This window comes from Ranitomeya imitator, chromosome 1 (assembly GCF_032444005.1).
Source record: "Ranitomeya imitator isolate aRanImi1 chromosome 1, aRanImi1.pri, whole genome shotgun sequence".
NCBI lineage: Eukaryota > Metazoa > Chordata > Amphibia > Anura > Dendrobatidae > Ranitomeya > Ranitomeya imitator.
Window position 1 is genome coordinate 790204031 of NC_091282.1, and position 72089 is coordinate 790276119.

Here is a 72089-nt window from a genome sequence, read left to right on the forward strand (position 1 = left end):
ATGATTTTTTCAGGGAGAATTTATAAAACAAATAAAACCAAAAATAGGCGTTCTATGGCCCACTGACTGAGAGATGACGCACCCAGGAGTCAAGACTGGCACACAAGCAGAAAGGCCAATATTAATCTCCCACTGTTTTTTTTTTTTTTTTTCAGGGAGACTTTAGAAAAAAAAATAATAAAAAAAATATGATTTTATCAGGAAGAATTTAGAAACCAAATAAAATAAAATAATTTTTTCAGGGAGAATTTAGAAAACAAATAAAACCAAAAATAGGCGTTCTATGGCCCACTGACTGAGAGATGACGCACACAGGAGTCAGGAGTGGCACACAAACCCAGAGGCCAATATTTTTCTACCAATGATTGATGTAGTTATTTTCTCTGGTAGATTTTAGAACCCAAATCAAGGAAAAAAAATATAGGCTTTCTATGGACCACAATTGGAGAGAGAGAGAGAGAGAGAGAGAGAGAGAGAGAGAGAGAGAGAGATGGCACACCCAGGAGTCAAGACTGGCACACAAGCAGAAAGGCCAATATTAATCTCCCACTGTTTTTTTGGTTGTTTTTTTTTTTTTTTTTTTTCAGGGAGACTTTAGAAATAAAAATAATAAAAAAAATATGATTTTATCAGGAAGAATTTAGAAACCAAATAAAATAAAATGATTTTTTCAGGGAGAATTTAGAAAACAAATAAAACCAAAAATATGCGTTCTATGGCCCACTGACTGAGAGAGAGAGAGAGATGGAACGCTTAGTACTGGCACACAAGCCCAAAGGGCAATATTAATCTCCCTTTTTTTTTCCAGGGAGAATTTCTGAAACCCAAAAAAAAAATAAAATAGGCTTTCTATGGCCCACTATTTGTGAGAGAGATGGGACGCTCAGGACTGGCACAGATGGCACGCTCAGGACTGGCACAGAAGCCCAGAGGCCAATATTAATCTCCCTTTTTTTCTGGGAGAATTTATAAAACCAAAAAAATATTTAAATAGGCTTTCTATGGCCCACTATTTGTGAGAGAGATGGCACGCTCAGGACTGGCACAGATGGCACGCTCACAACTGGCACAGAAGCCCAGAGGCCAATATTAATCTCCCTTTTTTTCTGGGAGAATTTATAAAACCAAAAAAATATTTAAATAGGCTTTCTATGGCCCACTATTTGTGAGAGAGATGGCACGCTCAGGACTGGCACAGATGGCACGCTCACAACTGGCACACAAGCCCAGAGGCCAATATTAATCTCCCTTTTTTCAGGGAAAATTTATAAAACCAAAAAAAAAATTAAATAGGCTTTCTATGGCCCACTATTTGTGAGAGAGATGGCACGCTCAGGACTGGCACAGATGGCACGCTCACAACTGGCACACAAGCCCAGAGGCCAATATTAATCTCCCTTTTTTCAGGGAAAATTTATAAAACCAAAAAAAAAATTAAATAGGCTTTCTATGGCCCACTATTTGTGAGAGAGATGGGACGCTCAGGACTGGCACAGATGGCACGCTCAGGACTGGCACAGAAGCCCAGAGGCCAATATTAATCTCCCTTTTTTTCAGGGAGAATTTATAAAACCCAAAAAAAAATAAAATAGGCTTTCTATGGCCCACTATTTGTGAGAGAGATGGCACACTCAGGACTGGCACACAAGCCCAAAGGCCAATATTAATCTCCCACTGTATTTTTATCAGGGAGAATTTATACACCCCACAAAAAAAAATACAGAAAAATGAAAAGGCTTTCTATGGCCCACTATGTGAGAGAGATGGCACACACAGGGATGGCACTCTAGCAGAAATGCCAAATTGCCAATCTTAATCTCCCACCAAAAAAAAAAAAAAAAAAAAAACAGGGAATGTCCTACAATTACTATCTCCCTGCCTGCAGTAATCTCAGCCAGGTATGGCAGGCAGCTACTATCTCCCTGCCTGCAGTAATCTCAGCCAGGTATGGCAGGCAGCAATAAGGAGTGGACTGATGCACAAATGAAATAAAAAGTGTGGACAAACAAAAAAGATAGCTGTGCAGAAAGGAAGGAACAAGAGGATTTGTGCTTTGAAAAAAGCAGTTGGTTTGCACAGCGGCGTACACACAGCAATGCAGCTATCAGGGAGCCTTCTAGGGCAGCCCAATGAGCTACAGCGCTGAGGGGAAAAAAAAAAAAAAAAAAAATTCCACTGTCCCTGCACACCGAGGGTGGTGTTGGACAGTGCAAATCGCTGCAGCACAAGCGGTTTTGTGGTTAATGGACCCTGCCTAACGCTATCCCTGCTTCTGACAAAGCGGCAGCAACCTCTCCCTAAGCTCAGATCAGCAGCAGTAAGATGGCGGTCGGCGGGAACGCCTCTTTATAGCCCCTGTGACGTCGCAGACAGCAAGCCAATCACTGCAATGCCCTTCTCTAAGATGGTGGGGACCAGGACCTATGTCATCACGCTGCCCACACTCTGCGTTTACCTTCATTGGCTGAGAAATGGCGCTTTTCGCGTCATTGAAACGCGACTTTGGCGCGAAAGTCGCGTACCGCATGGCCGACCCCGCACAGGGGTCGGATCGGGTTTCATGAAACCCCGACTTAGCCAAAAGTCGGCGACTTTTGAAAATGTTCGACCCGTTTCGCTCAACCCTACTCTGCACCATTGATTGTGGCCCCATAGATGCTCCTTATAAAGCTGTGCCCCACATATATGCTCTGCACCGTTGATTATGGCCCCATAGATGCTCCTTATCAAGCTGTGCCATATATAATGCTGCTGCTGCTGCAATAAAAACAAATCACATACTCACCTCTCTTCTCAGGACGCCGGCGCTTTCAATATTTACCTGCTCCTCGTGCGGCTCTGTCTCCAGCACTGACGCTCAGCAGAGGGCGCGCACTGACTACGTCACCGCGCCCTCTGACCTGAGCGTCACTGCCAGAGGACGCTAGAGACGGAGCAGCACCGGAGCGAGGAGCAGGTAAATATCGCGCAGTGCTGCGCTCCCCGTATACTTACCTGCTCCCGGCGCGTTCCCTGCAGTCCCTGCTTCTGCCGGCGCTGCATCTTCTTGCTGTATTGAGCGGTCACAGTTACCGCTCATTTTCAGTCATGAATATGCGGCTCCACCTCTATGGGAGGTGGAGCCGCACATTCATTTCTGTAATGAGCAGTACCATGTGACCGCTCAATACAGGAAAAAGATGCAGCGCTGGAAGAAGCAGGGACTGCAGGGACCGCACCGGAGCAGGTAAGTATAACTAGACAGCCCTCCCTCCCCCTGCCAACCCCCGGGTATGACTCGAGTATAAGCTGAGAGGGGGACTTTCAGCCCCAAAAAATGGGCTGAAAATCTCGGCTTATACTCGAGTATATACGGTAATTGGTGTTACCAAGCAATGTTATATCATGTCCAATATAAAAAGATATGATGGTAAATAACTAACAAAAATAATTTTCTTATTACCCACACTCCATCGAGCGTTTCATTAATTTGCTTCCTCAGGGGGATATTATATGATATCATATCTCCCTGAGGAAGCCATTGAGCGAAACACTCATTTTGAATATAAGATTTCTTTTATGTGTACAATTAAAACACCCTGATTTTATGATACTCCCTTTTTTCTGTGCTCACTATTTCCCTATAACCAATATTTTAAGGTACTTTGAAATGCTATGTTATTATGTAATTTAATATAATAAATATTTTAGTTCTTTAAATAGTGTGAAATTATTTTGTAGGGTATATATTTAATTCCTTTTGCACTTACTTAATATTGGCTTTTGCGTAAGTCGTTATTTTTTTTTTTTCAAAGTAAGACAAAAACAAAGAGCATTTAAAATTTTTAGCATAAAAATTTTTCATAAACCATGTGCACCATGTTGAAGAATCATGGGTGAATGGATTCCAGCCCAGTCATTGAATGTTGCCTCTGCGTAGTAGTGTTATACCCAATGTGCTGGTAAAAAGGCTCCTTCTACGCATTTCTCATATGTCTTTAATAAAATGACACTTAACAAAGCGTAAAATGACTAGATTTCATCAGAAAGTGGTTACAATGAATTTTAGGACTCACCAAATCCACTCTGAGATTAGCATCTGTTTGGAGGAGCTGGGACAGATTGAACTCGGGAGCGGAGCTTCTTTTGGCAGCTGCTGTGCATTTAAAAACGACTTATTTATGTTCATGAAGATCAGTAAAATGGATCAATGAATACGATGAGTTTTGATAAATTACTGTTGCCAAAAAGTGTTAGAATTTAATTAATATATTTTGAGCAAAGTCTCCACAATCACATCAGGATTCACAATGGGAATGACATTTCATTGCCATTTTCTGTGTGCGAATAAGTCAAGGCTTATCCGATATATCGTCTTCTTCTAGAAAATACATTAAAAAATGGACAAAAAAAATCCCAGCAATCCTCTCTTAAGGGGTAGTCTAAGGACTGACATTGATATCTCTAAAAAGAAATGTTTCAGGTATGGAAGTGATACCATATTCATGTGATAGGGGGATGTCTTGCTGAACACTAAGAGTCCGACTACTAAGACCCCATCAATCCTAATAACTAAGTCTTTGAAGAGCCCCATGTGAATGGATAGGTGGTCCATCTTGCAGACTGCTGCTTTATATAACGGGACTATCAGAAATATCCAAGCGCTACCCTTGGCTGGTCTTCAGCATTCCTATAAGAATGAATGCATTGGCGTTGCACACTAATGACCTTGCTCCATTCACGAGGCTGTTTGGGATTTGTGGGGGTTCCAGTGGTTGGACCCTCAGCGATTAGAAAGTTATCCCCTATCCAATAGATGAAAGGTAACTTCCCAATTTGAGAATACGCCTCATATATTCGGTGTAGCGGTCAGCGGATAATATCTTCTATGTCTACATACAATTTTCCATATTTTGCAGAACTTCTATGTATTTTCAGTGTGGAGAGATGAGAAAGCTGCTGCCATTAAAATCTAACATTGACTTCTGCTCTGTGAATAAAAGGATCTGGTGTCAGGATTCAAAGTGCTTGATGCTCACTTATTCCGGATGCAACAATTATTCCGGAGAGCATCGGGAAAACCCTATATACATTGAATGATCATCTAGTCCTGCTTTAGTCTCATGGGACTTGGAGCCTAAAAGGGTTTTCAGGGCTTCCTCTATTGATGATGTATTCAGGATAAGTCATCAATTACAGATTGACATCTAGCTGATCAGCCGATTTCAACCCAGGACCCAGGAAGCTGTCAGATGTAGACCGTGAATAGAGTCAAACACCACAGCTCCTTGCACATGTCGTGGCCATTCTTAGGTATTGCAGCTTAATCTTATTAAAGTGAATGTGAACTGGGCTCAGGACCTGGAAAATGCCACCACGCGGTGAACAGAGCTGTGCTGTTACGCTCCAATCACTGTTTACATATGTTTACCTGAGCTGAAAACAGCTGAGTGGTAGGGATCCCGGTTGTTGAACCATGACCAATCTAATATTGATGACCTAGCCTATGGATGGCGTGTCAATACTGAAAGCCTGGAAAACTGCCGGTAAGATATGTCCTAGAGGTTGATGCTGATTTCTTGAAAGAAAAGGCAGTATCACAGGAAATTGTTCATACTGCCATCACTCTTTGTTCTATTGAGTTTTCATTATAAAAAAAATTCTTCAGTGTAATTTCTGCTATTAAAAAAAATAGATTCCCAATGGAAAAATTGTGGATGGTATCCATTAAGATTCTTTGGAGAAAACCAAAAAAATGAGCTGGAGGATGAGCTGGTATGTGTGCAATGTGTAAGTGCACATTCACACTGTGGCCATTTGACAGGCAAAAGCCAAGAAAGGAAACAAAATGAGGATATACCCTATAATAATTAAATGAGTAATAGTTCATATAAATAACTTAGGGGATTTAGTTATTTTAATCAAAAAAGCATAAAAGCCATCCCACCACGACAAGGTGTGCCCAATTGGGATGGTCCTATCCTGTCTCTAGTACTAAAGCCTCAGCTTGTGTCACATGACCTCAGTACAGATAAGGGCAGAGCAGGCCATGGGACCTACTGTTCAGGCACCCATCTATGGGGAACTATATAGAGGAAACACCTACCTCAAAAAGGAGGCCATGTCCCTGTATGTACAAAGTACAAGAAATTACTGGAAAACCAAAGAAATCAGCTGGAAGATAAGCTGGTATATGTGCAATGTGTAAGAGCACATTCACGCTGTGGCCATTTCACAAACAAAACTCAAGAAAAAAACAAACTGAGGATATACCCCATAGTAAGTAAATAAATATTAGTAGTACATGTAAATAACATAGGGTACTTAGCTAACACCATTTTAATTTAAAAAAAGAGTTAAAGGCATCCCACCACGACAAGGGGTACCTATTGGGATAGTCATATCTTGTCTCTATTATTACTACTTTACCTTTTATTCTTTTGTGATCAAAATAGAGTTAACCAAGTCCACCATGTTATTTACATGTACTATTAGTATTTGCTCATTTAATTACTACACCGTATATGCTTGTTTTTTTTTTCTTGGGTTCTTTAGGATTTTACCTGTTGTAGCTTTTTAAAAAATGGACTTTAGTGACTACTCTAATACTACCAGAATGTTTGCAAGATATACGGCAGCTGCTAAAATCTTGACACTGTCATGGTTATGGTTACCTTATGTTTACTTATATCCTTCATTTTTAGGCTTACCGTTCATTTAAAGATCCGAACGCGTACATTTGGAGCCCCACCAACTCAGTGCAGGTATGCGCCCCTCTTGTAACGCTATCTCCGGGAGTCTGGTATCATATTTAATCAAATAATAAGCCAAGGTTAAGTGAAGCGTGCGTGTTAAGTGCTTAACAAATATTCCATGCAAGAGTACTTTACAATTACAGCTGTCAAACATTTCCATTCAGTAGCAGAGAGAGCAGCTGTCGCCACCTTTTATTCATACATTAGAGCTGTCCATCGCTGGGTGCTGAAGTCACAGTTGGCTGCTTCTCTGCAGAGGAATATTTTGTCCTGGATTATGCATAGAGTCAGGAAGAAATATCACAAGTTCAAGATCCAAATCAATTAAATACAACTACAGAAATAAATATATAAATCCCAAAGGTAAAGATCCCCCCAGTCCCAAATAAAGCGCCCCGAGAATATAGATGAATTATCAATTAGTTTTCGTAAAATTAAATCTTTTCATTTAGAGAAATTATTGAATCTATTCAAATTCGAATTTCTCAGGTTCAACATAAATTTAAAATAAATTGATTCACTGTAAATTAATTTGTCTCAAATTGAGTGTTTAATACTCTGAGGCTTCCTAGAACTGCATCCAACCTTTTTGAAGCTTTTTATTTCAAACAACACATTGGTATTGTCAAAGTGACCTCCTCATAGAAAAGGCTGGAAACTGGTCTTAACCAAAATAACATTTAGTAACACCACACATTGTCAGACTTTTGCTTATTTTTTCAGATGAAAAATAGGTCCAAAAATTATCCCTCTTCATTATTTGTGATGAGGTAAACCATTCTGTGCAGAGCACTGACAGTGTTACTGTCAGACGTAACATTTTGCTGTTACTGAGACTAGTGATGTGCCATATATTTCAAAACACTCTGTTTCCTGCCTACTAACATGCTTTCCTGAGCAAATTAGGGAAATTGTGGCCTGTGTTGCTAATACTACTGCCTGAGTGGCTGGTGCTAGTGGAAGTGTGCCTGCTGCTATCGACGTCCACATTCTTAGCTGTGGTATGCTTTTTTCCTTTGATACTATCCCATCCCTTGCCACTTTTTCTTTTATTACACATTTTGTTTAACACAATAATTGACTTTTGACAATCTTTTCAACCCCAACTATTCCATCCTTGCCAAAAGGGAAGTAGCAAGAAAAGCTACACAGGTACACGTACATAAAGCAAAAAGTGCCAGCGAGTGTAGATGTGGAGTGCACACTTAGCAAATTGGACAAGTAAAACGTGTACAAAAACAGCCGTGCAAAGGTATATAGAACAGATATAGTTCCTCACAAACAAATTAGTATTGATTCCTTCGTATTAACGTAAAAATACACCAAAAGAGAAAGAGGGAGCAAACAATCAAAGAGAAAAATAAAATAAATATACATTTTATTACATAACTCATACTAAAACTATATCAAATAAACTGTAAAAGGGACTATAATTGCTTGGGACAAGAAACACATGACTAAAAAGCAGACAATAATCCCCAGGGGACAAATCCACCTATTATCTATACTAAATAGTGTCAGGTAAAAATATCTGTAATCAAAAGATATGCCTAGGAGCAATCCCCAATGAAAGTATGACAATGAAATAAATGGCTGTATCACAGTAATACAGAATGCGGTTTAAATGCATATATAGTAATGCACAGTACTGTGGTCCTAGAATAGAGTCTAAGTGACAGAATAAGATATTCAATATTAGGTCATAGTGACAAAAGTATAATACTTGTTTATTTAAGAGCTTAAGTCAAACCCTCAACAAATGAAGCAGCAAAAGGTCAGGAGGAAACTGCAAGTGGCGGTGAAACATGCGTCGAGGCGTGTCTCAGCAGACCCTATACCCCATTCCTTATGGATACAGGTACCGGTAATTTTAACTTGTGACTAGGGTTGAGCGAAACGGGTCGTTCATTTTCAAAAGGCGCCGACTTTTGGCAAAGTCGGGTTTCATGAAACCCGATCCGACCCCTATGCGGGGTCGGCCATGCGGTACGCGACTTTCGCGCCAAAGTCGCGTTTCAATGACGCGAAAAGCGCCATTTCTCAGCCAATGAAGGTAAACGCAGAGTGTGGGCAGCGTGATGACATAGGTCCTGGTCCCCACCATCTTAGAGAAGGGCATTGCAGTGATTGGCTTGCTGTCTGCGGCGTCACAGGGGCTATAAAGGGGCGTTCCCGCCGACCGCCATGTTACTGCTGCTGATCTGAGCTTAGGGAGAGGTTGCTGCCGCTTCGTCAGAAGCAGGGATAGCGTTAGGCAGGGTCCATTAACCACCAAACCGCTTGTGCTGTAGCGATTTCCACTGCCCAACACCACCTTCGGTGTGCAGGGACAGTGGAAGCTACATTTTTTTTTTTCCCTCAGCACTGTAGCTCATTGGGCTGCCCTAGAAGGCTCCCTGATAGCTGCATTGCTGTGTGTACGCCGCTGTGCAAAGCAACTGCTTTTTTCAAAGCACAAATCCTCTTGTTCCTTCCTTTCTGCACAGCTATCTTTTTTGTTTGTCCACACTTTTTATTTAATTTGTGCATCAGTCCACTCCTTATTGCTGCCTGCCATACCTGGCTGAGATTACTGCAGGGAGATAGTAATTGTTGGACACTCCCTGTTTTTTTTTTTTTTTTTTGTGGGAGATTAAGATTGACATTTCTGCTAGAGTGCCATCCCTGTGTGTGCCATCTCTCACTCAGTGGGCCATAGAAAGCCTATTTATTTTTTTGCTTGATTTGGGTTCTAAAATCTACCTGAAAAAATCACTACATCAATCAGTGGGAGAAAAATATTGGCCTCAGGGCTTGTGTGCCACTCCTGACTCCTGTGTGCATCATCACTCACTCAGTGGGCCATAGAAAGCCTATTTTTTTTTTTTTTTGCTTTATTTGGGTTCTAAATTCTACCTGAAAAAATCAATAAATCAATCAGTGGGAGATTAATATTGGCCTTTGGGCTTGTGTGCCAGTCCTAAGCGTGCCATCTCTCTCTCTCAGATAGTGGGCCATAGAAAGCCTATTTATTATTTTTTTTATTGGGTTTATAAATTTTCCCTGGAACAAAAAAAAAAAAGTGGGAGATTAATATTGGCCTCTGGGCTTGTGTGCCAGTCCTGAGCGTGCCATCTCTCTCACAAATAGTGGGCCATAGAAAGCCTATTTATTTTTTTTTTTTTGGTTTTATAAATTCTCCCTGAAAAAAAAAAGGGAGATTAATATTGGCCTTTGGGCTTGTGTGCCAGTCCTAAGCGTGCCATCTCTCTCTCTCAGATAGTGGGCCATAGAAAGCCTATTTATTATTTTTTTTATTGGGTTTATAAATTTTCCCTGGAACAAAAAATAAAAAGTGGGAGATTAATATTGGCCTCTGGGCTTGTGTGCCAGTCCTGAGCGTGCCATCTTTCTCACAAATAGTGGGCCATAGAAAGCCTATTTATTTTATTTTTTTTGGTTTTATAAATTCTCCCTGAAAAAAAAAGGGAGATTAATATTGGCCTTTGGGCTTGTGTGCCAGTCCTAAGCGTGCCATCTCTCTCTCTCAGATAGTGGGCCATAGAAAGCCTATTTATTATTTTTTTTATTGGGTTTATAAATTTTCCCTGAAAAAAAATAAAAAGTGGGAGATTAATATTGGCCTCTGGGCTTGTGTGCCAGTCCTGAGCGTGCCATCTCTCTCACAAATAGTGGGCCATAGAAAGCCTATTTATGTTTTTGGTTGATTTGGGTTCTAAATTCTACCTGAAAAAATCACTACATCAATTATTGGGAGAACAATATTGGCCTCTGGGCTTGTGTGCCACTCCTGACTCCTGTGTGCGTCATCTCTCACTCCGTGGGCCATAGAAAGCCTATTTTTTCTTTTATTTGTTTTCTAAATTCTCCCTGAAAAAATCATTTTATTTTATTTGGTTTCTAAATTCTTCCTGAAAAAATCATTTTATTCTATTATTTTTTTTTCCTAAAGTCTCCCTGAAAAAAAAAAAAAATCAAATCAGTGGGAGATTAATATTGCCCTTTCTGCTTGTGTGCCAGTCTTGACTCCTGGGTGTGCCATCTCTCTCTCTCTCTCCAATTGTGGGCCATAGAAAGCCTATTATTTTTTTAGCTTGATTTGGGTTCCAAAATCTACCTGAAAAAATCACTACATCAATCATTGGGAGAACAATATTGGCCTCTGGGCTTGTGTGCCACTCCTGACTCCTGTGTGCGTCATCTCTCACTCCGTGGGTCATAGAAAGCCTATTTTTTCTTTTATTTGTTTTCTAAATTCTCCCTGAAAAAATCATTTTATTTTATTTGGTTTCTAAATTCTTCCTGAAAAAATCATTTTATTCTATTATTTTTTTTTCCTAAAGTCTCCCTGAAAAAAAAAAAAAAATCAAATCAGTGGGAGATTAATATTGCCCTTTCTGCTTGTGTGCCAGTCTTGACTCCTGGGTGTGCCATCTCTCTCTCTCTCTCCAATTGTGGGCCATAGAAAGCCTATTATTTTTTTAGCTTGATTTGGGTTCCAAAATCTACCTGAAAAAATCACTACATCAATCAGTGGGAGATAAATATTGGCCTCTGGGCTTGTGTGCCACTCCTGACTCCTGTGTGCATCATCTCTCACTCAGTGGGCCATAGAAAGCCTTTTTTTGTTTTATTTGTTTTCTAAATTCTCCCAGAAAAAAATCATTTTATTTTATTTGGTTTCTAAATTCTTCCTGAAAAAATCATTTTATTCTATTATTTTTTTTTCCTAAAGTCTCCCTGAAAAAAAAAAAAAAATCAAATCAGTGGGAGATTAATATTGCCCTTTCTGCTTGTGTGCCAGTCTTGACTCCTGGGTGTGCCATCTCTCTCTCTCTCTCCAATTGTGGGCCATAGAAAGCCTATTATTTTTTTAGCTTGATTTGGGTTCCAAAATCTACCTGAAAAAATCACTACATCAATCAGTGGGAGATAAATATTGGCCTCTGGGCTTGTGTGCCACTCCTGACTCCTGTGTGCGTCATCTCTCACTCAGTGGGCCATAGAAAGCCTTTTTTTGTTTTATTTGTTTTCTAAATTCTCCCAGAAAAAAATCATTTTATTTTATTTGGTTTCTAAATTCTTCCTGAAAAAATCATTTTATTCTATTATTTTTTTTTCCTAAAGTCTCCCTGAAAAAAAAAAAAAAATCAAATCAGTGGGAGATTAATATTGCCCTTTCTGCTTGTGTGCCAGTCTTGACTCCTGGGTGTGCCATCTCTCTCTCTCTCTCTCCAATTGTGGGCCATAGAAAGCCTATTATTTTTTTAGCTTGATTTGGGTTCCAAAATCTACCTGAAAAAATCACTACATCAATCAGTGGGAGATAAATATTGGCCTCTGGGCTTGTGTGCCACTCCTGACTCCTGTGTGCGTCATCTCTCACTCAGTGGGCCATAGAAAGCCTTTTTTTGTTTTATTTGTTTTCTAAATTCTCCCTGAAAAAAACATTTTATTTTATTTGGTTTCTAAATTCTTCCTGAAAAAATAATTTTATTCTATTATTTTTTTTTCCTAAAGTCTCCCTGAAAAAAAAAAAAATCAAATCAGTGGGAGATTAATATTGCCCTTTCTGCTTGTGTGCCAGTCTTGACTCCTGGGTGTGCCATCTCTCTCTCTCTCTCTCCAATTGTGGGCCATAGAAAGCCTATTATTTTTTTAGCTTGATTTGGGTTCCAAAATCTACCTGAAAAAATCACTACATCAATCAGTGGGAGATAAATATTGGCCTCTGGGCTTGTGTGCCACTCCTGACTCCTGTGTGCATCATCTCTCACTCAGTGGGCCATAGAAAGCCTTTTTTTGTTTTATTTGTTTTCTAAATTCTCCCTGAAAAAATCATTTTATTTTATTTGGTTTCTAAATTCTTCCTGAAAAAATCATTTTATTCTATTATTTTTTTTTCCTAAAGTCTCCCTGAAAAAAAAAAAAAAATCAAATCAGTGGGAGATTAATATTGCCCTTTCTGCTTGTGTGCCAGTCTTGACTCCTGGGTGTGCCATCTCTCTCTCTCTCTCCAATTGTGGGCAATAGAAAGCCTATTATTTTTTTAGCTTGATTTGGGTTCCAAAATCTACCTGAAAAAATCACTACATCAATCAGTGGGAGATAAATATTGGCCTCTGGGCTTGTGTGCCACTCCTGACTCCTGTGTGCATCATCTCTCACTCAGTGGGCCATAGAAAGCCTTTTTTTGTTTTATTTGTTTTCTAAATTCTCCCTGAAAAAATCATTTTATTTTATTTGGTTTCTAAATTCTTCCTGAAAAAATCATTTTATTCTATTATTTTTTTTTCCTAAAGTCTCCCTGAAAAAAAAAAAAAATCAAATCAGTGGGAGATTAATATTGCCCTTTCTGCTTGTGTGCCAGTCTTGACTCCTGGGTGTGCCATCTCTCTCTCTCTCTCTCTCCAATTGTGGGCCATAGAAAGCCTATTATTTTTTTAGCTTGATTTGGGTTCCAAAATCTACCTGAAAAAATCACTACATCAATCAGTGGGAGATAAATATTGGCCTCTGGGCTTGTGTGCCACTCCTGACTCCTGTGTGCGTCATCTCTCACTCAGTGGGCCATAGAAAGCCTTTTTTTGTTTTATTTGTTTTCTAAATTCTCCCTGAAAAAATCATTTTATTTTATTTGGTTTCTAAATTCTTCCTGAAAAAATCATTTTACTCTATTATTTTTTTTTTCCTAAAGTCTCCCTGAAAAAAAAAAAAATCAAATCAGTGGGAGATTAATATTGCCCTTTCTGCTTGTGTGCCAGTCTTGACTCCTGGGTGTGCCATCTTTCTCTCTCTCTCCAATTGTGGGCCATAGAAAGCCTATTCTTTTTTTAGCTTGATTTGGGTTCCAAAATCTACCTGAAAAAATCACTACATCAATCAGTGGGAGATAAATATTGGCCTCTGGGCTCGTGTGCCACTCCTGACTCCTGTGTGCGTCATCTCTCACTCAGTGGGCCATAGAAAGCCTTTTTTTGTTTTATTTGTTTTCTAAATTCTCCCTGAAAAAATCATTTTATTTTATTTGGTTTCTAAATTCTTCCTGAAAAAATCATTTTATTCTATTATTTTTTTTTCCTAAAGTCTCCCTGAAAAAAAAAAAAAAAACAAATCAGTGGGAGATTAATATTTACATTTGTGCTTCAGTGACAGTCCTGCGTGTGTGGCATCTCTCTCATTTGTTGCCACCAACAACAGAGTGTGTAACATTGTGCCTGATTTTCGTTGTGGTCTCACTCACCTGTAAAGGGGTAGCTAAATCATACTGAAGTTATAGCTCACCGTGTAAGTTGTGTGACAGCAACAAATACCGTTAGTTTGGTTACGTTTTTAAAACAATGAGGAAGTCTGGTGGAAGAGGTCGTGGCCGGGGGCGTTCATTGTCAGCTGGTAATGAGGGTAGTGGTAGTGGTGGAGCATCAGCTGGTCATGGGAAAAAAAATATTGCACCTAAGTCTGGAGCTGTGGAGCCAGGTTCGTCGTCTGGCTACACAAGGCCTCGAACGCTCCCTTTTCTGGGAGTAGGAAAACCGCTTTTAAAGCCGGAGCAGCAAGAGCAAGTTTTGGCTTATCTTGCTGACTCAGCCTCTAGCTCTTTTGCCTCCTCTCGTGAAACTGGTAAATGTCAAAGCAGCGCGTCGTTAGTGGATGTTCACGGTCAGGGACAAGTCGCTTCCTTGTCCTCTTCAGCAAAAACAACAACAGAGAAGAATGCAGCAGGCGACACAACGGGTTACTCCATGGAGCTCTTTACACATACCGTCCCTGGCTTAGAAAGTGAAGCAGTTAACAGTCCATGCCCATTACAAGTTGAATCTGACATGGAGTGCACTGATGCACAGCCACAGCCAGACTACTATGCTGGTCCTTTGACTCAGACCACAACATTGCCCTCGCAGGGTAATGATCAAGAATCAGACCCTGATGAGACTATGTTGCCCCATCACGAACGCTATACCACCGACCGACACGGTGACACAGACGAAGTTGCACACGAGCTACAAGAAGAGGTAATAGATGACCCAGTTCTTGACCCCGATTGGCAGCCATTGGGGGAACAGGGTGCAGGCGGCAGCAGTTCTGAAGCGGAGTAGGAGGGGCCGCAGCAGGCATCAACATCGCAACAGGTTCCATCTGCCGGGCCCGTATCTTGCCCAAAACGCGTGGCAAAGCCAAAACCTGTTGGAGGACAGCGTGGCCATCCGGTTAAAGCTCAGTCTGCAATGCCTGAAAAGGTATCCGATGCTAGAAAGAGTGCAGTCTGGCATTTTTTTAAACAACATCCAATTGATCAGCGCAAAGTCATCTGTCAAAAATGTTCAACTACCTTAAGCAGAGGACAGAATCTGAAAAGTCTCAATACAAGTTGCATGCATAGACATTTAACCACCATGCATTTGCAAGCCTGGACTAACTACCAAACGTCCCTTAAGGTTGTAGCACCCTCGGCCAATGAAGCTAGTCAGCAACGCAACATCCCTTCCGGCAGTGTAGGGCCACCATTTTCCGCACCACCTGCAGTATCTGTGCAGGTTTCTTTGCCAGGCCAAAGCAGTCAGGGTCAGGGAATCACCAGTTTCGTAGTAGGAAACACTGCATCTAGGGCACCGGCGGCAACAATACCATCTCCCACCGTCTCTCAGTCTGCCATGTCCACCGGCACCCCCGCTAGTTCCACGATCTCCAGCTCTCCAGTCCAGCTCACCCTACATGAGACTATGGTTAGAAAAAGGAAGTACTTAGCCTCGCATCCGCGTACACAGGGTTTGAACGCCCACATAGCTAGACTAATCTCGTTAGAGATGATGCCCTACCGGTTAGTTGAAAGCGAAGCTTTCAAAGCCCTGATGGACTACGCTGTACCACGCTACGAGCTACCCAGTCGACACTTTTTTTCCAGAAAAGCCATCCCAGCCCTCCACCAGCATGTTAAAGAGCGCATCGTCCATGCACTCAGGCATGGACCAGTAGGCATGGCCAGGGACGTTACGTGTCCATCACGGCACACTGGGTGAATGTTGTGGATGCAGGGTCCACAGGGGACAGCAAGTTTGGGACAGTTCTGCCTAGCCCACGGTCTAGGAAACAGTTGGCTGTAGCCGTTCGCACCCCCTCCTCCTCCTCTTCGTCCTCCTGCAGAAGCGAGAGCTCGTCCACAGACCGCAGTCGCACAACCACTCCATCCGCAGCTGCCACTGTTGCACACCAGGTCTCCCATTATGGGGCAGCTACTGGCAAACGTCAGCAGGCTGTATTGGCTATGAAGTGTTTGGGCGACAACAGACACACCGCGGAAGTTCTGTCCGAGTTCTTGCAGAAAGAAAAGCAGTCGTGGCTGGGCACTGTAGATCTTGAGGCAGGCAAGTGAGTGATAACGGAAGGAATTTCATGGCTGCCATCTCCCTTTCCCAATTGAAACACATTCCTTGCCTGGCTCACACCTTAAACCTGGTGGTGCAGTGCTTCCTGAAAAGTTATCCGGGGTTATCCGACCTGCTCCTCAAAGTGCGTGGACTTTGCTCACATATCCGCCGTTCGCCCGTACACTCCAGCCGTATGCAGACCTATCAGCGTTCTTTGAACCTTCCCCAGCATCGCCTAATCATAGACGTTGCAACAAGGTGGAACGCAACACTGCACATGCTTCAGAGACTGTGCGAACAGAGGCGGCTGTTATGTTTTTGTGGGAGGATACACATACACGGGCAGGCAGTAGGATGGCAGACATGGAGTTGTCAGGTGTGCAGTGGTCGAAGATTCAAGACATGTGTCAAGTCCTTCAGTGTTTTGAGGAATGCACACGGCTGGTTAGTGCAGACAACGCCATAATAAGCATGAGCATCCCCCTAATGCGTCTGCTGATGCAAAGTTTGACGCACATAAAGGATCAGGCGTCTGCAGCTGAGGAAGAGGAAAGCCTTGATGACAGTCAGCCATTGTCTGGCCAGGGCAGTGTACAGGACGAGTTAGCGGGCGAAGAGGAGGAGGAGGACGAGGAGGATGATGGGGATGATTATATTTTTAATGAGGAAGCTTTTCCGGGGCCACTGGAAATTGGTGGCGCGGCAAGGCCGGGTTCTGGTTTTTGGAGGGACACAAGTGACGTGGATTTGCCTGAAACTGCCCCTCAACCAAGCACAACCGCAGATTTGAGAACTGGAACTTTGGCCCACATGGCGGATTATGCCTTACGTATCCTCAAAAGGGACACACGCATAACTAAAATGATGAACGATGACGATTACTGGTTGGCCTGCCTCCTTGATCCTCGCTATAAAGGCAAATTGCAAAATATAATGCCACATGAGAACTTGGAACTAATATTAGCAACCAAACAATCAACTCTTGTTGACCGTTTGCTTCTGGCATTCCCTGCACACAGCGCCCGTGATCGTTCTCACATGAGCTGCAGGGGCCAGCAGACCAGAGGAGTTAGAGGGGCAGAAATCAGAAGTGGCGTTGGCCAGAGGGGTTTTCTGACCAGGTTGTGGAGTGATTTTGCTATGACCGCAGACAGGACAGGTACTGCAGCATCAATTCAAAGTGACAGGAGACAACATTTGTCCAGTATGGTTACAAACTATTTTTCATCCCTTATCGATGTTCTCCCTCAACCGTCATTCCCATTTGATTACTGGGCATCAAAATTAGACACCTGGCCAGAATTGGCAGAATATGCATTGCAGGAGCTTGCTTGCCCGGCAGCTAGTGTCCTTTCAGAAAGAGTATTCAGTGCTGCAGGTTCAATACTAACAGAAAAAAGGACTCGTCTGGCTACCCAAAATGTAGATGATCTAACCTTCATTAAAATGAACCACAACTGGATTTCGAAATCTTTTGCCCCACCTTGCCCGGCTGACACCTAGCTTTCCTATGAAAAGGTCTTGCCTGTGGACTATTCTGAATGCCTTTTCCAATCTCGTAATTTTCTGCACCTGATTGTCCAGCATAAGACATGTTTACACCTCACTAAATGGCCAAACTCCCCACACGGGGCCATGGTATCGACACTTGGCGACAGCACCCGTGAGAGTGCTGTTTGTCTGAAGAGGTGGGTGTGCCCGCTTTTGGTCGACGGCACTGCCACTGGGTCCCTCCTAGTACAATAAAGTGTCTCTGGCGGTGGTGGTGCGCACCCAACGTCAGACACACCGTTGTAATATGAGGGGCCCTGGGCCTGTACCGCCGGCCACAAGACAGTTCCCCCCCCCCCAGCTCAAACAGTGCTCTACCACTTGGAAAATTATCTCACAGCTCCACCAATGTTTAGTCTATGCGCTGACATCCTTCAGTGCCTGCCACTGACAATACCATTGTATTGACATTTTTGTTATGTTAGGCCTTCGAAGCCTGTCTGCGGTCACTCCTTCCACTATGCCTCCACTGACCACACCACTGCTGCCCGTGTACCCCTGGAACCAATTTAAAATTGCCTACAGCCATGTGTTATTATTTTAGGCCTTCGATGCCTGTCTGCGGTCACTCCTTACAATATGCCTCCACTGACCACACCACTGCTGCCCGTGTACCCCTGGAACCAATTTAAAATTGCCTACAGCCAGCCCAATTTTTTTATTTTAGGCCTTCGATGCCTGTCTGTGGTCACTCCTTCCACTAGGCCTCCACTGACCACACCACTGCTGCCCGTGTACCCCTGGAACCAATTTAAAATTGCCTACAGCCATGTGTTATTATTTTAGGCCTTCGATGCCTGTCTGCGGTTACTCCTTACAATATGCCTCCACTGACCACACCACTGCTGCCCGTGTACCCCTGGAACCAATTTAAAATTGCCTACAGCAATCCCAATTTTTTTATTTTAGGCCTTCGATGCCTGTCTGCGGTCCGTTCTTTCTACTACTACTACACTGACCAGGCCACTGCTGCCCGTGTACCCCTGGAACCAATTTAAAATTGCCTACAGCCATGTGTTATTATTTTAGGCCTTCGATGCCTGTCTGCGGTGACTCCTTCCACTAGGCCTCCACTGACCACACCACTGCTGCCCGTGTACCCCTGGAACCAATTTAAAATTGCCTACAGCCAGCCCAATTTTTTTATTTTAGGCCTTCGATGCCTGTCTGCGGTCCGTTCTTTCTACTACTACTACACTGACCAGGCCACTGCTGCCCGTGTACCCCTGGAACCAATTTAAAATTGCCTACAGCCAGCCCAATTTTTTTATTTTAGGCCTTCGATGCCTGTCTGCGGTCCGTTCTTTCTACTACTACTACACTGACCAGGCCACTGCTGCCCGTGTACCCCTGGAACCAATTTAAAATTGCCTACAGCCATGTGTTATTATTTTAGGCCTTCGATGCCTGTCTGCGGTCACTCCTTCCACTGACCACACCACTGCTGCCCGTGTACCCCTAGAACCTATTTATAATTGCATAGAGCATCCTTTTTTTAATAGTAGGCGTACAAAGTCTGTCTGCGGTTCACTATTGAAATTGTCCCCACTGCCCAGAGCACTGCAGCTTGTGTACCCCTGTAACTTTTTTCTGCTGCAGTGAGCCACATTTTTGGTTTGAGTCCTACTACCTGTGTCTGTCTGCGCCACTCAATTCAGCTGTGTTCCTTTGAAAAAAGCTGAGCGTCAATAGTCTTGTTTTCAGCCTCTAGGAATTTTAAAACTGCATTGGGTGAACAACTTTGGTAGGGCCTACTAACGGTGTCTGCCTCCCCAAGGTGTTCCCCAGGTTTCCTCTCCATTGCTTCAATCTTCATGCTCTCGTTTAGTAGTTGTTGGAAACTACGCTGCATTAGGCCTACAAATTGGGTATGGGGTGTAGAGAGATGGTGTGTTCCACTCCAAGGTGTTCTCCAGGTTGCTTTTCCTGAGCTTCAATCTTCATGCTCTCGTTTAGTAGTTGTTGGAAACTACGCTGCATTAGGCCTACAAATTGGGTATGGGGTGTAGAGAGATGGTGTGTTCCACTCCAAGGTGTTCTCCAGGTTGCCTTTCCTGAGCTTCAATCTTCATGCTCTCGTTTAGTAGTTGTTGGAAACTACGCTGCATTAGGCCTACAAATTGGGTATGGGGTGTAGAGAGATGGTGTGTTCCACTCCAAGGTGTTCTCCAGGTTGCCTTTCCTGAGCTTCAATCTTCATGCTCTCGTTTAGTAGTTGTTGGAAACTACGCTGCATTAGGCCTACAAATTGGGTATGGGGTGTAGAGAGATGGTGTGTTCCACTCCAAGGTGTTCTCCAGGTTGCCTTTCCTGAGCTTCAATCTTCATGCTCTCGTTTAGTAGTTGTTGGAAACTACGCTGCATTAGGCCTACAAATTGGGTATGGGGTGTAGAGAGATGGTGTGTTCCACTCCAAGGTGTTCTCCAGGTTGCCTTTCCTGAGCTTCAATCTTCATGCTCTCGTTTAGTAGTTGTTGGAAACTACGCTGCATTAGGCCTACAAATTGGGTATGGGGTGTAGAGAGATGGTGTGTTCCACTCCAAGGTGTTCCCCAGGTTTCCTCTCCATTGCTTCGATCTTCATGCTCTCGTTTAGTAGTTGTTGGAAACTACGCTGCATTAGGCCTACAAATTGGGTATGGGGTGTAGAGAGATGGTGTGTTCCACTCCAAGGTGTTCTCCAGGTTGCTTTTCCTGAGCTTCAATCTTCATGCTCACGTTTAGTAGTTGTTGGAAACTACGCTGCATTAGGCCTACAAATTGGGTATGGGGTGTAGAGAGATGGTGTGTTCCACTCCAAGGTGTTCTCCAGGTTGCCTTTCCTGAGCTTCAATCTTCATGCTCTCGTTTAGTAGTTGTTGGAAACTACGCTGCATTAGGCCTACAAATTGGGTATGGGGTGTAGAGAGATGGTGTGTTCCACTCCAAGGTGTTCTCCAGGTTGCCTTTCCTGAGCTTCAATCTTCATGCTCTCGTTTAGTAGTTGTTGGAAACTACGCTGCATTAGGCCTACAAATTGGGTATGGGGTGTAGAGAGATGGTGTGTTCCACTCCAAGGTGTTCTCCAGGTTGCCTTTCCTGAGCTTCAATCTTCATGCTCTCGTTTAGTAGTTGTTGGAAACTACGCTGCATTAGGCCTACAAATTGGGTATGGGGTGTAGAGAGATGGTGTGTTCCACTCCAAGGTGTTCTCCAGGTTGCCTTTCCTGAGCTTCAATCTTCATGCTCTCGTTTAGTAGTTGTTGGAAACTACGCTGCATTAGGCCTACAAATTGGGTATGGGGTGTAGAGAGATGGTGTGTTCCACTCCAAGGTGTTCCCCAGGTTTCCTCTCCATTGCTTCGATCTTCATGCTCTCGTTTAGTAGTTGTTGGAAACTACGCTGCATTAGGCCTACAAATTGGGTATGGGGTGTAGAGAGATGGTGTGTTCCACTCCAAGGTGTTCTCCAGGTTGCCTTTCCTGAGCTTCGATCTTCATGCTCTCGTTTAGTAGTTGTTGGAAACTACGCTGCATTAGGCCTACAAATTGGGTATGGGGTGTAGAGAGATGGTGTGTTCCACTCCAAGGTGTTCCCCAGGTTTCCTCTCCATTGCTTCGATCTTCATGCTCTCGTTTAGTAGTTGTAGAAAACTACACTGCATTAGGCCTACAAATTGGGTATGGGGTGTAGAGAGATGGTGTGTTCCACTCCAAGGTGTTCCCCAGGTTTCGTCCACATTGCTTCGGTCTTCCGACTCTCGTTTAGTAGTTGTAGAAAACTACACTGCATTAGGCCTACAAATTGGGTATGGGGTGTAGAGAGACGGTGTGTTACACTCCAAGGTGTTCCCCAGGTTTCGTCCACATTGCTTCGATCTTCCGACTCTCGTTTAGTAGTTGTTGAAAACTACACTGCATTAGGCCTACAAATTGGGTATGGGGTGTAGAGAGATGGTGTGTTCCACTCCAAGGTGTTCTCCAGGTTGCCTTTCCTGAACTTCTATCTTCAGGCTCTCATTAAATTGTAGTTAAATGGAACAACTGCATTTGGCGTACTAGTTGGTTTGGGGCCTACTATCGGTGTCTGCCACTCCTTGCTGTTCTCCTGGTTTCCTGTCCTGAAATTCCATTTTCAGGCTCTTGTTAAGTAGTTGTTAATGTTAGACTGCATTTGGCCTACTAGTTGGGTTGGGGCCTACTATCGGTGTCTGCCACTCCTTGCTGTTCTCCTCAACTGAACAAAGCTGGGCCGCCTGTTTACTACGGTTGCCAATTTTGAACTGCATGTCGACTACTTACTGATTTGGGCTCACTCTCTGTGTCAGCCTCTCATTCCAGTTGTCCTCCACTGCAATGCCCCCTGATTAGTCCTGTGTTACCAATTTTGAACTGCATTTAGCCCACTTTATTCTTTGGGCCTATATTTGTGTTTCCTCCTCATCCTGCCCATTGCCCAGCCAGTGATAGATGAGTCTGCTGGTACATTGACCCATAACGCAACATTTCCCGTGCACGCTACACTGCAAGATTGTGACCCTGCTGAAAGTCAGGTCCCCCTTCCCGCATACCATACCACCTTACACGGGGACAAACAGGAAGGTGCAGATGAAAGTGCAGGTTCCTTCATCAGGTGGGGGGAGGAATACTAGTTGGCGACGTCACTGGCACAGGGCCTCTCATGGTACGCAAAAGTGTTGCTGCTGGTGGGAGGCGCCCCCGCCGTGCAAACACACCGCTGTACTTTGAGGGGCCCTGTGCCAGTGCCAATGCCAACGAGTGGGCCCCCCCTGCTTGCTCAGGTTCACAGCACTTGCAAAGTTGAAATACTTACCTCTCCCTGCTCCACTGCCGTGACGTGGTCCAGATTTCCTGGGCCCACTAATTACTTGAACCAGCCCTACCCACTACAACTACTAGTTGGTTTGGGGCCTACTATCGGTGTCTGCCACTCCTTGCTGTTCTCCTGGTTTCCTGTCCTGAAATTCCATTTTCAGGCTCTTGTTAAGTAGTTGTTAATGTTAGACTGCATTTGGCCTACTAGTTGGGTTGGGGCCTACTATCGGTGTCTGCCACTCCTTGCTGTTCTCCTCAACTGAACAAAGCTGGGCCGCCTGTTTACTACGGTTGCCAATTTTGAACTGCATGTCGACTACTTACTGATTTGGGCTCACTCTCTGTGTCAGCCTCTCATTCCAGTTGTCCTCCACTGCAATGCCCCCTGGTTAGTCCTGTGTTACCAATTTTGAACTGCATTTAGCCCACTTTATTCTTTGGGCCTATATCTGTGTTTCCTCCTCATCCTGCCCATTGCCCAGCCAGTGATAGATGAGTCTGCTGGTACATTGACCCATAACGCAAAATTCCCCGTGCACGCTACACAGCAAGATTGTGACCCTGCTGAAAGTCTGGTTCCTCTTCCCGCATACCATACCACCTTACACGGGGACAAAGAGGAAGGTGCAGATGAAAGTGCAGGTTCCTTCATCAGGTGGGGGGAGGAATACTAGTTGGCGACGTCACTGGCACAGGGCCTCTCATAGTACGCAAAAGTGTTGCTGCCGGTGGGAGGCGCCCCCGCCGTGCAAACACACCGCTGTACTTTGAGGGGCCCTGTGCCAGTGCCAATGCCAACGAGTGGGCCCCCCGTGCTTGCTCAGGATCACAGCACTTGCAAAGTTTAAATACTTACCTCTCCCTGCTCCACTGCCGTGACGTGGTCCAGATTTACTGGGCCCACTAATTACTTGAACCAGCCCTACCCCCCACAACTTTAGCCAAATGACCCCCAATTTCAAATGCCTTCCAATTATTATAAGATAAATTACGATTGACAAGCTTCTTTAACCCCTTCAAGACCCAGCCTATTTTGACCTTAAAGACCTTGCCGTTTTTTGCAATTCTGACCAGTGTCCCTTTATGAGGTAATAACTCAGGAACGCTTCAACGAATCCTAGCGGTTCTGAGATTGTTTTTTCGTGACATATTGGGCTTCATGTTAGTGGTAAATTTAGGTCAATAAATTCTGCATTTATTTGTGATAAACACGGAAATTTGGCGAAAATTTTGAAAATTTCGCAATTTTCACATTTTGAATTTTTATTCTGTTAAACCAGAGAGATATGTGACACAAAATAGTTAATAAATAACATTTCCCACATGTTTACTTTACATCAGCACAATTTTGGAAACAAAATTTTTTTTTGTTAGGAAGTTATAAGGGTTAAAATTTGACCAGCGATTTGTCATTTTTACAACGAAATTTACAAAACCATTTTTTTTAGGGACCACCTCACATTTGAAGTCAGTTTGAGGGGTCTATATGGCTGAAAATACCCAAAAGTGACACCATTCTAAAAACTGCACCCCTCAAGGTACTCAAAACCACATTCAAGAAGTTTATTAACCCTTCAGGTGCTTCACAGCAGCAGAAGCAACATGGAAGGAAAAAATGAACATTTAACTTTTTAGTCACAAAAATTATCTTTTAGCAACAATTTTTTTATTTTCCCAATGGTAAAAGGAGAAACTGAACCACGAAAGTTGTTGTCCAATTTGTCCTGAGTACGCTGATACCTCATATGTGGGGGTAAACCACTGTTTGGGCGCACGGCAGGGCTTGGAAGGGAAGGAGCGCCATTTGACTTTTTGAATCAAAAATTGGCTCCACTCTTTAGCGGACACCATGTCACGTTTGGAGAGCCCCCGTGTGCCTAAAAATTGGAGCTCCCCCACAAATGACCCCATTTTGGAAACTAGACGCCCCAAGGAACTTATCTAGATGCATAGTGAGCACTTTGAACCCCCAGGTGCTTCACAAATTGATCCGTAAAAATGAAAAAGTACTTTTTTTTCACAAAAAAATTCTTTTAGCCTCAATTTTTTCATTTTCACATGGGCAACAGGATAAAATGGATCCTAAAATGTGTTGGGCAATTTCTCCTGAGTACACCAATACCTCACATGTGGGGGTAAACCACTGTTTGGGCACATGGTAAGGCTCGGAAGGGAAGGAGCGCCATTTGACTTTTTGAATGAAAAATTATTTCCATCGTTAGCGGACACCATGTCGCGTTTGGATAGCTCCTGTGTGCCTAAACATTGGCGCTCCCCCACAAGTGACCCCATTTTGGAAACTAGACCCCCCAAGGAACTTATTTAGATGCCTAGTGAGCACTTTAAACCCTCAGGTGCTTCACAAATTGATCTGTAAAAATGAAAAAGTACTTTTTTTTCACAAAAAAATTATTTTCGCCTCAATTTTTTCATTTTCACATGGGCAGTAGGATAAAATGGATCATAAAATTTGTTGGGCAATTTCTCCCGAGTACGCCGATACCTCATATGTGGGGGTAAACCACTGTTTGGGCACACGGCAGGGCTCGGAAGGGAAGGCGCGCCATTTGACTTTTTGAATGGAAAATTAGCTCCAATTGTTAGCGGACACCATGTCGCGTTTGGAGAGCCCCCTGTGTGCCTAAACATTGGAGCTCCCCCACAAGTGACCCCATTTTGGAAACTAAACCCCCCAAGGAACTTATCTAGATGCATATTGAGCACTTTAAACCCCCAGGTGCTTCACAGAAGTTTATAACGCAGAGCCATGAAAATAAAAAATAATTTTTCTTTCCTCAAAAATGATTTTTTAGCCTGGAATTTCCTATTTTGCCAAGGATAATGGGAGAAATTGGACCCCAAATATTGTTGTCCAGTTTGTCCTGAGTACGCTGATACCCCATATGTGGGGGTAAACCACTGTTTGGGCGCACGGCAGGGCTCGGAAGGGATGGCACGCCATTTGGCTTTTTAAATGGAAAATTAGCTCCAATCATTAGCGGACACCATGTCACGTTTGGAGAGCCCCTGTGTGCTTAAACATTGGAGATCCCCCAGAAATGACACCATTTTGGAAACTAGACCCCCAAAGGAACTAATCTAGATGTGTGGTGAGGACTTTGAACCCCCAAGTGCTTCACAGAAGTTTATAACGCAGAGCCATGAAAATAAAAAAAAAAATTATTTTCTCAAAAATGATCTTTTAGCCTGCAATTTTTTATTTTCCCAAGGGTAACAGGAGAAATTTGACCCCAAAAGTTGTTGTCCAGTTTCTCCTGAGTACGCTGATACCCCATATGTGGGGGTAAATCACTGTTTGGGCACATGCCGGGGCTCGGAAGTGAAGTAGTGACGTTTTGAAATGCAGACTTTGATGGAATGCTCTGTGGGCGTCTCGTTGCGTTTGCAGAGCCCCTGATGTGGCTTAACAGTAGAAACCCCCCACAAGTGACACCATTTTGGAAACTAGACTCCCAAAGGAACTTATCTAGATGTGTGGTGAGCACTTTGAACCCCCAAGTGCTTCATAGAAGTTTATAATGCAGAGCCGTGAAAATAATAAATACGTTTTCTTTCCTCAAAAATAATTATTTAGCCCAGAATTTTTTAATTTTCCCAAGGGTAACAGGAGAAATTTGACCCCAAAAGTTGTTGTCCAGTTTCTCCTGAGTACGCTGATACCCCATATGTGGGGGTAAATCACTGTTTGGGCACATGCCGGGGCTCGGAAGTGAAGTAGTGACGTTTTGAAATGCAGACTTTGATGGAATGCTCTGTGGGCGTCACGTTGCGTTTGCAGAGCCCCTGATGTGGCTTAACAGTAGAAACCCCCCACAAGTGACACCATTTTGGAAACTAGACCCCCAAAGGAACTTATCTAGATGTGTGGTGAGCACTTTGAACCCCCAAGTGCTTCATAGAAGTTTATAATGCAGAGCCGTGAAAATAATAAATACGTTTTCTTTCCTCAAAAATAATTATTTAGCCCAGAATTTTTTAATTTTCCCAAGGGTAACAGGAGAAATTTGACCCCAAAAGTTGTTGTCCAGTTTCTCCTGAGTACGGTGATACCCCATATGTGGGGGTAAACTACTGTTTGGGCACATGCCGGGGCTTGGAATTGAAGTAGTGACGTTTTGAAATGCAGACTTTGATGGAATGCTCTGCGGGCGTCACGTTGCGTTTGCAGAGCCCCTGATGTGCCTAAACAGTAGAAACCCCCCACAAGTGACCCCATTTTGGAAACTAGACCCTGAAAGGAACTTATCTAGATGTGTGGTGAGCACTTTGAACCCCCAAGTGCTTCATAGAAGTTTATAATGCAGAGCCGTGAAAATAATAAATACGTTTTCTTTCCTCAAAAATAATTATTTAGCCCAGAATTTTTTATTTTCCCAAGGGTTACAGGAGAAATTGGACCCCAAAAGTTGTTGTCCAGTTTCTCCTGAGTACGCTGATACCCCATATGTGGGGGTAAACCACTGTTTGGGCACACGTCGGGGCTCAGAAGGGAAGTAGTGACTTTTGAAATGCAGACTTTGATGGAATGGTCTGCGGGTGTCACGTTGCGTTTGCAGAGCCCCTGGTGTGCCTAAACAGTAGAGACCCCCCACAAGTGACCCCATTTTAGAAACTAGACCCCCCAAGGAACTTATCTAGATATGTGGTGAGCACTTTGAACCCCCAAGTGCTTCACAGACGTTTACAACGCAGAGCCGTGAAAATAAAAAATCATTTTTCTTTCCTCAAAAATTATGTTTTAGCAAGCATTTTTTTAGATTCACAAGGGTAACAGGAGAAATTGGACCCCAGTAATTGTTGCGCAGTTTGTCCTGAGTATGCTGGTACCCCATATGTGGGGGTAAACCACTGTTTGGGCACACGTCAGGGCTCGGAAGTGAGGGAGCACCATTTGACTTTTTGAATACGAGATTGGCTGGAATCAATGGTGGCGCCATGTTGCGTTTGGAGACCCCTGATGTGCCTAAACAGTGGTAACCCCTCAATTCTAACTCCAACACTAACCCCAACACACCCCTAACCCTAATCCCAACTGTAGCCATAATCCTAATCACAACCCTAACCCCAACACACCCCTAACCACAACACTAACCCCAACACACCCCTAACCCTAACCACAACCCTAATTCCAACTGTAGCCATAACCCTAATCACAGCCCTAACCCTAACCCCAACACACCCCTAACCCTAATCCCAACTGTAGCCATAACCCTAATCACAACCCTAACCACAACCCTAATTCCAACCCTAACCCTAAGGCTATGTGCCCACGTTGCGGATTCGTGTGAGATATTTCCGCACCATTTTTGAAAAATCTGCGGGTAAAAGGCACTGTGTTTTACCTGCGGATTTTCCGCGGATTTCCAGTGTTTTTTGTGCGGATTTCACCTGCGGATTCCTATTGAGGAACAGGTGTAAAACGCTGCGGAATCCGCACAAAGAATTGACATGCTGCGGAAAATACAACGCAGCGTTCCCGCGCGGTATTTTCCGCACCATGGGCACAGCGGATTTGGTTTTTCATATGTTTACATGGTACTGTAAACCTGATTGAACACTGCTGCGGATCCGCAGCCAAATCCGCACCGTGTGCACATAGCCTAATTCTAAAGGTATGTGCACACGCTGCGGATCCGCAGCAGTTTCCCATGAGTGTACAGTTCAATGTAAACCTATGGGAAACAAAAATCGCTGTACACATGCTGCGGAAAAACTGCACGGAAACGCAGCGGTTTACATTCCGCAGCATGTCACTTCTTTGTGCGGATTCCGCAGCGGTTTTACAACTGCTCCAATAGAAAATCGCAATTGTAAAACCGCAGTGAAATGCGCAGAAAAAAACGCGGTAAATCCGCCATAAATCCGCAGCGGTTTAGCACTGCGGATTTATCAAATCCGCAGCGGAAAAATCCGCAGAGGACCAGAATACGTGTGCACATTCCTAACCCTAACCCTAGCCCTAACCCTACCCCTAACCCTAACCCTACCCCTAACCCTACCCCTAACCCTACCCCTAACCCTAACCCTAACCCTAGCCCTAACCCTAACCCTAACCCTACCCCTAACCCTAACCCTACCCCTAACCCTAACCCTATTCTAACATTAGTGGAAAAAAAAAATTTTCTTTATTTTTTTATTGTCCCTACCTATGGGGGTGACAAAGGGGGGGGTCATTTATTATTTTTTTTATTTTGATCACTGAGATAGATTATATCTCAGTGATCAAAATGCACTTTGGAACGAATCTGCCGGCCGGCAGATTCGGCGGGCGCACTGCGCATGCGCCCGCCATTTTGGAAGATGGCGGCGCCCGGGAGAAGACGGACGGGACCACGGCTGGATCGGTAAGTATGATGGGGTGGGGGGGGACCACGGGGGGGGGGATCGGAGCACGGGGGGGGGAATCGGAGCGCGGGAGGGGTGGAACGGAGCGCGGGGGGCGTGGAACGGAGCACGGGGGGGGCTGGAATGGAGCACGGGGGGGTGGAACGGAGCACGGGGGGGGTGGATCGGAGTGCAGGGGGGGTGATTGGAGCACGGGGGGGTGATTGGAGCACGGGGGGAGCGGACACGAGCACGGGGGGGGAGCGGAGCACTGGACGGAGGGGAGCCGGAGCAGTGTACCGGCCAGATCGGGGGGGTGGGGGGGCGATCGGAGGGGTGGGGTGGGGGCACATTAGTATTTCCAGCCATGGCCGATGATATTTCAGCATCGGCCATGGCTGGATTGTAATATTTCACCCGTTATAATGGGTGAAATATTACAAATCGCTCTGATTGGCAGTTTCACTTTCAACAGCCAATCAGAGCGATCGTAGCCACGAGGGGGTGAAGCCACCCCCCCTGGGCTAAACTACCACTCCCCCTGTCCCTGCAGATCGGGTGAAATGGGAGTTAACCCTTTCACCCGATCTGCAGGGACGCGATCTTTCCATGACGCCGCATAGGCGTCATGGGTCGGAATGGCACCGACTTTCATGACGCCTACGTGGCGTCATGGGTCGGGAAGGGGTTAACAAGAATGGATGTTTTTGCCATTAAAATGGGCAGTGTAGGTGTTTTCCTGGCCTCCACTCACTGCCGACTATGCTCCCCCATTGACTTGCATTGGGTTTCGTGTTTCGGGCGATACCCGACTTTTCGCGATAATCGGCCGATTCCACTCGACTCGACTTCTAAGATAGTCGGGTTTCGCGAAACACGGCTCGACTCTAAAAAGGTCAAGGTCGCTCAACCCTACTTGTGACCTTTTGCGGCTTCAATTGTTGAGTGTTTGACTTGGGCTCTTAAATACACAAGTATTATACTTTTGTCACTGTGACCTAATACTGAATATCTTATTCTGTCATTTAGACTCTATTCTAGGACCACAGTACTGTGCATTACTATCTAATATATAATTGCCTAGAATACTACTTCCTGCAATTTGTGCCAACTTCCTGTCCGGAGCTAATGTCCGGAGCTAATGTCCGGAGCTAATGTCCGGAGATAAGTGACGTCAACAGTGTCCAGTGTCTGATTGGTTGCCGCCTGCTGCGAGCGACCAATCAGAAACGTGCCGTACTGTGACACACTCCGCCCGCCATTTTGGTGTGATTTTTGAATTTTTACCTCACAGCAAGTTTCTACTGCGTGGAGGCGGGCCCAGTGACGTTGCTCTTCAAGCTCCTGCCGAATTTCGTCAAAAAAATGATAATACCATTTACCAAAACTATATATATTTAGTTGTGAAGTGGTTCAGTGACATTTTCACACCAATTTTGAACTTTTGTTTGGTGTTTTCTCCATATACTGCCTATTATTTTTGTTCTTTCTTACTATTATTTATTAATTGTATTATTCTTACATTTGAATAAATAAAGTATATATGGATTCTAGACTCCCGATTCTTTAGAATCGGGCTGCCATCTAGTATTTAATAAACATATACAAGCACAGGACTGTAGGACCCTTCTATATGCCATTTGTTCTTTATGCACTGAAGCCGCATTCTGTATTATTGTGCTACCTCTGCCATTTATTTCACTGTCATATTTCAGTGCACAGGTAAATGTCAACTTTTTAAACAAAACATTTTCTAGAATAAGTACTTATTTCAGTGGTGTGTAGTAGTGTAACAATGCGGACCGGGGGGGTAGTTATGACCGAGTTATTTAAAGCCACAGTTCACCGACAGAGTCCACTGAGCATACGACCAGAGAGCACCCCCGGCCCCTTCTACATAAATAGATGGGACTGACATCTATCACCTCTGTCCCTTTTCAGCCACTTCTGTCCCCCTCCAGGCAGCTCTGTCCCCGTCCAGTTATGTTTGTTGCTTCCAGGCACCTCTGTTCACCTTCAGGCACCAGTGTTCTCTGTAGAGGTTCCCATTCACAATAGATGGTCAACTCATCAAAGGAATCTGATATTATATAATGCACAAGGATGATCATGGTGGAAGCACTACCAAAAGTTACAAGAGGTTATATACTGACTGTTCTATAGGGTAACAATGTATCTTCCTCATTATTTCTTCATAGTTACATAGTCATTAAGGTTGAAGGAAGACTATATGTCCATCTAGTTCAACCCATAGCCTAACCTAACATGTTGATCCAGAGGAAGGCAAAAAAAACCCATGTGCAAAGAGTAAGCTCCACATTGGGGAAAAAAATTCCTTCCCGACTCCACATACGGCAATCAGACTAGTTCCCTGGATCAACGCCCTATCAAGGAATCTAGTGTATATACCCTGTAACATTATACTTTTCCAGAAAGGTATCCAGTCCCCTCTTAAATTTAAGTAATGAATCACTCATTACAACATCATACGGCAGAGAGTTCCATAGTCTCACTGCTCTTACAGTAAAGAATCCGCGTCTGTTATTATGCTTAAACCTTTTTTCCTCCAACCGCAGAGGATGCCCCCTTGTCCCTGTTTCAGGTCTATGATTAAAAAGATCATCAGAAAGGTCTTTGTACTGTCCCCTCATATATTTATACATTAAAATAAGATCACCCCTTAGTCTTCGTTTTTCCAAACTAAATAGCCCCAAGTGTAATAACCTATCTTGGTATTGCAGACCCCCCAGTCCTCTAATAACCTTGGTCGCTCTTCTCTGCACCCGCTCCAGTTCAGCTATGTCTTTCTTAAACACCGGAGACCAGAACTGTGCACAGTATTCTAAGTGTGGTCGAACTAGTGACTTGTATAGAGGTAAAATTATGTTCTCCTCATGAGCATCTATGCCTCTTTTAATGCATCCCATTATTTTATTTGCCTTTGTAGCAGCTGCCTGACACTGGCCACTGAATTTAAGTTTGTCATCCACCCATACACCCAGGTCTTTTTCATTGACGGTTTTGCCCAGAGTTTTAGAATTAAGCACATAATTATACATCTTATTACTTCTACCCAAGTGCATGACCTTACATTTATCCCCATTAAAGCTCATTTGCCATTTATCAGCCCAAGCTTCTAGTTTACATAAATCATCCTGTAATATAAAATTGTCCTCCTCTGTATTGATTACCCTGCAGAGTTTAGTGTCATCTGCAAATATTGAAAGTCTACTCTGAATGCCCCCTACAAGGTCATTAATAAATATGTTAAAAAGAAGAGGGCCCAATACTGACCCCTGTGGTACCCCACTGCTAACCGCTACCCAGTCCGAGTGTGCTCCATTAATAACCACCCTTTGTTTCCTATCCCTGAGCCAGCTCTCAACCCACTTGCCCATATTTTCCCCTATCCCCATTATTCTCATTTTATGTATCAACCTTTTGTGTGGCACCGTATCAAAAGCTTTTGAAAAGTCCATATACACTACATCCACTGGGTTCCCTTGGTCCAATCTGGAACTTACCTCTTCATAGAAACTGATCAAATTAGTCTGACATGAACGGTCCCTAGTAAACCCGTGCTGATACTGGGTCATGAGGTTATTCCTCTTCAGATAATCCAGTATAGCATCCCTTAGAATGCCCTCCAGTATTTTACCCACAGTAGAGGTTAAGCTTACTGGCCTATAATTTCTGAGTTCAGTTTTTGTCCCCTTTTTGAATATTGGCACCACATTTGCTATACGCCAGTCCTGTGGCACAGACCCTGTTATTATGGAGTCTTTAAAGATTAAAAATAATGGTCTATCAATGACTGTACTTAATTCCTGCAGTACTCGAGGGTGTATCCCATCCGGGCCCGGAGATTTGTCAATTTTAGTGATTTTTAGACGCCGCCGCACTTCCTGCTGGGTTAAGCAGGTGACATTTAATTGGGAATTTTTATCACTAGACATTTTGTCTGCCATGGGATTTTCTTGTGTAAATACTGATGAAAAAAAGTCATTTAGCATATTGGCTTTTTCCTCATCCTCATCCACCATCTCACCCAGACTATTTTTAAGGGGGCCAACACTATCATTTTTTAGTTTCTTACTATTTATGTAGTTAAAGAATATTTTAGGATTATTTTTACTCTCTCTGGCAATGAGTCTCTCTGTCTCAATCTTTGCTGCCTTGATTTGCTTTTTACAGAATTTATTTAATTTTCTGTATTTATTTAATGCCTCCTCACTACCTACTTCCTTTAATTCTCTAAATGCTTTCTTTTTGTCACTTATTGCGCCCCTTACAGCTCTATTTAGCCATATTGGTTTCCTCCTATTTCTAGTATGTTTATTCCCATACGGTATATACTGTGCACAGGTCCTATCCAGGATGCTAATAAACGTCTCCCATTTTCTTTGTGTATTTTTGTGTCTCAGGATATCGTCCCAGTTAATTGCACCAAGATCCTCTCTCATCCGTTGGAAATTTGCCCTCCTGAAGTTTAGTGTCCTTGTAACCCCTCTACTACACATCTTTTTAAAGGATACTTGAAAACTTATTATTTTGTGATCGCTATTTCCCAAGTGACCCCCAACCCTTATATTTGATATGCGGTCTGGCCTGTTGGTTAATATTAGGTCTAGCAGTGCCCCCCTTCTTGTTGGGTCCTGAACCAGTTGTGAAAGGTAATTGTCTCTCATAATTGTCAAAAACTGATTACCTTTGCTGGAACTGCAGGTTTCTATTCCCCAATCTATTTCAGGGTAGTTGAAGTCCCCCATAATAATGACTTCTCCTTGAGTCGCAGCTTCATCTATTTGCTTTACGAGGATATTCTCCATTGCTTCCATTATTTTTGGAGATTTATAACAAACCCCTATCAGTAATTTATTATTTTTTCCCCCTCCCCTTATCTCCACCCACAGGGATTCTACATTTTCATTAAATTCACCTATATTATCGCGCAGGATGGGTTTTAAGGATGATTTTACATATAGACACACCCCTCCCCCTCGCTTATCTGTACGGTCATTTCTGAACAGGCTGTAGCCCTGCAAGTTAACAGCCCAGTCATGGCTCTCATCCAGCCACGTTTCAGATATCCCCACCATGTCATAATTATGCTCCAACAACATTAGTTCTAATTCGTCCGTTTTGTTGGCGAGGCTTCTGGCATTAGTATACATGCACTTTATGTTCCTCTCTGTACTTCTATTTCTTAAATTATTAACTGTTCTGACCCCAACCCCCATGCCACCGCCACCCCCAACTTCCTTATTTGTGCCCAGGTCTCTGTCTGCACTATCTTCCCCTCCTATAAAATGAATACCCTCCCCCCCAATTCCTAGTTTAAACACTCCTCCAACCTTCTAGCCATTCTCTCCCCCAGCACAGCTGCACCCTCCCCATTGAGGTGCAGCCCGTCCCTAGCGTAGAGCCTGTAGCCAACTGAGAAGTCGGCCCAGTTCTGCAGGAACCCAAACCCCTCTTTCCTACACCAATTCTTGAGCCACTTATTAACCTCCCTAATCTCCCGTTGCCTCTCTGGCGTGGCACGTGGTACCGGCAGTATTTCGGAAAATACCACGTTGGAGGTCCTTGCTTTCAGCTTGCAGCCTAATTCCCTGAAATCATCTTTAAGGACCTTCCACCTACCTCTAACTTTGTCATTAGTGCCAATGTGCACCATGACCGCTGGGTCCTCACCAGCCCCTCCCAATAATCTGTCCACCCGATCAGCGATGTGTCGGACTCGAGCGCCAGGTAGGCAGCACACCGTTCGACGATCCCTGTCTTTGTGACAGATTGCCCTATCTGTTCCCCTAATAATTGAGTCCCCCACTACCAGCACCTGTCTGGCCTGCCCTGCTCTCCTATTTCCCTCCTTACTGGAGCAGTCACTCCTCCGGCTTTCAGAGGACATGCCTGGCTGCAGCAGTGCTACCCCTGTACTGGCACCCCCCTCATCTGCCAACTTAGCAAACTTATTGGGGTGTTCCAGATCAGGACTAGCCTCCCTGGCACTCTTCCCTCTACGCTTCCTAACTGTCACCCAGCTTGCTACTTCATTGTCCTGCAGCTCCATCCCACCATCACCCCCCTCATCTGTCCCATTGAGCGTCTGCTCCGTGAGCAGAATACTCCTCTCCATATTGTCTATGGATCTCAGTGTTGCCAGCTGCACATTTAGAGTCAGAATCTGGGTTTCCAAATGCACAACGTGCTCACATCTCGCACAGCAGTATGCACCCTCGATCGGCTGCTCAAGGACTGCATACATGTGGCAAGATGTGCACTGGATGGCATTAACAATCGTGGAGCACATTTCCTAATGGGGATTGCACCAGACAGAACAGTTCAATTAAAAATAAATAAATAAATAAATACAAAGTATTAATAAAAATCAGACAGCAATTCCTCCCCTGGAAACTCCCTGACTCCAAAGTCACTGAATCACAAGTCACACTTACCGCCGTCCACACTTACGCTCAGGACACACTCAGCTCGCTCACACTCGCTCTGCTGAAGATTTATAGATTTTTTTTTTCTAGTTCCCCTCAACAGCAATCAACCTTGCTGTTCAAATGCACTTCCAAAAAGGTGTCCATGTCTCCATTATGAAGAATTCTTTGGGACAATTACTATAAGATTGATAATTCTACTGTAATTTACTAGTGAATGCTGCAGGAACCATGGGAGTTCCCCACCACACAGTGATAGTCCTAGTAAATATATCAGCGCAGGCTGCAATGTATCACCCGACACTAATTATTAGATGTGCTCTATTCTTGTAAATTATAGTATGCATAGAAAGAAGTAATGATTTCACTCTATTCAAATAGATTTCCAAGTAATTAAACATTCAAACAACTATTCCAGAATAAAGACTTAAATACACGTTAAAATTAAGATGTAATAAAAGAAAAGACTGAGATTAGCGACGAAGAAAAAAGAAAATCTCCAAAGTACAACGTGTTATACTGAAAGGAGGATTTCAGCTAAAGATCAAGCACTGGTTAATTCAGCTGTATCCTACAGGAACACACAGGGGGTGAAAAATAGTCAGATAAAAAAGGTCACCACAAGCTTCAATATCCGTCTATAGCATGAAATGGTGGACGTGTGTGAGCCTCATGGTCCCGATAGGTCGCCATAGACTATATTAAGCGACAGTGCTGCAGCAATCCATGTCTACAATTATCCACCTATCTCTGTCTCCATCGATCTGGATCCCTTCATCACATATCTATATAACTATTTATTTATCTGCAAGAAAACAGCAGAACTCCAAGATTGCAAGAGAAAAATAAAGTGATTTATTCACGAAGTCATCTTATCACATGCTGTCATCACTGTAACAATGGCTTCCCTACCGTATAGGGGAATAGGGATAACTATTTTTTCTTTGCAATCTTGGAGTGCTGCCGCTTTTCTGCTTATCTGGGTAAGGACACGGAGTCGTTACCTGGAGGCTTGTACCGTAGCCATCTGCTATTTTAGGTTTTGTCTGTTAAATGGCCACAGTGTGAACATGCTCTTATACGCTGCACGGATTCCAACTTATGCTCCTGCTCATTTCTTTGGTCTTGCTGTAGTTTTTTGGACTATGTATAAACAGGGCTGTGGCTCCCTTTTTTGAGCGAGACATTTCATTTATACAGCTTCCCATGGACAGGTGTCTGAACAGTCGGGCCTCGGTCCTTCTCTGCACTCTCCTACAATGAGGTTGTCTGACACAAGGTGAGGTTCAATTGGAGTACCGTACATCTTGTCACTGTGTGATGGCTTTTATGCTCAAAACCAGTGTTCTCTAAGCACATTATGTTTATTATATGTATTATTACTATTTATTTACTTACGGTATTTACAGCAGAAATATGCTCATCTTGTTTCTAACTTAGGTTTTATCTAATAGCTATCTATCTGTTATCTATTATCTATCTATTGTCTATTTATGTATTATCTATCTATTATCTATCCATTATCTATTATCTCTCTATCTATTATCTATCTATAATCTATAATCTATCTATTATCTATCTGTTATCTAGCTATCTATTATCAAGCTATATATTATCTATCTATAATATATCTATTATCTATCTATCTATTATCTTTTTTCTATCTATTATCTATCTATTGACTATTTATCATCTATTATCTATCTATTATCTTTCTATCTATCTATCTATCTATCTATCTATCTATCTATCTATCTATCTATCTATCTATCTATCTATCCCATATCTATCTATCTATCCCATATTGATCTATCTATCTATTATCTTTCTATTATCTATCTATCTATCTATTATCTAGCTATCTATTATCTATCTATTATCTTTAATCTATCTATTATCTATCATATATCTGTCATCTATGATCTATCTATCATGTACCTGTTATCTATCTACAGTAGTACAGCAGTAGTACAGTATCTATCTATAATCTATCATCTATCTATCTATCTATCTATCTATCTATCTATCTATCTATCTATCTATCTATCTATCTATCTATCTATTATCTATCTATTATCTGTTATCTATCTATCTATTATCTATCTATTATCTGTTATCTATCTATTATCTATCATATATCTGTCATCTATTATCTATCTATCATCTACCTGTTATCTATCTACAGTAGTACAGTATCTATCTATAATCTATTATCTATCTATTATCTGTTATCTATCTATTATCTATCATCTCTATCATTTCTCTATTATCTATCTGGCTTTCATCTATCTATTATCCATCTATTTACAGTATTATCTATTATCTACTGTATCTATTATCTATCATCTATAGAGATGGGTGAACCCGAACAGTAAATTTCAGCGTCGTACCGAATACCCACTGTTCGGGCAGGGACACCGAATATAGACTTCACCAGGAAGTCTGTGTTAGGCCATGTGCACACGTTCAGTATTTTTCGCGTTTTTTTGCGTTTTTTCACTATAAAAACGTGATAAAAATGCGAAAAAAACACTTACATATGCCTCCTATTATTTACAGTGTATTCCGCATTTCTAGTGCAAATGTTGCATTTTTTTCCGCAAAAAAATCGCATTGCAGAAAAAAAAGCAACATGTTCATTAAATTTGCGGAATTGCGGGGATTCCGCACACCTAGGAATGCATTGATCTGCTTACTTTCCGCATGGGGCTGTGCACACCATGTGGGAAGTAAGCAGATTATGCGCGGTTGGTACCCAGGGTGGAGGAGAGGAGACTCTCCTCCACGGACTGGGCACCATATTGGTAAAGAAAAAAGAATTAAAATAAAAAATAGTGATATACTCACCCTCTGATGGCCCCAGAGTCTTCCCGCCTCAAATCGGTGCACGCTGCCGCTTCCATTCCTATAGATGCTCTTTGTGAAGGACCTGCGATGACGTCGCAGTCCTGTGATTGGTCGCGTGACCGCTCATGTGACCGCTCACGTGACCGCGACGTCATGGAAGGTCCTGCACACACACACCATCTATAGGAACGGACGCCGCTGAGGAGATCGGCTGTCTGCAGGTGAGTATAACCATTTTTTTAATTTTTTTTATTATTTTTAAACATTCTATCTTTTACTATAGATGCTGCTTAGGCAGCATCTATAGTAAAAAAGTTGGTCACACTTGTGAAACACTATGTTTGACAAGTGTGACCAACCTGTCAGTCAGTTTTCCAAGCGATGCTACAGATTGCTTGGAAAACTTTAGCATTCTGCAAGCTAATTACGCTTGCAAAATGGTAAGAAAACCGGGAAAAAAACGCAAAAAAAAAAATGCGGATTTCTTGCAGAAAATTTCCAGTTTTCTTCAGGAAATTTCTGCAAGAAATCCTGACGTGTGCACATACCCTTACTGTTCGGGTTCGGCTGCCTGAACAGCGGGTGTTAGTCATGCTGTCATGTGCATGATAGAATGGCAAACACTGCCTCTGATCAGCAGTGAAATCATCCCAAAAGTCAAAAGACAGTGTGAGCGCTCAGCTGTGATCGGAGGAATAAAGTTTACCTCTGGTCACTGGTATCAGCAGATATGACAACTGCTCCCATCATCCAAAACTTGCTGCCGCTAATAACAGTGAGAGCAGGAGCGGCCGATGGGAGTATTAATCAGCTGCTCCTGCGCTGAAAATAAGCAATTTAAAAAAGCCCGGCGTGGGTTCCCCAGTATTTTTGTTAACCAGCCAGGCAAAACTCACATCCGGTAGCTGCAACCCTCAGCTGTTAGCTACAGCAAGGCTAGTTATCAAGAATAGACGAGTCCCCATGCCATATTTTTTTAATTATACAAATAAATAATTTAAAAAAACAGCGTGGGGTTCCCCCCATTTTTGATGACCAACCTTGCTAAAGCAAACAGCCGAGGGGCTGCTATTCTCAGGCTGGTAATGGGCCATGGATATGGGCCCCCCCAACCTTAAAATAGCAGCCTGCAGCTGCCCAGGAAAGGCACATCTATTAGATGAGCCAATTATGGTGCTTTGCCCGGCTCTTCTCACTTGAGTTTTTATTACGGTGCTAGCGGGGATGTCACTGAGGTCACCGCAGTTCAGCCCGGCTGGGAACGGAGCCTCAGTGACCATAGGTAACCTCGATGACATCATCTCCAGTCACTGAGGCTGCGCTCGCAGCAGTTCATTCTGAGTGGCCCGCCAGGGCCTAGGGGTACTCGGTGCCGGGTCCAGTCATCGTTAAAGGGGTGGCAACGGTAGTGGCAACCCCGTCCGTGGCACTTGGTGACCAAATAAAAGGGAGAGTTTTTAAAGGAAGTTGTAAAGCAATAAAAGTTCATAACGCCACCTGTGGTACTCGGTCAGGGGTGACTGACGCTGCTTAAAAGGGTCCTCTGAGGGTGATGGTACAGCAGCAAGATGATATCGCTTCCCACAGGTGAAGCTGGGTTCCCAGGGCTCTGGGTGTGCTGGGCAGGGATGGTGTGGTTCCGGTAATAAACGGAGTACACGGCGATGCAGTTTCTTTACCTGTTTACTGTTGTAGACAGCATCAGTCCAGGGTACTGGCAACAGGTGTCGATAGAGTCCAGGCAGCCTGAAAACAAGTGGGCAGGGCCAGCTTTTTTTGAGGGCCCCAGGCGAAAGAGTCTCAGTGGGCCCCCCCTTTAACACACACCACGATTCATGATGCACAGATACAGTAGAGAAATATAGGTATAGTACAATGCCAGATTTCACTTCTTACATGAGTGATATCTGTTGTAAATTCTACAATACCATACAGCAGAGGGGCTTTATATAAGTCAACCCCTTATATGTCAATTTTTGTGACCTACTTCCTCTTCCTCAGTTAGCAGTAGGCATTTTATTGTTAGCTAAATTTGCTGCAAATAAAAACATAAAGCATACATTGAATATGACAATATTTTAATGGAAAACTTTTTAAAGCAAACATTAGAAAGTATTAATGTAGAACATTTTTAAAAGTGCAAAATGTGTAGCACATGGCACAGCCATGTAGTATATAGCACAGCCACGCAGTATATAGCACAGCCACGTAATATAACACAGCCATGTAGTATATAGCACAGCCATGTAGCATATAACACAGCCCACATAGTATATAACACAGCCCACGTAGCATATAGCACAGCCATGTAGCATGTAACACAGCCCACGTAGTATATAACAGAGCCACATAGTATATAACACAGCCCACATAGTATATAACACAGCCCACGTAGTATATAACACAGCCACATAGTATATAACACAGCCATGCAGTATATAGCACAGCCATGTAGCATATAACACAGCCCACATGGTATACAACACAGCCCATGTAGTATATAGCACAGCCATGTAGCAAATAAAACAGCCCATGTAGTATATAGCACAGCCACATAGTATATACTGTAACACAGCCGTGTAGTATATAGCACAGTCACGTAGCATATAACACTGCCCACATAGTATATTACACATCCCATGTAGCATATAGCACAGCCACGTAGTATATAACACAGCCACGTAGTATATAACACAGCCCACGTAGTTTATAGCACAGCCATGTAGTATATAGCACAGCCATGTAGTATACAGTATAGCACAGCCACGTAGTATATAGCACAGCCACGTAGCAGATAGCACAGCCACATAGTATATAACACAGCCCACATAGCATATAACACAGCCCACGTATTATATAGCACAGCTGAGCCCACCAAGTATATAGCATAGCCAACGTAGCATATAACATAGCCACGTAGGATATAGCAGTGTGGGCACCATAACCCTGTTAAAAAGAGAATTAAAATAAAAAATAGTTATATACTGACCTTCTGGCGGCCCCCAGATGCAGCCCAGGCCTTAGCGATGCTCATGGCAGCTCCCGTTCCCAGTAATGCCTTGCGAGATAATAACTTGTGATGATGCATTACTGGGCACGCTAGCTGCCGGAAGCATCGCGAGCATCGGAAAGGTTGTGGGGGCCACCGGAAAATGAGTATAGCATGACTTTTTATTATTTTTAACATTATGTCTTTTTACTATTGATGCTGCATAGGCAGCATCAATAGTAAAAAGTTGGTCACACACTTGTCAAAATGGAAATGGGCCCCCCACCTGCTCAGGGCCCCGCCACTGATGCCGGCCCTGCAAGAGGGAATCCCTTTGCCAGGTCAGTTTGGGAGCCTTCCACTATGCGCTGGTTACTAGTCCCTTGCTGCCTGTGGCTTCTTGACAAGGTCCTCATTTATTTTCTGTCCTGGGACTGCCCCTGCATGGTAGGAAATGCGAGCTGTTCCCTTGGGGTCTCTATACACGGTGACTCCGGGCTCTAGATGCTGCTGTACCTCAGGTGTAGTGTGAGCAAGTCACTTTCAGCTTCCTGCCCTCTGTTTCTGCCATGGGACTTGCAGTTCCACACAGCCTCGGGCTCCCGGTGCCCATTTTCTTCGCATCTGCCTGGAAGGAGCCCATTCATCTCTTATCTATCATCTATCTATTATCTAGCTATCTATTATCTATCTATTATCTACAGGTGCCTCTTGCAAAAATAGAATATCATCAAAAAGTTTATTAATTTCAGTTCTTCAATGCAAAAAGTGAATCTTGTATATTATATATAGTCTCAGTAAATTAGAATACTTAATAACACCAGCTTGAAAAAATGATTTTAACATCCGAAATGTTGGCCTACTGAAATGTATGCGCTGCAAGGTCTGTGTGTGCAGCTCGCTCTGCTGTCTGTCCATAGCCACAGCCGGCTGTGGTCAGCTCAGGGTGCTTCACTGCCTCATACTGCTAAATCCATTGTCCTTTTTTGCAATTAGTGCAGCCTGCTGCACATTTTTACAAATATATCCTATATTAGGCTACGTTCACATTCGCGTCTTTGGACGCAGCGTCGTGGACGCAACGCACGACGCACGAAAGACGCAAGTAAAACGCAGGCATTTTTGATGCATGCGTTCAACCTTTTTTTATATATATAGGGTCTTTTCAGTGTCTCTATTTTTTAAGTAAAGAACGCATGCGGCGTACAACGCACAACAACGCAAGTACTTGCGTCTTCTGCGTTGCCAATACACTTCAATGGAGTTTTTGACGCATCGACGATGCAAATGCAACGCAAGTGCGACTCATGCGTTTTAAAAAAAATTTTGGACGCAGAAAAAATGCAACATGTTGCGTTTGCCACGCCCTGCCAGGTGCGTCGAAACGACGCATGCGTCGCGAAACGCACCAAAACACATGACAACGCATGCCTATACGTCCCCAATGTTAAAGGTAGGGACGCATGATGCATGCGTTGTTTTGCGGCGACGACACTGCGTCCAAAAACGCGGATGTGAACGTAGCCTAAGTGGCTTTCCATCTGTATCCTGCTAGATTGTGGAAAATCACTATATAGGATTAGATAGAGGAGCTTTGTTTGGCCTTGCAGCGCCGTTCTCGGCTGTCTGCACGGTCAGTGTGAGTGCAGCTCACCCTGTAGTCTGTCCGCAGCCACAGCCGGTTGTGGTCAGCTCAGGGTGCGTCACTGCCTCATACGGCTGAATCTATTGTCCTAAATTTCAATTAGTGCAGCCAGCTGCACCTTTTTTCAATAATATCCTATTAGTGTTTTTCCATCTGTATCCCGCTAGATTGTGGAAAAACACTATATAGGATTAGATAGAGGAGCTTTTCTTGGCCTTGCAGCGCCGTTCACGGCTGTCTACACGGTCTGTGTGTGAGTACTGCACTCACTCTGTAGTGTCTGTTCTACGAAACAAACCCAAAGTTCACCAAACACTCCACTTTACTGTTGTGTAGGCCACATAAGCTCATAATAAAGTCTAGTCCACACTCCATAAAATAAGTGTTTCTTATACCTGTTAGCAGCTGTTCAGGAATAAGCACACTAAGCCGTTAGTACTTTTCTGCCTATCTTTATCAGTCTATCACGATGAAGAAGGCAGGGAGTAAGGCATGTGGGCGTGGGCATGGAGCAGGGAGAGGATGTGGGGATTCTGCGCCAGCTGCGGGCACCAGTGACTCATCATCCCCCAATTTTAGCAGGGAGCAGACCTTCATGCGCAGCTTTGTCGTAGCTCGCCGTACCCCGCTGCTGCGGGACGAACAAATTGAAGCCGTTGTCGGATGGATGGCAGCTAACGCATCGACTTCAATTAGTGCCACATCCTCTCAGGCACAGAGCACTGAAGAGCAACCATCTGTCTCTTCACCACCTGCCAAATTGCCCAGGCAGTCAGAGAGCCTAGGACAGGAGCCATCTATACTTCTGTTCTCTGAATCTCTTGGCTTGGAAACAGGGGGCCAGCCAAGCAGCATTAGAGAATCAGAAGAAGAGGCTGTATGCAGTGATGCCCAACAGCTTTGTTTCTCTGAATCAGAAGAGGCGGGTGGGACAGTGCCTCCGGTTACAACTTCTCAGTACGCATCAGATGATGAGACTCAGGTGCCAGTTTCTGGTGCGTACTGTGCTGCCGAGACTACCCAGGAGAAGCAGTTGGTGGAAGAGGGTAGCGTAGATGATGAGGTCCTCGACCCATCATGGTGTGAGGAACAGGAAGGTGATGGGAGCAGCTCCGAGGAAGAGATTCCCCGAACGGCTGGGAGAGGGAGGTGTTATGATCTGGTGGCCTTGGAGCAGCATGAGACATACTCTCGAGAAGGTGGAACCTGTACAGAGTACTATGCAGTCAGTATTAAAACACTAGAAAATATCCACCACAGAAAATACAAAACACCACATCTGACTAAAGACATGGAGGGTATATCTGCATCTCCAGAGAAATAGCTAGGCTGCAAAAAATCCTTCACAGACCAAGCTGGACAAGACAAAAGACAAAAACATGAAAATGCATAGAACTATAAGGTCCACAGCAGGTGGACAGCAAAAACAAAGCCAGGACTTATCTTTGAAGAAAAGCACAGCAATCAGGAGAGACCAGAAGGGATGTGAATCCTCCAAAAACAATGGACAACTGGCACTGACTAAAGGATCAAGCAAGGCTATATAGCCCAGCCCAAATTGCAAAAAATAGATACACCTGATAAATGCTGCGATCCAACTACCGCAGCACTACCAATCATAACCACTGGAGGGAGCCCAAGAGCAGAATTCACAACAGTACCCCCCCCTTAAGGAGGGGTCACCGAACCCTCACCAGAACCCCCAGGCCGATCAGGACAAGCCAAATGAAAGGCACCAAATCGACAGCATGAACATCGGAGGCAACAACCCAAGAATTATCCTCCTGGCCATAACCCTTCCATTTGACCAGATACTGAAGCCTCCGCCTCGAAAAACGAGAATCCAAAATCTTCTCAACCACATACTCCAACTCCCCATCAATCAACACCGGGGCCGGAGGATCAACAGAGGGAACAACGGGCACTACATACTTCCGCAACAAAGATCTATGGAACACATTATGGATGGAAAAAGAGGCTGGAAGGGCCAAACGAAAAGACACTGGATTGATAATCTCAGAAATCCTATAAGGACCAATAAACCGAGGCTTGAACTTAGGGGAAGAAACCTTCATAGGAACATGACGGGAAGACAACCAGACCAAATCCCCAACCCGAAGCCGGGAACCAACACACTGACGACGGTTAGCAAAACGTTGAGCCTCCTCCTGAGACAACACCAAATTGTCCACCACATGAGCCCAAATCTGCTGCAGCCTGTCAACCACAGAATCCACACCAGGACAATCAGAAGGCTCAACCTGCCCTGAAGAAAAACGAGGATAAAAACCAAAATTACAAAAAAAAAGGCGAAACCAAGGTAGCAGAACTAGCCCGATTATTAAGGGCAAACTCGGCCAATGGCAAGAAAGCCACCCAATCATCCTGATCAGCAGACGCAAAGCATCTCAAATAAGTTTCCAAAGTCTGATTAGTTCGCTCGATCTGGCCATTTGTCTGAGGATGAAATGCGGAAGAAAAAGACAAATCAATGCCCAGCCTAGCACAGAAGGCCCGCCAGAACCTAGAAACAAACTGGGAACCTCTGTCGGAAACAATATTCTCCGGAATGCCATGCAAACGAACCACATGCTGAAAAAACAACGGAACCAAATCAGAAGAGGAAGGCAATTTAGGCAAAGGTACCAAATGAACCATATTAGAAAACCGGTCACAAACCACCCAGATAACCGACATCCTCTGGGAAACAGGAAGATCTGAAATAAAATCCATAGAAATATGCGTCCAAGGTCTCTCAGGGACCGGCAAAGGCAAAAGCAACCCACTAGCACGGGAACAGCAAGGCTTAGCCCGCGCACAAATCCCACAGGACTGCACAAAAGAACGCATATACCGCGACAAAGAAGGCCACCAACAGGACCTACCAACCAAATCTCTGGTACCAAAAATCCCAGGATGGCCAGCCAACACAGAACAATGAACCTCAGAAATCACTTTACTAGTCCATCTATCAGGAACAAACATCTCCACTGGACAGCGGTCAGGTTTATCAGCCTGAAACTCCTGAAGAACCCGTCGTAAATCAGGGGAGATGGCAGAAAGAATCACCCCTTCCTTCAGAATGCCGACCGGCTCAAGAACCCCAGGGGAATCAGGAAAAAAACTCCTAGAGAGGGCATCCGCCTTAACATTCTTAGTACCAGGAATGTACGAGACCACAAAATCAAAACGGGAGAAAAACAGGGACCATCGAGCCTGTCTAGTATTCAGCCGTTTGGCAGACTCGAGGAAAATCAGATTCTTATGATCGGTCAGGACCACAATACGGTGCTTAGCCCCCTCAAGCCAATGTCGCCACTCCTCAAATGCCCACTTCATAGCCAACAACTCCCGATTGCCGACATCATAATTGCGTTCCGCAGGTGAAAACTTCCGAGAAAAGAAGGCACACGGTTTCATCAAGGAACCATCAGAATGTCTCTGAGACAAAACGGCCCCTGCCCCAATCTCAGACGCGTCAACCTCAACCTGAAATGGAAGAGAAACATCCGGCTGACGCAACACAGGCGCAGAAGTAAATCAGCGTTTAAGCTCCTGAAAGGCAGAAACAGCCGCAGAGGACCAATTCGTCACATAAGCGCCTTTCTTCGTCAAATCGGTCAGAGGTTTAACCACACTGGAGAAGTTGGCAATGAAACGACGATAAAAATTAGCAAAGCCCAAGAATTTCTGAAGGCTCTTCACAGATGTGGGCTGAATCCAATCATGAATGGCCTGAACCTTAACCGGATCCATTTCTATAGATGCGGGAGAAAAAATGAAGCCCAAAAAAGAAACCTTCTGCACTCCAAAGAGGCACTTTGACCCCTTCACAAATAAAGCATTATTACGGAGGATCTGAAATACCATCCTGACCTGTTTCACATGAGACTCCCAATCATCGGAAAAAATCAAAATATCATCCAAATATACAACCATGAATTTATCAAGATAACTCCGAAAGATATCATGCATGAAGGATTGGAACACAGATGGAGCATTAGAGAGTCTGAATGGCATCACAAGGTATTCAAAATGGCCTTCGGGCGTATTAAATGCAGTTTTCCATTCATCACCCTGCTTAATACGAATAAGATTATATGCCCCTCGAAGGTCAATCTTAGTAAACCAGCTAGCCCCCTTAATCCTAGCAACAAAAAAAAAACCTGCTCCCAATGGTGAAGAAGATGGCCGAATATGCCCCTTCTCCAAAGACTCCTTAATATAGCTCCGCATGGCGGCATGTTCTGGCACAGACAGGTTGAAAAGTCGGCCCTTAGGGAACTTACAACCTGGAATCAAGTCAATAGCACAATCACAGTCCCTATGTGATGGAAGGGAACTGGATTTGGGCTCATCAAATACATCCTGGAAATCTGACAAAAACTCAGGAATTTCAGAAGAGGGGGAAGAGGAAATTGACATCAAAGGAACGTGACCATGAACCCCCTGACAACCCCAACTAGTCACAGACATAGATTTCCAATCTAACACCGGATTATGTAGCTGTAACCATGGAAAACCAAGCACAATATCATCATGCAAATTATGCAACACCAGAAAACGACAATCTTCCTGATGGGCTGGTGCCATGCGCATGTGTTATGATCTGGTAATCCAGTACCACAATGGACATAGAAGTCAGAGCACATATAGTGACCTGACAATAACCCAAAAACATAGAACGAGCTCTGAGACGTGAGAACTCTGTTGACCGCAATCTCTAATCCTCTCCAACCACACTAGAGGCAGCCGTGGATTGCGCCTAACGCTCCCTATGCAACTCGGCACAGCCTGAGAAACTAGCTAGCCTGAAGATAGAAAATAAGTCTACCTTGCCTCAGAGAAATACCCTAAAGGAAAAGGCAGCCCCCACATATAATGACTGTGAGTTAAGATGAAAAGACAAACATAGAGATGAACTAGATTTAGCAAAGTGAGGCCCGACTTTCTGAACAGAGCGAGGATAGGAAAGGTAACTTTGCGGTCAACACAAAACCCTAAAAACAACCACGCAAAGGGGGCAAAAAGACCCTCCGTACCGAACTAACGGCACGGAGGTACACCCTCTTCGTCCCAGAGCTTCCAGCAAGCAAGAAAAAACAAATAAGCAAGCTGGACAGAAAAAAACAGCAAACAAATAGCAAAAGCGGAACTTAGCTATGCAGAGCAGCAGGCCACAGGAACGATCCAGGAGGAAACAGGTCCAATACTAGAACATTGACTGGAGGCCAGGATCAAAGCACTAGGTGGAGTTAAATAGAGCAGCACCTAATGACTTCACCACATCACCTGAGGAAGGAATCTCAGAAGCCGCAGTACCACTCTCCTCCTCCAACGGAAGCTCACAGAGAGAATCAGCCGAAGTACCACTTGTGACCACAGGAGTGAGCTCTGCCACAGAATTCACAACAGTACCCCCCCTTGATGAGGGGTCACCGAACCCTCACCAAAGCCCCCAGGACGACCAGGATGAGCCATATGAAAGGCACGAACAAGATCGGGAGCATGGACATCAGAGGCAAAGACCCAGGAATTATCTTCCTGAGCATAACCCTTCCACTTAACCAGATACTGGAGTTTCCGTCTTGAAACACGAGAATCCAATATCTTCTCCACAATATACTCCAACTCCCCCTCCACCAAAACCGGGGCAGGAGGATCAACAGATGGAACCATAGGTGCCACGTATCTCCGCAACAATGACCTATGGAATACGTTATGAATGGAAAAATAATCTGGAAGGGTCAGACGAAAAGACACAGGATTAAGAACCTCAGAAATCCTATATGGACCAATGAAACGAGGTTTAAACTTAGGAGAGGAAACCTTCATAGGAATATGACGAGAAGATAACCAAACCAAATCCCCAACACGAAGTCGGGGACCCACACAGCCAGGGGCTGGCTGGCAAATTTTAGCCTGGGGGGCAAGCACAAGCAGTGGCCCATGAGTAGCGGCCCATCCTTAAAGGGGTTGTCAGATCTTAAGCTACATGTCTACAGTCACTATGTGTGAATCCTCATATCGTGCGCACTGTGCGCTATGAGGATTCTCTGGTGCCGGCAACAGGTGGTCTGGTGACTGCAAGAATGCGATAGATAGAGATATTATTTATATATATATATTGACACACACAGTCCCACTGTATCATGACACACACACACCCACTGTATAATTCATGACACACACAGCCCCACTGTATAGTGACACACACACAGCCCCACTGTATAATGAGGAGTGGTACTGTGCAGTGTATAGATACAGAATAAGGCCACATTCACACGGTCAGTATATGGTCAGTATTTGACCTCAGTATTTGTAGCCAAAACCAGGAGTGGGTGATAAATACAGAATTGGTGCAGATGTCTCTATTATACTTTTCCTCTGGATTGTTCCACTCCCGGTTTTGGCTTACAAATACTGATGAAAACACTGAACAAATACTGACGGTGTGAACGTGGGCTTAATACAGGTGCTCATTAGGGTGGAATAACACTAGAATATGGCATCGGATGTGATATGCCAATGATACTCGGCTCTTGCTCTGCTGTGAGCGTGATCAGAGTGTCCGTGCTCCAATGCTCTCGCAGCACAGGTGTGGAGGAGACGGAGAAATTAATTTCTCCATCTCCTCAATGGTCTGACTCACCGTGTATCAGACTGCAACATCTGCTGAGAAAAAAAAAACCACAACTGCACACGGACAGCAAGTGAGAAGATGATTGTACCACTTTTGTGGAAGAAAATGGAACCGATTTTTTTTAATACTCTTTATTAGTCAATGTGGCAACATTTCACTTCCATATCAGAGAAATGTTCAGTTATGGATCCAAAACGTTGCCACATGGGCCAATAAAGAGTCCACTAGTTTTCTAACAATTAATCGGAGTGATAGATAGACAGATACACATATACATCAGAATAGATACTGAGAATTACACCATTTATGCAGGACATTAGAAGTATACACAGCTCCACAACATACCGTATATACTTGAGTATAAGTCGACCCAAGTATATGCCGAGACACCTAATTTTGCCACAAAAAACTGTGAAAATGTATTGAGTCGAGTATAAGCTGGGTATGCATTGTCCCCACATCCCGTCCTTGTATGCATGGCTCCCCTGTCCCTGTATGAATGGCTCCTCATCCCCATCCTTGTCTGCATGGCTCCTCATCCCCATCCTTGTCTGCTTGGCTCCTCATCCCCATCCTTGTCTGCATGGCTCCTCATCCTTGTCTGCATGGCTCCTCATCCCCATTCTTGTCTGCATGGCTCCTCATCCCCATCCTTGTCTGCATGGCTCCTCATCCCCATCCTTGTCTGCATGGCTCCTTATCCCCATCCTTGTCTGCATGGCTCCTTATCACCATCCTTGTCTGTATGGCTCCTTATCCCCATCCTTGTCTGTATGGCTTCTTATCCCCATCCTTGTCTGCATGGCTCCTTATCCCCATCCTTGTCTGCATGGCTCCTTATCCCCATCCTTGTCTGCATGGCTCCTTATCCCCATCCTTGTATGTATGGCTCCTTATCCCCATCCTTGTCTGCATGGCTCCTTATCCCCATCCTTGTCTGTATGGCTCCTTATCCCCATCCTTGTCTGTATGGCTCCTCATCCCCATCCTTGTCTGCATGGCTCCTTATCCCCATCCTGGTCTGCATGGCTCCTTATCCCCATCCTTGTCTGTATGGCTCCTCATCCCCATCCTTGTATGTATGGCTCCTTATCCCCATCCTTGTCTGTATGGCTCCTTATCCCCATCCTTGTCTGTATGGCTCCTTATCCCCATCCTTGTCTGCATGGCTCCTTATCCCCATCCTTGTCTGTATGGCTCCTTATCCCCATCTTTGTCTGTATGGCTCCTTATCCCCATCCTTGTCTGCATGGCTCCTTATCCCCATCCTTGTCTGTATGGCTCCTTATCCCCATCCTTGTCTGCATGGCTCCTTATCCCCATCCTTGTCTGTATGGCTCCTTATCCCCATCCTTGTCTGCATGGCTCCTTATCCCCATCCTTGTCTGTATGGCTCCTTATCCCCATCCTTGTCTGTATGACTCCTTATCCCCATCCTTGTATGCATGGCTCCTTATCCCCGTCTGTGTGTGCATGGCTCCTTATCCCCATCCTTGTCTGCATGAATCCTTATCCCCATCCTTGTATGCATGGCTCCTTATCCCTGTTCATGTATGCATGGTTCCTAAAAAATAATAAAAAACCACATCCTACTTACCTTCTTTGCATGGCCTCGCAGCATCTCGTTCCGGTGCCAGCAGCTCCGGCCGGGCGATCACATGTCCCCCGCTCATTAAGGTAATGAATATTTATCACACCTATGGGAGTGGAGAGGGGTGAATATTCATTACCTTAATGAGCGGAAGACTCGTGATCGGTCATCCTGAAGAGCTGCTAGCGCCGAAACGAGATGCAGCGAGGGTGCGCAGGGATGGTAAGTAGGATGTGTGCTGGAAGCCGGCGGCTGTGGCTGTCAATGCTACAAGAGAAATGAATATTCACTGCCAGTGCAGTGAATATTCATTTCTCTTTAGCAGCGGCACAGGCTTTAGCCACAGCCGCCGGCTCCTGCCTCTGTCACCTGCTGCTCCTTCTCCGTCTTTCTGGGACAATGATTTGTGTATAAGTCGAGGGGGGTGTTTTCAGCACAAAAAAAAATATGCTGAAAAACTCGGCTTATACACAAGTATAAATGGTATACTACAATATATTATATACACAGCGGCATATTATATACCGTGTTAAGGAATATAGAGCGGTGCATATATTATATAGTGTAGAGATGTGGCAGCAGTGTATATAGTGTGAATTCCACACTATATGCATAGCGCCATACTATATAAACATCTCTACACTATAAACCTCTCTACAATATTCGGTAATTAAGACAGCATTATACTATATTATGATGCATACATCACATAGGAGACACTGCGACTGCTGAACATATATCACATTGAAACTACTGTATATACAATAGTCGATACTGCGACTGATGTGTGTAGTTGTAGTATCACCTATATATTGTATGTGATACTGTGACTGCTGTACACACATTGTATAGATGAAACTGATTATATATATATATATATATATATATATATATACATACATACATACATACATACATACATACATACATACATACATACATACACATACACTAGATGGTGGGCCGATTCAAACGCATCGGGTATTCTAGAATATGCATGTCCACGTAGCATATTGCCCAGCCACTTAGTTTATTGCCCAGCCACGTAGTTTATTGCCCAGCCACGTAGTATATTGCCCAGCCACGTAGTATTCAGCACAGAGCCACGTAGTATATTGTCCAGCCACATAGTATATTGCCCAGCAACGTAGTATATTGCCCAGTCACGTAGTATATTGCCCAGCCACGTAGTATATTGCCCAACCACATAGTATATTGTCCAGCCACATAGTATATTGCCCAGTCACGTAGTATATTGCCCAGTCACGTAGTATATTGCCCAGTCACGTAGTATATTGCCCAGCCACGTAATATTCAGCACAGAGCCACGTAGTATATTGGCCAGTCACGTAGGTATGTAACACTGCCCACGCAGTATTTAGCAGTGTGGGCATCATATCCTTGTTAAAAAAAAAAAAAAATTAAAATTAAAAATAGTTATATACTCACCCCTGGGATCCAGCGAAGCTGTGTGATGCGGCCGCCATCTTCCATTCCCAGGAAACCGCCAGTGAGACCGCCAAGTCTTCTGGGTAAGTTCGCAATGCATCTCTGGGAACGGAAGATGGCGGCCGGCTGGAGCGCATCGTCCAATGACGGAAGGTGAGTATAGCAGGTTTTTGGTTTTTTTTATTAATATTTTTAACATTACATCTTTTTACTATTGATGCTGCATAGGCAGAATCAATAGTAAAAACTTGGTCACACAGGGTTAATAGCAGCGGTAACGGAATGCGTTACCCGTGCCATAACGCGGTCTGTTACCGCTGGCATTAACCCTGTGTGAGCGCTGACTGGAGGGGATTATGGAGCAGGCACTGACTGCGGGGAGTAAGGAGCGGGGAGTATGGAGCGGGCGCTGGGGACACTGACTGCGGGGAGTATGGAGCGGGGAGTATGGAGCAGGCGCAGGGGACACTGACTGCGGGGAGTATGGAGCGGAGCGCCAGGCACACTGACTGCGGAGAGTATGGAGCGGGCGCCGGGCACACTGACTGCGGAGAGTATGGAGCGGGCGCCGGGCACACTGACTGCGGAGAGTATGGAGCGGGCGCCGGGCACACTGACTGCGGGGAGTATGGAGCGGGCGCCGGGCACACTGACTGCGGGGAGTATGGAGCGGGCGCCGGGCACACTGACTGCGGAGAGTATGGAGCGGGCGCCGGGCACACTGACTGCGGGGAGTATGGAGCGGGCGCTGGGCACTGACTGCGGGGAGTATGGAGCGGGCGCCGGGCACACTGACTGCGGGGAGTATGGAGCGGGCGCTGGGCACTGACTGCGGGAAGTATGGAGTGGGCGGCGGGCACTGTGACTGCAGGGGAGTAGGGGAGGGACTAATCGGACTGTGCCCATCGCTGATTGGTCGCGGCAGCCATGACAGGCAGCTGGCGAGACCAATCAGCAACGCTGGATTTCCGTTACGGAAGTTGAGGACAGAAAGACGGAAGTAACCCGTAGGCAATTATATATATAGATTAGATACAAATAGATAGTGCGACTATACACAGCAGTGTCACCTATATAACGTATATACATTAGTCTGTACATTATATAGGTGATACTGCAAATGTTGCATACACGTTATATAGGCAATACTGCTACTGCTGTATATAATGATAGTATCACCTATATATCATATATACAGCAGTCTATATTCATTATATAGGCAATACTGCTACTGATGTGTATATGCGTTATATATAGGTGTTACTGCTGTGTATATATGTACGTGTGTGTGTGTGTATACATACACACACACACACACCAGTATCACCTACATAACGACATATATACACAGAAGTATCACCTATATACACATCAGTAGCAGTATTGCCTATATAATGTGTATAGACTGCTATATATGCATTATATAGGTGATACTGCTGTATATAATCACTATACCACTATAATGCATGTATAGCAGTCTATATCTTATATGGGTGACACTGCTACTTATGCGTATATACCTTATATAGGTGACACTGCGGTGTGTGTGTGTATGTATACGTGTGTGTGTGTATATATATATATATATATACACATACACATATACATACACACACATTGCAGTGTCACCTATATAAGGTATATACGCATCAGTAGCAGTGTCACCCATATAAGATATAGACTGCTATACATGCATTATAGTGGTATAGTGATTATATACAGCAGTACCACCTATATAATGTATATATAGCAGTCTATACACATTATATAGGCAATACTGCTGTATATACATTAAAAAAAATCATCTTGGGACTCACCCAGGTCCCTGAGATGGGGGGAGGTCGGGAGGATGAAGAGCTGAGGTGGGTCGGGTGTCGCGTCCTGGCCAGCGTTGGCAGTGAAGAGGAGGAGAGGATCATCCCAGGGCCCAGGCATTGGTGAGCAGTCTTCTCTGACGCTGGTGCAGGCCGGCCAGCGTCAGACACCGTCTATGCGCGCGCGGCTTTTTGAAATATCACCATGTGCGCGCGCGCGCGCGCGCATGGTCTCCTGCTTGCCCACTCTGACTGATGGGCAGCAGACGAGCACGCGCAGGAATGAGGACCGCGGCCGTGCTCGCACACTAGTGCGGGCCGCGCGCGCGCCTGGTCTCCTGCTTGCCCGCTCTGACATGGGCAGCGCAGCAGCCGGCAGACGAGCACACGCAGGAACAAGGACCGCGGCCGTGCTCGCACACTAGTGCGGGCCGCCGCGGCACTTGTCAGAGCAGGCAACGCGCGCACATAGGGCCGGCTGGAGGGATGCGGCGCGCTATGTATTAAAATAGCTGCTGCTCCTCCAGCGGCCCTGTGTACCTGCTCAGGCACCGGCCCGGGGGGCAGATGCATTCCTGCCACCCGGCCCAGTCCGCCCCTGCACACAGCGTCTGCGATTAGCGAAACGTTGAGCCTTCTCCTGGGACAAGGTCAAATTGTCCACTACATGAGTCCAAATCTGCTGCAACCTGTCCACCACAGTATCCACACCAGGACAGTCCGAAGACTCAACCTGCCCTGAAGAGAAACGAGGATGGAACCCAGAGTTGCAGAAAAACGGCGAAACCAAGGTAGCCGAGCTGGCCCGATTATTAACCCCTTCCCGACCCATGACGCCACGTAGGCGTCATGAAAGTCGGTGCCAATCCGACCCATGACGCCTATGTGGCGTCATGGAAAGATCGCGTCCCTGCAGATCCGGTGAAAGGGTTAACTCCCATTTCACCCGATCTGCAGGGACAGGGGGAGTGGTAGTTTAGCCCAGGGGGGGTGTCTTCACCCCCTCGTGGCTACGATCGCTCTGATTGGCTGTTGAAAGTGAAACTGCCAATCAGAGCGATTTGTAATATTTCACCTATTATAACTGGTGAAATATTACAATCCAGCCATGGCCGATGCTGCAATATCATCGGCCATGGCTGGAAATACTAGTGTGCCCCCACCCCACCCCACCGATCGCCCCCCCAGCCCCCTATCTGGCCGGTACACTGCTCCGCTCCCCTCCGTCCAGTGCTCCGCTCCCCCCCGTGCTCTTGTCCGTTCCCCCCGTGCTCCAATCACTCCCCCGTGCTCCAATCACCCCCCCTGCACTCCGATCCACCCCTGTGCTCCGTTCCACCCCCCGTGCTCCGTTCCAGCCCCCCCGTGCTCCGTTCCAGCCCCCCCGTGCTCCGTTCCACGCCTGCCGCGCTCCGATTCCCCCACCCGTGCTCCGATCCCCCCCCCCGTGGTCCCCCCCCCACCCCATCATACTTACCGATCCTGCCGGGGTCCCGTCCGTCTTCTCCCTGGGCGCTGCCATCTTCCAAAATGGCGGGCGCATGCGCAGTGCGCCCGCCGAATCTGCCGGCCGGCAGATTTATTCCAAAGTGCATTTTGATCACTGAGATAGATTATATCTCAGTGATCAAAATAAAAAAAATAATTAATGACCCCCCCCCTTTGTCACCCCCATAGGTAGGGACAATAAAAAAATAAAGAATTTTTTTTTTCCACTAATGTTAGAATAGGGTTAGGGGTAGGGTTAAGGGTAGGGTTAGGGTTAGGGGTAGGGTTAGGGGTAGGGTTAGGGTTAGGGGTAGGGTTAGGGGTAGGGTTAGGGTTAGGGTTAGGGGTAGGGGTAGGGTTAGGGGTAGGGTTAGGGTTAGGGGTAGGGTTAGGGCTAGGGTTAAGGGTAGGGTTAGGGTTAAGGCTAGGGTTTTGGTATGTGCACACGTATTCTGGTCCTCTGCGGATTTTTCCGCTGCGGATTTGATAAATCCGCAGTGCTAAACCGCTGCGGATTTATGGCGGATTTACCGCGTTTTTTCTGCACATTTCACTGCGGTTTTACAATTGCGATTTTCTATTGGAGTAGTTGTAAAACTGCTGCGGAATCCGCACAAAGAAGTGACATGCTGCGGAATGTAAACCGCTGCGTTTCCGTGCAGTTTTTCCGCAGCATGTGTGCAGCGATTTTTGTTTCCCGTAGGTTTACATTGAACTGTAAGCTCATGGGAAACTGCTGCTTTTCCGCAGCATGTGCACATACCTTTAGAATTAGGCCATGTGCACACGGTGCGGATTTGGCTGCGGATTGGCCGCTGCGGATTCGCAGCAGTGTTCCATCAGGTTTACAGTACCATGTAAACATATGAAAAACCAAATCCGCTGTGCCCATGGTGCGGAAAATACCGCGCGGAAACGCTGCGTTGTATTTTCCGCAGCATGTCAATTCTTTGTGCGGATTCCGCAGCGTTTTACACCTGTTCCTCAATAGGAATCCGCAGGTGAAATCCGCACAAAAAACACTGGAAATCCGCGGAAAATCCGCAGGTAAAACACAGTGCCTTTTACCCGCGGATTTTTCAAAAATGGTGCGGAAATATCTCACACGAATCCGCAACGTGGGCACATAGCCTTAGGGTTAGGGTTGGAATTAGGGTTGTGGTTAGGGTTGTGATTAGGGTTATGGCTACAGTTGGGATTAGGGTTACGGGTGTGGGGGGGTTAGTGTTGGAGGTAGAATTGAGGGGTTACCACTGTTTAGGCACATCAGGGGTCTCCAAACGCAACATGGCACCACCATTGATTCCAGCCAATCTCGTATTCAAAAAGTCAAATGGTGCTCCCTCACTTCTGAGCCCTGACGTGTGCCCAAACAGTGGTTTACCCCCACATATGGGGTACCAGCATACTCAGGATAAACTGCGCAACAATTACTGGGGTCCAATTTCTCCTGTTACCCTTGTGAATCTATAAAAATGCTTGCTAAAACATAATTTTTGAGGAAAGAAAAATTATTTTTTATTTTCACGGCTCTGCGTTGTAAACGTCTGTGAAGCACTTGGGGGTTCAAAGTGCTCACCACATATCTAGATAAGTTCCTTGGGGGGTCTAGTTTCTAAAATGGGGTCACTTGTGGGGGGTTTCTACTGTTTAGGCACACCAGGGGCTCTGCAAACGCAACGTGACACCCGCAGACCATTCCATCAAAGTCTGCATTTCAAAAGTCACTACTTCACTTCTGAGCCCCGACGTGTGCCCAAACAGTGGTTTACCCCCACACATGGGGTATCACCGTACTCAGGAGAAACTGGACAACAACTTTTGGGGTTAAATTTCTCCTGTTACCCTTGGGAAAATAAAAAATTGCAGGCTAAAAGATCATTTTTGAGAAAATATTTTTTATTTTTTATTTTCATGGCTCTGCGTTATAAACTTCTGTGAAGCACTTGGGGGTTCAAAGTCCTCACCACACATCTAGATTAGTTCCTTTGGGGGTCTAGTTTCCAAAATGGGGTCATTTCTGGGGAATCTCCAATGTTTAGGCACACAGGGGCTCTCCAAACGTGACATGGTGTCCGCTAATGATTGGAGCTAATTTTCCATTTAAAAAGCCAAATGGCGTGCCATCCCTTCCGAGCCCTGCCGTGCGCCCAAACAGTGGTTTACCCTCACATATGGGGTATCAGCGTACTCAGGACAAACTGGACAACAACATTTGGGGTCCAATTTCTCCTATTATCCTTGGCAAAATAGGAAATTCCAGGCTAAAAAATCATTTTTGAGGAAAGAAAAATTATTTTTTATTTTCATGGCTCTGCGTTATAAACTTCTGTGAAGCACCTGGGGGTTGAAAGTGCTCAATATGCATTTAGATAAGTTCCTTGGGGGGTCTAGTTTCCAAAATGGGGTCACTTTTGGGGGAGCTCCAATGTTTAGGCACACAGGGGCTCTCCAAACGCGACATGGTGTCCGCTAACAATTGGAGCTAATTTTCCATTCAAAAAGTCAAATGGCGCGCCTTCCCTTCCGAGCCCTGCCGAGTGCCCAAACAGTGGTTTACCCCCACATATGAGGTATCGGCGTACTCGGGAGAAATTGCCCAACAAATTTTATGATCCATTTTATCCTACTGCCCATGTGAAAATGAAAAAATTGAGGCGAAATGAATTTTTTTGTGAAAAAAAAGTACATTTTCATTTTTACAGATCAATTTGTGAAGCACCTGAGGGTTTAAAGTGCTCACTAGGCATCTAAATAAGTTCCTTGGGGGTCTAGTTTCCAAAATGGGGTCACTTGTGGGGGAGCGCCAATGTTTAGGCACACGGGGGCTCTCCAAACGTGACATGGTGTCCGCTAAAGAGTGGAGCCAATTTTTGATTCAAAAAGTCAAATGGCGCTCCTTCCCTTCCAAGCCCTGCCGTGTGCCCAAACAGTGGTTTACCCCCACATATGAGGTATCAGCGTACTCAGGACAAATTGGACAACAACTTTCGTGGTTCAGTTTCTCCTTTTACCATTGGGAAAATAAAAAAATTGTTGCTAAAAATAATTTTTGTGACTAAAAAGTTAAATGTTCATTTTTTTCTTCCATGTTGCTTCTGCTGCTGTGATGCACCTGAAGGGTTAATAAACTTCTTGAATGTGGTTTTGAGTACCTTGAGGGGTGCAGTTTTTAGAATGGTGTCACTTTTGGGTATTTTCAGCCATATAGACCCCTCAAACTGACTTCAAATGTGAGGTGGTCCCTAAAAAAAATGGTTTTGTAAATTTCGTTGTAAAAATGACAAATCGCTGGTCAAATTTTAACCCTTATAACTTCCTAACAAAAAAAAATTTTGTTTCCAATATTGTGCTGATGTAAAGTAAACATGTGGGAAATGTTATTTATTAACTATTTTGTGTCACATATTTCTCTGGTTTAACAGAATAAAAATTCAAAATGTGAAAATTGCGAAATTTTCAAAATTTTCGCCAAATTTCCGTTTTTATCACAAATAAACGCAGAATTTATTGACCTAAATTTACCACTAACATGAAGCCCAATATGTCACGAAAAAACAATCTCAGAACCGCTAGGATCCGTTGAAGCGTTCCTGAGTTATTACCTCATAAAGGGACACTGGTCAGAATTGCAAAAAACGGCAAGGTCTTTAAGGTCAAAATAGGCTGGGTCATGAAGGGGTTAAGGGCGAACTCAGCCAAAGGCAAAAAGGACACCCAGTCATCCTGATCAGCAGAAACAAAGCATCTCAGATATGTTTCCAAGGTCTGATTGGTTCGTTCGGTCTGGCCATTAGTCTGAGGATGGAAAGCCAAGGAAAAAGACAAGTCAATGCCCATCCTAGCACAAAAGGCTCGCCAAAACCTCAAAACAAACTGGGAACCTCTGTCAGAAACGATATTCTCTGGAATGCCATGTAAACGAACCACATGCTGGAAGAACAATGGCACCAAATCAGAGGAGGAAGGTAATTTAGACAAGGGTACCAAATGGACCATCTTAGAGAAGCGATCACAAACCACCCAAATGACTGACATTTTTTGAGAGACGGGAAGATCTGAAATTAAATCCATAGAGATATGTGTCCAAGGCCTCTTCGGGACCGGCAAGGGCAAAAGCAACCCACTGGCACGAGAACAGCAGGGCTTAGCCCGAGCACAAATCCCACAGGACTGCACAAAAGAACGCACATCCCACGACAGAGATGGCCACCAAAAGGATCTAGCCACTAACTCTCTGGTACCAAAGATTCCAGGATGACCAGCCAACACCGAACAATGAACCTCAGAGATAACTTTATTCGTCCACCTATCAGGGACAAACAGTTTCTCCGCTGGGCAACGATCAGGTTTATTAGCCTGAAATTTTTGCAGCACCCGCCGCAAATCAGGGGAGATGGCAGACACAATTGCTCCCTCTTTGAGAATACCCGCCGGCTCAGACAAACCCGGAGAGTCGGGCACAAAACTCCTAGACAGAGCATCCGCCTTCACATTTTTAGAGCCCGGAAGGTACAAAATCACAAAATCAAAACGGGCAAAAAACAGCGACCAACGAGCCTGTCTAGGATTCAACCGCTTGGCAGACTCGAGATAAGTCAAGTTCTTATGATCATTCAAGACCACCACGCGATGCCTAGCTCCTTCAAGCCAATGACGCCACTCCTCGAATGCCCACTTCATGGCCAGCAACTCTCGATTGCCAACATCATAATTTCGCTCAGCAGGCGAAAACTTCCTGGAAAAGAAGGCGCATGGTTTCATCACCGAGCAATCAGAACTTCTCTGCGACAAAACAGCCCCTGCTCCAATCTCAGAAGCATCAACCTCGACCTGGAATGGAAGCGAAACATCTGGTTGACACAACACAGGGGCAGAAGAAAAACGACGCTTCAACTCTTGAAAAGCTTCCACAGCAGCAGAAGACCAATTGACCACATCAGCACCCTTCTTGGTCAAATCGGTCAATGGTTTAGCAATACTAGAAAAATTGCAGATGAAGCGACGATAAAAATTAGCAAAGCCCAGGAACTTTTGCAGACTTTTCAGAGATGTTGGCTGAGTCCAATCATGGATGGCTTGGACCTTAACAGGGTCCATCTCGATAGTAGAAGGGGAAAAGATGAACCCCAAAAATGAAACCTTCTGAACACCAAAGAGACACTTTGATCCCTTCACAAACAAAGAATTAGCACGCAGGACCTGAAACACCGTTCTGACCTGCTTCACATGAGACTCCCAATCATCCGAGAAGATCAAAATGTCATCCAAGTACACAATCAGGAATTTATCCAGGTACTCTCAGAAGATGTCATGCATAAAGGACTGAAACACTGATGGAGCATTGGCAAGTCCGAATGGCATTACAAGATACTCAAAATGGCCCTCGGGCGTATTAAATGCAGTTTTCCATTCACCGCCTCGCTTAATACGCACAAGATTATACGCACCACGAAGATCTATCTTGGTGAACCAACTAGCCCCCTTAATCCGAGCAAACAAATCAGATAACAACGGCAAGGGGTACTGAAATTTAACCGTGATCTTTTTAGAAGGCGGTAATCTATACAAGGTCTCAGCGAACCATCCTTCTTGGCCACAAAAAAGAACCCTGCTCCTAATGGCGACGATGACGGGCGAATATGCCCCTTCTCCAAGGACTCCTTCACGTAACTCCGCATAGCGGCGTGCTCAGGCACAGATAAATTAAACAGTCGACCCTTTGGGAATTTACTACCAGGAATCAAATCGATAGCACAATCACAATCCCTATGCGGAGGTAGGGTATCGGACTTGGGCTCATCAAATACATCCCGGTAATCAGACAAGAACTCTGGAACCTCAGAAGGGGTGGACGACGAAATAGACAGAAATGGGACATCACCATGTACCCCCTGACAACCCCAGCTGGACACAGACATGGATTTCCAATCTAATACTGGATTATGGACTTGTAGCCATGGCAACTCCAACACGACCACATCATGCAGATTATGCAACACCAGAAAGCGAATAACCTCCTGATGTGCAGGAGCCATGCACATGGTCAGCTGGGTCCAGTACTGAGGCTTATTCTTGGCCAAAGGCGTAGCATCAATTCCTCTCAATGGAATAGGACACTGCAAGGGCTCCAAGAAAAACCCACAACGCCTAGCATACTTCAAGTCCATCAAATTCAGGGCAGCGCCTGAATCCACAAATGCCATGACAGAATAAGATGACAAAGAGCAGATCAAGGTAACGGACAAAAGAAATTTTGACTGTACTGTACCAATGGTGGCAGACCTAGCGAACCGCTTAGTGCGCTTAGGACAATCAGAGATAGCATGAGTGGAATCACCACAGTAGAAACACAGCCCATTCAGACGTCTGTGTTCTTGCCGTTCAACTCTGGTCAAAGTCCTATCGCACTGCATAGGCTCAGGTTTATGCTCAGATAATACTGCCAAATGGTGCACAGATTTACGCTCACGCAAGCGTCGACCGATCTGAATGGCCAAAGACATAGACTCATTCAGACCAGCAGGCATAGGAAATCCCACCATGACATCTTTAAGGGCTTCAGAGAGACCCTTTCTGAAAATAGCTGCGAGCGCACCTTCATTCCATTGAGTGAGTACGGACCACTTTCTAAATTTCTGACAATATACCTCTATCTCATCCTGACCCTGACACAGAGCCAGCAAATTTTTCTCTGCCTGATCCACTGAATTAGGTTCATCGTACAGCAATCCGAGTGCCAGGAAAAACGCATCGATATTACTTAATGCAGGATCTCCTGACGCAAGAGAAAATGCCCAGTCCTGAGGGTCGCCACGTAAAAAAGAAATAATGATCCTAACTTGTTGAACTGGGTCACCAGAGGAGCGAGGTTTCAAAGCCAGAAATAGTTTACAATTATTTTTGAATCTCAGAAATTTAGTTCTATCTCCAAAAAACAAATCAGGAATAGGAATTCTTGGTTCTAACATAGAATTCTGAACCACAAAGTCTTGAATATTTTGTACTCTTGCCGTGAGCTGATCCACACATGAAGACAGACCTTTAATGTCCATCGCTACACCTGTGTCCTGAACCACCCAAATGTCTAGGGGAAAAAAAAGGCAAAACACAGTGCAGAGAAAAAAAAATGGTCTCAGAACTTCTTTTTTCCCTCTATTGAGAATCATTAGTACTTTGGGCCTCCAGTACTGTTATGATCTGGTAATTCAGTACCACAATGGACATAGAAGTCAGAGCACATACAGTGACCTGACAATAACCCAAAAACATAGAACAAGCTCTGAGACGTGGGAACTCTGTTGACCGCAATCCCTAATCCTCTCCAACCACACTAGAGGCAGCCGTGGATTGCGCCTAACGCTCCCTATGCAACTCGGCACAGCCTGAGAAACTAGCTAGCCTGAAGATAGAAAATAAGCCTACCTTGCCTCAGAGAAATACCCCAAAGGAAAAGGCAGTCCCCACATATAATGACTGTGAGTTAAGATGAAAAGACAAACGTAGAGATGAAATAGATTTAGCAAAGTGAGGCCCAACTTTCTGAACAGAACGAGGATAGGAAAGGTAACTTTGCGGTCAACACAAAACCCTACAAACAACCACGCAAAGGGGGCAAAAAGACCCTCCGTACCGAACTAACAGCACGGAGGTACACCCTCTGCGTCCCAGAGCTTCCAGCAAGCAAGAAAAAACAAATAAGCAAGCTGGACAGGAAAAAACAGCAAACAAATAGCAAAAGCGGAACTTAGCTATGCAGAGCAGCAGGCCATAGGAACGATCCAGGAGGAAACAGGTCCAATACTAGAACAGGAAACTCAGAAGCCGCAGTACCACTCTCCTCCACCAACGGAAGCTCACAGAGAGAATCAGCCGAAGTACCACTTGTGACCACAGGAGGGAGCTCTGCCACAGAATTCACAACAGTACCCCCCCTTGAGGAGGGGTCACCGAACCCTCACCAGAGCCCCCAGGACGACCAGGATGAGCCATATGAAAGGCACGAACAAGATCGGGAGCATGGACATCAGAGGCAAAGACCCAGGAATTATCTTCCTGAGCATAACCCTTCCACTTAACCAGATACTGGAGTTTCCGTCTTGAAACACGAGAATCCAATATCTTCTCCACAATATACTCCAACTCCCCCTCCACCAAAACCGGGGCAGGAGGATCAACAGATGGAACCATAGGTGCCACGTATCTCCGCAACAATGACCTATGGAATACGTTATGAATGGAAAAATAATCTGGAAGGGTCAGACGAAAAGACACAGGATTAAGAACCTCAGAAATCCTATATGGACCAATGAAACGAGGTTTAAACTTAGGAGAGGAAACCTTCATAGGAATATGACGAGAAGATAACCAGTTAAATAGAGCAGCACCTAACGACTTCACCACATCACCTGAGGAAGGAAACTCAGAAGCCGCAGTACCACTCTCCTCCATCAACGGAAGCTCACAGAGAGAATCAGCCGAAGTACCACTTGTGACCACAGGAGGGAGCTCTGCCACAGAATTCACAACACGCATGGTCAGCTGTGTCCAAAACTGAGGTTTATTTTTAGCCAACGGTGTAGCATCAATGCCCCTTAAATGAATAGGGTTCTGCAAAGGCTGCAAGGGGAAACCACAACGTCTGGCAAATTCTAAGTCCATTAAGTTCAGAGCGGCGCCTGAATCCACAAATGCCATAACAGAAAATGATGATAATGAGCAGATCAAGGTCACAGATAACAGAAATTTAGGTTGTACAGTACTGATGGTAACAGAACTAGCGATTCTCTTTGTACGCTTAGGGCAATCAGAAATAATATGAGCAGAATCGCTGCAGCAAAAACACAACCTATTCTGACGCCTGAATCTTTGACGTTCAGCTTTAGACAAAATCCTATCACACTGCATAGGCTCAGGGCTCCGCTCAGAGGACAATGCCACAGTGTGCACAACTCTGCGCTCGCGCAAGCGCCGATCAATCTGAATAGCCAGAGACATAGAATCACTCAGACCAGCAGGCGTGGGGAACCCCACCATAACATCTTTAACGGATTCAGAAAGACCCTTTCTGAAAATTGCCGCCAAGGCATCCTGATTCCATTTAGTCAGTACAGACCATTTTCTAAATTTCTGGCAATACGATTCTGCCGCTTCTTGACCTTGACACAGGTCCAGCAAGATTTTCTCAGCTTGATCCACAGAATTAGGCTCATCATACAATAACCCCAATGCTTGAAAGAAAGAATCAACATTAAGCAAAGCAGGATTGCCAGTTTCCAGTGAAAATGCCCAATCCTGTGGGTCACCACGCAGCAGGGATATGATGATTTTAACCTGCTGAATGGGATCACCAGAAGACCGGGGTCTCAATGCAAAAAACAGTTTACAGTTATTTTTGAAACTCAAAAATTTGGATCTGTCACCAAAGAATAAATCAGGAGTGGGAATCCTAGGTTCTAAGGCAGGAGTCTGAACAATATAATCTGAAATACCCTGTACCCTAGCAGCAAGCTGATCCACACGAGAAACTAACTCCTGAACACTCATGTTATTACTAGGTTCCGCAGCCACCCAGAGATTAAGAGAAAGGAACAGACCAAACAGGCTAAGGAAAAAAAAATGGCTCAAAATCTTTCCTCCCTTCTTCTGAGATGCAATTAACTCAAGTTGTACTGTTATGATCTGATGGCCTTGGAGCAGCTTGAGACGTACTCTGGAAAAGGTGGAAACTGTACTGACCGCAAACCCTGAACTTAACAGCGCAACTAGAAGTAGCCGTGGGGGGTACCTAACACTCCCTAGACCCCTCGACACAGCCTAAGAAATAACTACCCCTAAAGACAGAAACAGGAAACCTATCTTGCCTCAGAGAAAATCCCCAAAGGAAAGACAGCCCCCCACAAACATTGACTGTGAGAGGAGAGGGAAATAACATACGCAGAAATGAAATCAGAATTTAGCATAGGAGGCCATACTAGCTAAAAAGAAAGAATAGAACAGAGTACTATGCGGTCAGTATTAAAACACTAGAAAATATCCACCTCAGAAAATACAAAACACCACATCTGACTAAAGACATGGAGGGTATATCTGCATCTCCAGAGAAATAGCTAGGCTGCAAAAAATCCTTCACAGACTAAGCTGGACAAGACAAAAACATGAAAATGTACAGGACTATAAGGTCCACAGCAGGTGGACAGCAAAAACAAAGCCAGGACTTATCTTTGAAGAAAAGCACAGCAATCAGGAGAGACCAGAAGGGATGTGAATCCTCCAAAAACAATGGACAATTGGCACTGACTAAAGGATCAAGCAAGGTTATATAGCCCAGCCCAAATTGCAAAAAATAGATACACCTGATAAATGCTGCGATCCAACTACCGCAGCACTGCCACTCATAACCACCGGAGGGAGCCCAAGAGCAGAGTTCACAACAGGGAGGGGGAAGACTGTGGTGCCTGGAGCCTCCACTTCGGCACCATTAGGAGCATGCCTCTTCCAAAAGCCAAAGCGGGCGCTCCCAAGACTTGCAGTGCCTGGTCCTTTTTTGACACAGTTGCAGATGACATTTGCTTATTCAAATGCAAGCAGTGTAGTCAGAAAATCAAATGAGGTAGAAATGTCAGCAACCTCAATACCTCAAACATGTGGAAACATGTGCAGAGCAAGCACGCGGTGGAGTTACAAAAACACACTGAAGACCTAGGCCAACCTACAGCGGCACCTACCACCTCTTCAGCTCATGTTGTTGCCTCTTCCTCCAGCTCACACACTGCTGGTTCGGTTTCCTCACAAGATCGCCATGGAAGAACCTCTGGCACTGTTGTCCAGAGACCCAGTGTAATTCCACCCACAGCACCACGTTCCCAGTCATCCTCACACTCGCTGCCCAGTCTACAGCCATCAGTAGCACAGGTATGGGAGAAAAGGCGGCCATACTCGGCAAACCACCCACGAGCACAGGCTCTGAATGCAGGGATTGCAAAACTTCTGTCACTTGAAATGCTCTCATTCAGGCTGGTGGAGACTGACAGCTTCCGTAACTTGATGGCATTGGCAGTCCCACAATACAATGTGTCCAGCCACTTTTATTTCAGCATGCAAGCCGTCCCTGCCCTGCAAAAACATGTGGAGGGAAACATCAAACATGCGCTACTAAACGCCGTTAGTAGCAAGGTCCACCTCACCACCGATGCTTGGACCAGTCACCATGGACAGGGACGATACCTTTCCCTCACTGCCCATTGGGTCAATGTTGTGGAGCCGGTTACAGACATGGCGAGTGGCGCTGTACGTGTACTGCCAACGCCAAGGATTGCAGGAATCCTTTCTGTGCACATTGACTCTTCCTCATACTCCAGTTCCTCAGAATCATCGCTGCAGGAGCCGTCACGGTCTACCTCCACCTTGACCCATGAACGCTTACCTGTTACAACCGATATGAGCACAGATGTGGCCAAACATCAACAGGCCGTACTTAAATTAATTTCTTTGGGGAATTGAAGCCACACAGCACAGGAGCTCTGGAATGCCATCAATTCTGGGAGCGACAAGTGGTTTGCGCCAGCGAATCTCCAGACAGGCATGGTAGTGTGTGACAATGGCCGAAATCTGGTGGTAGCTCTAGGCCTTGGAACCTCACTCACATCCCATGTCTGGCACATGTGCTCAATTTGGTTGTGCAGAGTTTTCTGAGGGACTATCCGGATCTTGATGCACTGCTGCACAAGGTCCGCCTTGAGTGTGCTCACTTGTGGTGTTCCAGCATGGCCAGATTGCGCATTGCAACTCTGCAGCGCCGATTCCGTCTTCCAGAACATCGCATCATATGTGACCTCCCCACCAGGTGGAATTCCACGTTACATATGTTGGAGCGTTTGTGTGAGCAGCAGCCAGCAGTAATGGAGTACCAGCTGCATCAGGCGCAAAAAAGTCGCAGTGCACACCATTCAGACTTCACAACCACTGAGTGGGCCACTATGAAGGACATCTGCCAGGTTTTGCGGGCCTTTGATGAATCCACGCGGATGGCGAGCACAGATGATGCACTAGTCAGCATGACTGTCCCCCTTATCTGCCTGCTTGAAAGAACCCTGCAAGCGCTAAGGGATGAGGTGGTGGAAGAGGTTGAGGATGAGTCAGAAATGCCATCGGCTTCTGGACAGTCTGCGCGACGTGGTTCCTCACAAAGGAATAGGCAGGGGACCTTTTGTGAGGAGGATGAGGAGGAGTCATTGGAGGAGGAAGACATCTTTCCAGAAGAGGGAGTTACACAAATCTCCAGTAGTCAGTATGTAGAGCGAGGGTGGGGTGATGCAAAGCAGGCAGACAACACGCCTCAAGCAGGGGGCAGCGTTTCTGCAGCACATGGTTGATTTCATGCTGCAGTGCCTGAGAAACGACCGCCGCATCACCCACATTCTTACCACGGCTGATTATTGGGTGTACACCCTCCTTGATCCACGCTACAGGGACAATTTGTAAACCCTCATACCACAGTTGCAGCGGGAGTGTAAAATGCGGCTGTACCAAGACACACTGGTGCAGTCCATCATCTTCTCCAGTCCAATCGAGAGAATTGCTGCACCTGCTACTGCTAGTGCTTTACAAAGCAGCTCTGTGCGTAGAGGCAGTGGAGGAATCTCTGCACAAACAGGGAGCAGAAGCAATGGCTCAGCACAAGTCAAGACCAGTCTGTTCCAACAGTGGCAAAGTTTTGTGTGCCCGCCACAAATGTCTACACCATCACTGACGGTGATGGATCCAGTCAGCAGGAGGCCACGTTTCCGTCAGATGGTGACAGACTACATGTCTTGCACTCTCAGCGTACTCCCTGTCTGCTCTTCCCCCTTCAAGTTTTGGGTCTCTAAGCTGGATACATGGCCAGAGCTTAGCCAGTATGCATTGGAGGTGCTGGCTTGCCCTGCTGCCAGTGTATTGTCGGAACGCGTCTTTAGTGCTGCAGGTGGTGTAATAACAGACCGTCGCATGCGACTATCATCCGATAACGTTGACCGGCTTACTGTTTTGAAAATGAACAAGGCCTGGATCTCACAGAAATTTGCCACTCCTCTTACCGATTAAATAATTGGTTGCCAACAGTATCCAGGTCTCCAGCTGTGTTCATGTTTCAACCACCTGAACTTTAATCCCTGGGCTCCAACACCGCCAGTTGCTGCCCAGAAGTGCCGGGTGCACAGACAACACATGACCCAGTGTTATTGGATTTCAGTAACGTCCGCTGATCCCCTGCTGTGTATCCGGCAACGTGTCCAGGGATCGCCACGCTGGCACTACAACAGCAATTAAAGGGAACCTGTCCGCCCAGGCATCTGTAACTGAAAGAGCCACCTTGTGTAGCACTAATGCTGCACAAGGAACAGTTGGCTCCTTTAGTTCTGCTTCTTGCACACGCTGCACTTAACACTTATAAAATATGTGTCCCCTCATACCGTGAAACCGTCCCGTAGGTGGGACTTTCCTTTGCTATGAGACGTAGCACAGCCGGCATTCATACCCCCATGGTGCCGAGTGCCACCTCCTCAGCGTTGTTTGCATCTGTCCCGGAGCCTGCGCTGTTATGTTTAACCTTGGGCATGCACAGTTTGCTGACTGTGCCTGTGCAGGCACGCTGCCAGAGATCACGCCACGCAGTGTCTTCTGATTTAGTCACACTGTGGGGCTGGGATTCCTGGGCATGCACAGTGCATATCTTCGCCTCTCACTCTTCTCCCTCCACCTTCTACAGACAGTGTGGCGTCAGCTGATCCCAATTCACATGCCATGGCCGTGACGCCGCACACTATGAAGAAGGCGGATGGAGAGTAGTGAGAGGCGAAGATATGTGGTGAGAGGCGAAGATATGCACTGTGAATGCCCAGGAATCCCAGCCCAGCAGTGGGACTAAATCAGAAGACACTGCGAGGCGATTTCTCGGGTGGTGCGGCCGCACAGGCACAGTTAGCATGACACCAAATGATGTTAGAAGACGGGCAGCGCTAACTGCGCATGGTCAAGGTTTAACATAACAGCGCGGGCTCCGTGACAGATTCAAGCAACGCTGATGAGGCGGCGCCTGGCGGCATGGGGGTATGAATGCCGGCTGTGCTTGGTCTCATCACGACGGAAAGTACCACCTGTGGGACGGTATCACGGTATCAGGGGACACATTTTATAAGTGTTTAGTTCACCGTGTGCAAGGAGCATAATTAAAAGAACCACCTTGTCCTTGTGCACAATTAGTGCTGCACAAGTTGGCTCTTTCAGTTGCTAACGCATGGGGGGGTTAAAGGTTCACTTTAAAATTGATCCAATTAGGCCTCGTCCTACACTCAGCTCCTCCTGCTGTCCCTGGGCTCTAACACCGTGAGTTGGTGCCTGGAAGTGCGGTCCGCACAGTCAACAGTCGCTCTTCTGTTCTTGGGGTTCAGTAACGTCAGCTGTTCCCCAGCTGTGTGTGCGGCAATACCTCAAATCTGCTCCTCCTGCTGTCCCTGGGCTCTAACACCACTAGATGGTGCCTGGAAGTGCTGGCTGCACAGTATACACTTGCTGCCATGATATTGGGTTTCAGTAACGTCAGCTGATTCCCAGCTGTGTATCTGGCAAAACCTCCTATCTGTTCCTCCTGCTCTACCTGAGCTCTAACTCCGTCAGTTGGTGCCTGGAAGTGCTGTCTGTACAGTCAACAGTCGCTCCTCTGTTATTGGGGTTCAGTAACGTCAGCTGTTCCCCAGCTGTGTGTGCGGCAATGTGTCATGCGACCGCCACGCTGGCACAACATCAGATATTAAACTGCCTCCAGTTCAGGCTTCGGCCTACACTCTGCTCCTACTGCTGACCCTGGGCACTTACACCGCTAGTTCGTGCTCGGAAGTGCTGTCCGCACAGTCAACAGTTGCTCCTCTGTTCTTGGGGTTCAGTAACGTCAGCTGTTCCCCAGCTGTGTGTGCGGCAATACCTCAAATCTGCTCCTCCTGCTGTCCCTGGGCTCTAACACCGTTAGTTGGTGCCTGGAAGTGCTGGCTGCACAGTATACACTTGCTGCCGTGTTATTGGGTTTCAGTAACGTCAGCTGATTCTCAGCTGTGTATCTGGCAAAACCTCCTATCTGCTCCTCCTGCTGTCCCTGGGCTCTAACACCGTCAGTTGGTGCCTGGAAGTGCTGTCCGCACAGTCAACAGTCGCTCCTCTGTTATTGGGGTTCAGTAACGTCAGCTGTTCCCCAGCTGTGTGTGCTGCAATGTTTCATGCGACCGCCATGCTGGCACAACATCAGATATTAAACTGCCTCCACTGCAGGCTTCGGCCTACACTCTGCTCCTCCTGGATTCCCTGGGTTTCAACACTGTCAGTTGTCGCCCGGAAGTGCTGACTACACAGAAAAAAACACTCGCTCACGTATCAGTGGGGTTCAGCAATGCCAGCTGTTCCCCTGCTGTGTAGCCGGCAACGTGTCCAGTAAAAGCCATGCTGGCACAATAACAGACATTTACCTGCCTCCAGTGCAGGCTTCGGCCTACACTCTGCTCCTCCTGGATTCCCTGGGTTTCAACACTGTCAGTTGTCACCCGGAAGTGCTGGCTGCACAGAAAAAAACACTCGCTCACGTGTCAGTGGGGTTCAGCTACGCCAGCTGTTCCCCTGCTGTGTAGCCGGCAACGTGTCCAGCAAAAGCCACGCTGGCACTACAACAGCAATTAAAGGGTACCTGTCCCCTCCCCCAGGCGTTTGTAACTGAAATAGCCACCTTGTGTAGCAGTAATGCTGCACAAGGAACAGGTGGCTCTTTTTGTTATGCTTCTTGCACATGCTGCACTTAACACTTATTAAATATGTGTCCCCTCATACCGTGAATCCGTCCCGTAGGTGGGACTTTCCTTTGCAATGAGATGCAGCACAGTCGGCATTCATACCTCCATGGTGCCGAGTGCCGCCTCCTCAGCGTTGTTTGCATCTGTCCCGGAGCCTACGCTTTTAAGTTTAACCTTGGGCATGCACAGTTAGCGCTGCCCATCTTCTGCTATCATTTGATGTCATGGTGGATTTGCCTGTGCGGCCGTGCTGCCAGAGATCACGCCACGCTGTGTCTTCTGATTTAGTCACACTGTGGTGCTGTGATTCCTGGCCATGCGCAGTGCATATCTTCGCCTCTCACTCTTCTTCCTCCGCCACGGCCGTGACGCCGCACACTCCGAAGAAGGCGGACGTAGAGTAGGGAGAGGCGAATATATGCACTGCGCATGCCCAGGAATCCCAGCCCAGCAGTGGGACTAAATCAGAAGACACAGCGTGGCGTGATTTCTGGCAGCGCGGCCGCACAGGCACAGCCACCATGACATCAAATGATGGTAAAAGATGGGCAG